The following is a 60,948-nucleotide window of genomic DNA, read 5'->3' on the forward strand; positions in this document are numbered from 1 at the left end:
AGGAGGGAGGTTGTAAAAGCTACTTTGCACTTATTTAATGGGTATAGCGTCCATTGCAAATAGTCCTGTGGAAGAACTGGTTTTCTGACTCATTTTCCTAAAATGGATTTGCCTATTTGTAACTGAGAATTTCCTGGAAAATAGACAAAACAACAAATGCAAAAATACTTTGTTTTCCCTTTTTTTTGGCGGGGGGGGGGTGGGAAATTGGGGGGCGGAGCAGTTCTATTACCACTGGAGCCTCTGACTATGGGTCCAAAGGCTAGCCAGTATTAAGAGAAAAATGACATAAAATAAAAAGGAGAAATGGAAAAAGTAAATTTATTTACAGTTTTAGCCAAAACCGGAGCAAGAGAAACTCTTAACCTGTCTCCAGCTTGCCTGGAGCAGTTGTTACAACTTGCAGAAACGTTGCAACACAAGCCAGGACATGAGGACAGTCTTTCTTCTGGGTCAGGGCTCCAGCAGTGGCCGGGTTTTCATTTCCAACATAGCATTTCCTGTAAGATTCCTAACTGCTGAGGCCCCATTACAGTACTGAAGTTTGCACCCGGGGTCTCAAGCATGCTAGACAACTATTCTACCAGCGAGCTCCATCCCCACCCATGGATGTTTTACTTGTATGTGAATTCCAAACTTCAGCAGTCACCAAATCACCTTTCTATGTGACCTTCTTCTTTCAAAGTCAGGTGACTTAGATAAGAAAATGCTCAGTAGTGCAGTGTTAGGATTGCATCAGGCGGTGCAGTTGTCACCAGGAGACTACTCTAGATGTTCATGCTGGGAACTGCAGATAACACCCTTAAGCTTGTCTCTTCCTGTATCCATCTCTGCCTTTGGCACTTCCATTACTGCTGGGCTGGCAGCCTCAGGGACAAACCTGGTTCTACGTGCAAATTCTCCAGCCTTTCCCAGATCTACTGAATCACAAACTCTGGGTTGGAGCCCAGCATCCTGTGTATTAAGGAGCCTGCCAGGTGATTCTGGGATTCATCAAAGTTTGAGGATCCCTGCTGATCCTCCTGCAATTCACCATATCCAGTTCCTTGTCTTTCAAATGTTTTTACCCTTCTTTGGCCTATGTCACCCCAGAAAGCCTCAAAGAGGAAAGAAGCCCATGACACCCTGCACCTGGCCTGCCACTCACAGTTAGACTGTGGTGTAGAACATAAACAATTTCACAAAACAACACCATTAACTAGGCCACTCTGTGATCATGACAAAAATAAGACCATCCTGTGGCCACATCTGGACACAGACACAACCATAAGCCTGTCCAAACCACAAGAAAAAATAACCAAAATATCCCCCATTCTAGCTAATAAGAGTGACTGTTGCCAATTAAGCTTTTAGATTCTGTTTACTCCAACCCCCTTTCAATAAGATGTATTAAGATACCCAATGGCAAACTTGCCCCACAGCAATCAATCCCAGCAAAGCCCTACTTCTCAATACTACTGACTATAAGCACACCCCCTAAACTAGGTTCTAACTCACTCACTCCTCCTAAGATGTCCCAGGGTGGAGTCTCCCTTGCCATAAGCCCAACTGGTTCAACAACAGAGGAATCTTTGCGCCATCACCAAGCCAGTGCAACTACAAACAGTGGCCTTCTGGAATGGTTTGTTCTGGGTCAAGGAAAGTTCAGAAATTGGGAGTTTAGAAACCTTTACAGTTTAATCTAAGAAAAAGAATGTTGGGCTTGTGCTTTGTACGCCATCTATTTAAATTTCACTTTTCTGGTATTGAATTGTCTCCAGAAATGATTTGTAACAGATAAAGGAGAGGAGGGAGGGAGGAAGGGAGGGAGAGAGGAAGGAAAAAGGGAGGAATGAAGGAAAAAACTGGTTTTTCATCACAAAAACTTTGAGAAGCTCTGTCTTAAAGGACTTCTCTAACGCTTTTCTTTTTCAACATGGCTGTCACATTAATATTCTTAAAATTCTGCTTTCAACATGCTACCTCTTTCTGAAGTATCTTCAAAGTTATAGTCTTCTCTGTTTTCCATTGGAGAGGAAGCTAACTTATTTTGAGTACCTAGCATATGCTATCAATTGTTCAAATCTAAACATGCCTCAATACCCATGAAAGAATTTTAAGCAAATATCCTTTCCCCACACCTACTTTGCAAAAAGTGCAAGACCCTAAATGCTTTTATAGGTGAATTTTGTGCACTTGTCTAGGAGGGGTGTGTATGTGTGTGTGATAAATATAGATGTACAGTTAGTCAGAGAAGAATAAAACAAGACAAGCTCCCTAATTAATGTTTCAGAAGCCTTCATAGCAGAACAAACCTAACCAATGTATTTGAAAGTTAAGAGCATGATCTCATCAGTAAATATTGATGCAAAGGTTCTGTACTGCACTTAGAATTTGTTCTTCAGCTAACATTCATCACACACTTACTCTATGTTGGGATAATTCATGGTCCCTTCAGTGGCCAAATTTGAGTTCCTTTTCTTTCACTCACAACCCAAGAGCCTTCAACTACAAATCCTAAAGATGCAGTCCATTGTAGTAGAAAGATCAAGGGGTAAAGATTAAAACAAATACAATTTTTTCCACTTAGTAATCATGTGGCCACTAGTGACATAGCGTCTCTGTCACTAGTGGGGGGGGTTGTTTTGAAAACAGGATAGAAACAACCCCCTTCTAGTATTAAAATGCAAGCTTGGGGAGGGCAGGAACATGTCTTTCACTTTGTCCCCAACACATAACCAAATGTCACAAATTAGGCACTTAATATTTATTGAATAAAATAGCATATGAAGAATAAATTGGAAGAGTTGAACAAAGCCACTCTAAGCTCCTAGCTCAATGGATGGCACTTGGTTAGTGCTCAGAACATACCACTTTCCTTTCTCCCCATGGAAGAGAGAGAAGAATTAATCAGCAACACCCAGGGTTGGTTCGTCAATTATCACCACTAGAAACTCTGTCTTTCATTTTTTTTTTCCACTAGCAGAGTGCTCACAATGGAGAGGCTTAATAAAATGAAGGATGGATAAATTAAGTCAGAGGAAGCTGAACTTGAAGGACAGAAGTAGTGCAGTCACCACAGGCAGGGGACAGACACAACAGGAGCTAAGTCAAGTGGCCAAGAAGACATGGAAGAGCCCAGCCCAGATGGCATAGGAGACAGAGAGAAGATGAGTGATATTGACTAGAGGGAGGGAGACCTAGGCTGCTGGAAAACTCAAGGGACTATTGATTACTAATGACAAAATCAGTGGTAGAAGAGTTGAAGATAAGGAGCGATGGTTAGAATATAGAATGGATAGAAGATGGTGAATAATTGGCTTCCAGAGGAAAAGAGAAAGGAAAAAAACCCAAGAGGAGCCAGGCATGGTGCTTCACATCTGTAATCCCAGCTCTGAATAGGCTGAGGCAGGAGGACCACCAGTTCAATGCCAGCCTGGTCTATAAAATTGAGACCACATCTCAAAAAACAACAAAAATCAAAGAGGACACCAAAATTTCCAGTCTTTAGGTCCAGTTTTGATCGGAATCTACTATTTGACCACTTATCACTGGTGAACCCTGGCATCTGGTCACCTGAGCCCTTCAAAGATTTGAGCATCAGAGCTTGACTTGGCAAATATCCCCAACAGTGAAAAACAAACTTCACTGACATTTTAGTGTTTCTGTTTTCACTTACTTTTGAGCCTTTGAAAAGTCCTAACTTCCTCATCAATTTTACTGAAATCTTTTTTGTGAAATGTCTTTTTATACTTTCCCCACATTTTTGGTTTTTCCCGTGAATTCACCACACTGCCAGGAACACAAAGACTACGTTAGTTACTATTCTGAATAGAAGTTCACTGTTTCATTCTCAAGCTGTTGACTTTAATGTTTTCTCCCTGCTTTTATGTTTGTAGGATATTTTAATGTTTTGTCTACTTGATTTTTGTTCTTGCATTTCATGACTGATTTTTCTGAGGTTTCTGAGAGTTTTGTGAATGCTCAGAGCTTTGGCTAAAGTTTAAAAGAGTACACAGGGATATATGCAATTCTTATAAAGAATTAAGAAAGCAAAGTTACAAAAAACATGAATTTTGGGTCTAAACTGCCTGGGTTTGACCACCAGTTGCCACTCGCTGTGTCTTGTACCCTAAGTTTCATCTGTCCTCTTTAGGGACAGAATTAATACATAGGTGTAATGCTCTTAGAACATAGCCTGTCGTGTACGTGCAATATAGTGTTCCTATGATTAAAACCATAATTGCAGTTAAGCTATTGAAATTATTAATATTACCTGGCACCTGTCCATGACAACATTTATTTGTAACTTAACTCGTGTTTTTCACATTATCCCTGAGACTTGCTCTTTGATTGCTTAGAAACCCTATGAAAGTATGTCTGTATGAACCTGATGGAAAGTAGCCCTCAGTCTTTGATTTAAGGAACTAACATTGATTGAATGCTTATTACACTGGAACCAAGAGAGGGTTTTCCGTGAATCAACTCATTTTTTCTTTCTAATACCCTGTCATAGGAACTAGCTCTGTCTAACTTGAGCTTACGGAGCAGAAGGGAAAAAGCCAGGCCAGTTGTCAGGTAGCACAGTGAATGTGTTTAACAGGAAGATGGGTGTGCAGCCATATATCTCTGGGGTTGGTTAGCTGGTTCTGGGGTTACTATTGCTCTGACACTTGCAAAGAACATTAAAGACTCTCTATGGGCTGGGTGTGGTGGTCACACCTGTAATCCCAGTGCTCAAGAAGGCCGAGGCAGAAGGACCAACAAGTTTAAGGTCAGCCTGGGCTGCATAGTGAGACTCTGTCTCAAAAGAGAAAAGGCTCCCTTATTACATTAAGACTCCATGTGTGACCTAAGAGGAAATCGAAACTCACAATTTGTGGTCTGTGCTCTACAGGCAGAAGTGGCAGAAATGAGATCAGAAGGCTTCCTTCTCACACAATGGCAACAGTGTTCACTAGCTTCCTTAATCCCACCGTGTTTTATAAATACTGTTATTGTTGTATAAATAAGCTGAATATATCAATACAGGGGAAATACAAATCTTTGGTTCACACAGACACCTAGGAAGTTGAAAATTATTCTCACTTAGGTCAGTTTATTACTGTTACAGTTACAATTTATGGGAAGCAATGAAACGAGCTACTACAAAGGAAAGCAACTTAAACAATATGAACCTTCCAAGAATTAACATGTATTTGATTGGATTATAATGGCACCATCATTAAGGCCACACCACCTGCCTAGTATGTCAGTGTCATATGAACTAAATGACTTAGCAAGGGACAAAAAAGACTGTGAGCCTCAGTAACACGTCCTCCTTCTACTGAAGCCCTTGGATTCTGTGAACAAGTACAGCAAAGCCACCTCCTATACTCAGCACCCTGGGGTCCCAGCTACCTGCGGGCCACCCACAGGCCATCTCAGCAAGGCTATGCAAGAGGACAGGTCCCCAATGACCTCGGCCAACTCAGCTCTGTCAGCAAGTGCACATGTGCCATTCTAAAACAAAGATGAAGAGACAGACCATGTCCTCCTCCCACAGTATCATGCTCTGTGACCTGCACTCAGCAAGCCAAGTGTGACATCTGCACTCAGATGGGCACAGACCCTGAGCTATGGTGGCTGTGGGTGTGCGTAGCTGGGATTTCACACACACCAGACAGCTTTCCTGAGCTTGGGGCCCCACAGGCCCCGATCCTAGGTTCAGAATTATGCCTGCTGTGTATCTGTGAGTAATAAACAGTTGCCTAGCCTGCTACACACACATGTGCTGTCTTGCCTGACTCAGATGATTGGGAGAGAATGTTTGCAGGCCAAACTTTCTCAAGAATGAGGGTCAAGAGGCATTACACAGACTCGGATCTGGTCAGCATACTAGCTCTGAGCACAGGGTACCCAGGCTGACCATGAACTTGTTGGTCCTTCTGCTTCAGCCCTCTAAGTAGGGTTTTACTTATTCCAGTCTGTGATAAACTTCAAATTCCATTAAAAAGGAAACTGGACACACCTATCTTTGACTCCTCCCACCCAGCACGGCCTTGAGTGCACACTGTGTGGACAACCTACTTTGGGAACTGTTGTAACAGTTAGAAAATAAGGGGATCAATGACTTAATAGATTCACTGTGACTGAGGTCAGAGACAAAATAGTTCAGTTACAGCCTAATCCTTTTGAGGTCACAAAGTTGATGTTTGAGCACCAGGTATAAGTTCATTTCAAACATATAAACCAGTAGTGAAATACTGCTGATAGAAAAAATGAGGACTTAACTTTAGGATTGGTTGACTTCATAGGAATGTGGAGTCCAGAAGAAAGGAGGCTATTCACTTGTTTGGTCACTTCCCCAATGTTCCAGTCTAATGGTAACCGGCCTTTCTTTCCAAGACAGATGCTCACCCTTTTGTCCTGCCTCTTCCACACTGCTTTCTTCCACCCATGAAAACCCGTTCCCTTCCTTCCTCCATCTCTCTATTGTCTTCCTTGGAGGTCTCTCCCTTTCTATAACCCAGTTCCCACCCTCTCTGTTTACCTCTGTTTCTCTGTGAGCCACTGTTACAAAACTGTGGCACTTACCTCTTTCCTAATGTATTAGTTATTTATGTACACGTCTTTGTTCTCAAACTTCTACAGCAAAACACTGGTCAAGGGCAAGTGATGGTCACCATCTTGGTGTACTCGCTTCTACCCGTGTTCCTATTTGTGATCTTCTGAGAGAGGCAAGGGACCTTGGCATCTCTTTTTAAATTACTCGCTGTGCCTAGCTTATTATTCTGGGCAAAGAGCAAATGTTGCTGGTCTGATCATTGACAGGCAAGTCTACAAGCCACAATCAGAGGAAATTTACGCACTAAGAAGGAACAAAAACATCTCCTCCAACCCAGGAAGAAGTTTTGAAACATCCCTAAGCATGCGGACTCAGAGATCTTTTCTGATTAGATGTTTTGATGTCTGCAGCTCAGTGTGAGAGTTAAGCAACTGGGAATAAAGCAGATAATTCTGAGAACAGGGAATACAAATGGCTATCAGACATCAGCAAAGATGGAACATCTCAGTTAATAAAAAGGCAAGTGCCAATTAAACAAAATGACACACTGTCATTTGCCTGCCGTGCTGGCAAAAACCAAAGGGACAGAAAATGTCCACTGTCAGCACGAGTGAGAATGGTAATTGTAAAGGACGCTTTCTAACATGGAGCAAAACTGTATAACACACATTCTTTGAGTAAATAATTCCATTTCTAGGAATCTTTTCACTCATTACCAAGATACTGGCTTTGGATGTCCCCAGTGTCACTAAATTTGTCTTAGCAGAGATCAGAGTTAACCTAAATATCTGTCAAAAGTGAGGTGTGTAATAAATTTCATCCACACTCTAAATGCTATGTAGCTGTTACAATGAGACATGTCTATTTGTATAGATGTGGAAAAATGGCTATGAAATGTTATCAAAGAAAAGTTTGTAAGGCAGAATTGTATCCTTTATTGGGGAAAAGGATATCTCTTCTGTTTCTATATTCATACAAATATCTTATAAAATATCATATAAAAATCTTTTGGGAGGAGGGTGCTGGGGATTGAACCCAGAGCCTTACCCGTGCTAAGCACACTTTCTACCACTGAGTTTCACCCCCATCTCCTATACAATTGTATGTGCAAAAGCTCAAATTAAAAGCAACATACAAACAAAAACAAAAGCCTGCAAAGAAAAACACCCAAGTGGTAACTGCTTACTGCTGGGAGGTAAAACAGGAAGAACTTTTTCTTTTTTATCATACATACTTCTACACATTGCTTAAATTTTTACTAACACTAATGGAATAGTTCTGATTTCTTTTGAAATGAAAAATAAAACCAATAAATTAGTGGTCTTAGTCCAGGAAAAGTGATTGACCTTCAGGGACTGCATGTATGAAAAATCTCTAGGCATTCCTTACAACTCTGCTCACAAAATTATTCACACATATTTGTATTGGTTACAGACATCTGAAACCCTACGTGGTGGCAAAGAACAGTTGTTTCCATATTATAAATGAGCTAAGAAAGGAACTAAAGGATTTCCCTATAGTTTTACTTTAAAGAAGTTGACAACCCAGGAACAGGGCTTGCAGAACAACTTGCTTGTTGGTTGTTCTATGCTATGGGGTCACAAATTCAAATGCAAGTACCAGAAATGAATCAGGTCAGCTGAGAATAAGACAGGAGAACCAAGGGGCTGTCTGGGGCTTTCAGTACTGCTGTAAGGAGCAGCTGTTTTGTAACTGCAGCCTAGAGGACAGGTGTAGTTTGCCAGATCTTTCTATGTCTCAGGAGAAACAGAAATCAGAATTTCTGTCAATATGCCCCAGTTTTTAAAACTTGAGTATGGCTGATGTGCCCACTGTAGGCAAGCAAATATAGTAATTTTTAACTGACAGAGGCTACTATGGGAAAGTGACCAGAAAGTAGTGAAAAGTTCTGGTAGAAATGAACCAATGTGGACTGTAATACACATGTGTATGGAAGCAATGCCAGGAATCTCTCTGTATAGCTATCTGTATCCCAAAGTAGCAAAAATGCTATGTCTTTCTTACTATCCCTTATGTTTTCTCTTCAATAAAATTGGAGAAGAGGGCAGAACAAGTTCTGTCTGGAAGCGAGGGGGTGAGAGAGAAAGGAAGATAGGGGAGGGAGGGGGCCGGGGGACAGGGGGAAAGGTGGCCCAAACAATGTATGTACATATGAATAAATATAAAAACAATAAAGAAATACTCCCAGGTTTTAAATTTTAGCAAATAGTTTTTATTAGTATATATTAACTATACAAAGGTGGTTTGGGTAAAATCCCCCCCTCTATTATACTTTTCTTATCCCCCTCTCTTTTTTAAACAATTTTAATGGATTTCATTATGCTATTTTCATACATCAGTATAAAGTACTTCAATCATAAATGTCCCCCATCACCCTCTCCTTTCACTCTCCCACTGGTTTCCCTCCCCCAAACAGTCCCCTTATGTACACTCATGACAATCTTTTTTTTGAGGGGTGGCCTAGATTCTGCATAAGAGACAGAAGATGTAATATTTGTCTTTCTCAGTCTGGCTTATTTCGCTTAACATGATGATCTCCAGTCCATCCATTTTCCTGCAAGCAGCATGAGTTCATTCCTCCTTATGGGTGAATAATAAATACACCATTGTGTATATAAGACCTTATCTCAAAAATTGGAAAAAAAATCCATGAAATGCAATGCATAGTCATTTTAGAAAAGTTGGAAAATTTAAAAAAGTGTGTTCTCTGATCCTTTAAACTATAAACCCTTAAACTCTCTGGAATTTGCTTGAGGGTCCCTTATTGCTCAAATGATGTAATCATGAGGTACAACCTCTGTCACTCAGATAAGTTTTCATCATTCTTTCCTCCTTTTCTGCATAAATTTACACGAAAATCTGACTTTGTAGTCACTTTTGTATCATCCTCCATTCATGTTATCTCTAATAATGATTTCTCAAATTAAAACTATGTTCTCACTCTTCCATTCTGGTATAAAGGGCCTTTTGTTGGAAGGACTGCTTTACTTCACTAACACAATGATGACCATCCAAAAAGATCTTCATCCATTTAGCTATTTCTTTCTTGCTTGCTTGTCTTCCTTCCTTCCTTCCTTTCTTTTTTGGGGGGAGAAGTACTGGGGATTGAACTCTAGCTATTTCCTTTTTTATTTTCCCTCAGTCCCATTGATACCCAACTGCTGGTGAGAGTAGACAGGCCACACCCACTACTGCTCAGTTCCCCCTTGACCCTGGTACATAAGATTATTGACTGGCAGTCTTTGATGTTTGATGCCTTTGATTTACCCATCTCTGCTTTTTTTGTTCTTGTTTTTGGGGTTGTTTTGTTTTGTTTTGTTTGTGGCAGTACTGGAGTTTGAACTGAGGGCTTCACATTTGCAAGGCAGGTGTTCTATTGCTTGAACTACACCTCCAGCTCTTCTTGCCTTAGTTATTTTTGAGATATGGTCTCACTTTTTTGCCTGGACTGGCCTGAATTGCCATCCTCCTATTTTACACTTCTCACCACAGCTGGGGTGACAGGTACATGCCAGCACACCCAGCTTTTTCTATTGAGATGAGGTCTCATGAACTTTTTTGTCTAGGTTGGCCTGGAACCATGATCCTCCTGATCTTAGCCTCTGGAGTAGCTAGGACGACAGGTGTGAGCCATCCTGCCTGCCCATCTCCACTTTCTCGATGCAGGACGCTATTAGAGATTCCAAAATGACAGAATTTCAGAATTTAAAGACAGAATTTAAAAAGTACAAATATTTCAGGATATAAGATGATGAGCTAACACCCACAATTGGATGCTCATGCCACAGAGAGCCTTAGTTTCTCTTTCCCTCAACCACCATATACAATTGGCTCTCAATTCCCTTCCCAAATACACTCATTTCTTTCATTTTTTACCACTTCTACTGCAATTCAAACCACCAAATAATAGGCTCCTAAGCACTCACCCTGTTTCTACTTTTAGTCCTCTAGAGCAGCTGCTGTTGTTGAAACTGAAGATTTAGGCCTCAAGCCCAGACACCCACCCCTATCCACCAAATACAGAGACATGGTAAAGAAGAGAGAAAAGAGGCTGATCACATGACCTGGGACATGCTGTGAGAAGAGGCAAGGCAAGAATTCAGTTCATCTTCAGCACTGAGCAGCATCTTCAGCATACAGACATAAGCTTTAGCTTTAAACAGACAAAGAATTAGGACGAGGGCAAAAGGTATGCATAGTTAAACAGTCCCCGTCACAGGTGTGCTCCAGTGGTCAGATTGGTCAGGTGGGGCCTAGGTGACCACTATCTCAGTCCTTGTTCTTCAAGGGCTCTGGAGAAGGTGTTATCGCTGCCATCACTTGAGGGGAAAATCTGGTTCCCATGAAATGATTGCTCTTGCTCCAGGGTGCAGCCTCATCATGATAGGCACTGATCATCATTTGAGGGCTGGTCTGTCCTGCGAGGCTCTGCTGTTCCTTAGCGGTAGTTTCAGTCCCTTGTCAAGAAGATATTATTGATCATTCCTGTCCTTCCTTGATTTCAAAGTGGCTGCAAGAGAAAATGGCTCAGAGCGAAAGACAACAGGTGCAAAATGGGGACAGAGATGCCAAGTTTTTCTCTTGTTTTTTGTTAATTTATGGGGGCCAAGTAAGGAACTGGTGTTTTTCAGCCAAAGCAGTTTAAGTACCTCTTACATTCCTTGACAAATCTTGAGTGACTTGTCTCATCCTTTTTTCTCCTTGCCCTACTAGGGATGGAACCCAGGGCTTATGCATGCTAAGCAGACGCTCTACCGCAACCCATCACTTTTTTTTTTTTCAAAAACCCTAAGTTCCTCACCTGAAAAGCTTCAGCCCTCGCAACACTCACTAAGCAACACTCACCCACGCAGGCTTTTTCTATCCCCGGCACACCCCTCTGGTTACTTCCCCCTGGGTTCTAAGTGGCTCCTTTTAAGGACTCTTTCTGCTGTAGGGACTCTCCCCAGCCACTCTCTCTAAAATGGCCACCCAGTTGCTCTCCAACATGTTTCTGTGTTTTCTTGGCACAACACCAGTTCTAGTTGTGTTTGTTCCTCCACTGCTCAACTTTTGTTCAATGAGTGGTTAAGTCCTGCTCTTCCGTTTTCTAAATGAGAGACAGGAAGTACTGAGTGGAAACCAAGTCGCTAACAACTTTAGTTCCTTTTAAAAACTCCTTCACAAGAGCTATCTTACCTTTTGTTGATCTCTCTTTCATAAGTAGCAATGAAACCTTTGCTGGGGATACTTTTTTTTCCTTGACTTGCTAGGACTTGAACCCAGAACCTTCACATGCTAGGCAAGTACTCTACCATTGAGCTACATCCCCAGCCAAAATCTTTGCTATGAAAAGTGTTTATGTTCAGGGGGCAGCAAGGAAGAATGACCTAAGGACTTGCAATTAACTCGCTATGTGGACTTGAAGGAAAAAGAACACCAAGAATGGGACAGGTGGCAGTGACTTTAAACAGCAAAGAAAAATGAAGCTGCATCCCTGTAGTCTCCTATAGGGAAGAATCAAGACTCAAAGTAGGAGCTGGTAAGCAAGCTGGGACTTAACAGTGGAAAGGCCCCTGGGGCTTCCCTATGCCTACCCAGGTAGAAACCTGTGAAACAGGACACATCTTCCCCTTGCCCTGTGGCATAACGGAATCCTGCCCAGAACCAACACAGAACCCATCATCATGACTTTCGTGCAGTAAATCATTTGGATTCCAGTCCAGCTTTCCCCTGCTCCTCTGCACTGCTGGGTATCAAATCCAGCATGCCAGGCCAGCAATCTACCACTGAGCAACGTCCCACCCTCCTCTCCCTCTTCTGAAGTCATTCCTTTAACACTCAGTCTACCCAGAACTCTTTCTTCTCTGACTGCCTTGTCTCAAGAGGATATTCCAACTGTGCAGGGGCTCACTGGTCTTTACTTATTTTTTTGTGTATCTTCAGTTGTATTCTTTTACTTTTACTCTTGTTTTCATTTAAAATTCTACATGGTGATAAAGGCAAACTACATACCTGATAAATTATTTTCTACTAATTAACTAGATTCACACTGGCTGCAGTTTGCATTCTGAAAGAAGAGGAAACTGAAACAGGAGGGAGGGGAAGGTACCAGAAAAACAGGGGTTCTAGAATACAAAGGAAAGGACACAGAGGTTCTGGAAGGGGAAAGAAACCCAACAAATCAGGCCAGTGTGGTGGTTCACATTTATAATCCTAGCTACCTGGGAAAACTACAATTTGAGGCCAGCCAGGGCACAGTCTGAGAGACTGCATTTCAACCAACAAAAGCTAGATGTGTTAGCACACATCCATCATCCCAGCTACCAAAAAGCATGGCTAGGAAGACTGAGATTCAGGCTGGCTCTGGCATAAACACAAGACTCTATCCTCAGTATAACAATAACATAATAACTTAAAGAAAGATTTAAAAAGAGAAATAAAGAAATAATAAAGGAAACAAATAAATAGAACTAATGCAAAAAGAGGCTGGGAGCATGGCTCAAGTGGTAGAGCACCTGCCTAGCAACCATGAGGCCCTGTGTGCAAACCCCAGTACTGCCAAAAAAAACAACTAACAAATCAACTTCCATTGTGAAGTCTTAATCATAGTTTACAGTGAGCTGTCAATCTGCTAACGTGGAATTTGACAGGAACTTGGCAGGAACAGAGAACTGGACACAGGCCAGCATACACTCTTTTGTGAAGTCTTTCCATGGCTTTGCCTAATTTGTAACTATCTCAGTCTCAAAGCCAGGCCAATTCTGATTCTTTCCTTATGCAAATGTTGACCAATCACAAAGTCTATTTATTAATAGCTAGAAGGTAATTATCGGTCCACAGTAAGTCAGATGAGCCTTCCTCTATCACCTGTTTCTTTTTAAATGAATAAAAACTGATTGTGGGTTTTAAGCAAGTTTCACTGGGAAAACATGAAGTCTATCTTTCATACAATCATAACAGAAGTAGCTTCTACCATTCCTGTGTGGAATCAACTCACTTTTTACCCTTTATATTTTTTAATTTATAGTTATAAATTTACTGTGGTAAATTTACTGTAGGCTTTTACTGTGGTAAATACATATAACAACACTTACCATTTTGAAGTCTACAATTCAGTAGTGTCAACTACACTCACACAATTCTGCAGCCACAACCACCATCCATCTCTATAACCTTTTTCATCTTGCAAAATTTAAACCTACATGAGGGCCAGGCATGGTGGCTCATGTCTGTAATCCCAGCTATGCAGGAGGTATAAGTGAAGGATCACAGTCCAGGATGGCCCCAGACAAAAACATGAGACCCTATCCAAAAAATAACTATCACAAAAAAGACCTGGGAGCATGGTTCAAGTGGTAGAGCACCTATCTAGCAAGTGGGAGGCCCTGGGTTCAAACTCCAGTACCACAAAAAAAGGTCTATACGAGTCCAGCAAGGTAGTAGAATCCCAGCTGAGGCAGTAGGAGACCAACTTGGGCCATAAGGAGACCCTGTCACAAAACAACAAAAGTGTCCATATGCATTAAATGATTCCCACTCTCCACTCCCCCAGTCCCCAGTAACCACCATTCTACCTCCTTTCTCTATGAATGGAAACCAACCCACTTTTAAACCACTCACTGGGGTCTATCTTTTTTTGAGGCAGGTAGATCTGTGTTACTCAATGTTGTTTCCCGACTCCACCACACGTGCCTCATGCATGTCCCAATTTCAGTAAATTTCAAAATAATGATTGAATGAATGGTGGTTCCACCCTCTGCCCCACCTTTGGGTGGCTCTAAATCAGACACAGAGGTACAAGAAATACAAGATGGATGAGAAGGAAATACCACTGAGGGAGAAAAGTACCAGAGTTTTGTTGCTCCTTATCTCTACCCCAAATTTAATCATAAATGCACATTGAATGCTGTCCACAGGATGGGAAATATGTTAGGCTCTCAGTTACAAAGATGAAGACAAAGGTCTTCCTTCCAATGTGTGTGTCCCGAGACTGAAAGTGTGGCGCAAGCAGTAAAGTGCGTGCCTACTTTGCAAGGATGAAGCCCTGAGTTCAAGCCTCAGTCCCACACACAAAAAAAAAGCAGACTCCAATGTGTGTGTTCCCATTACCACGCCATAGCACTTAGCACTCTTCTATCTGTCTTGCCAGTGGACTATAAACTCCACCACGACACGGTCCATCACATAGTAAGCTCCCAGTAAATAGGTGGTAAGTCATCTCATGAAGATTATAGCTCATTAGGACAGAAAGACTTCTGATCATTTGTAATCAGGATCTCTAGTGTGAGAAAGGAAAGTTGTTGATGCTTGCTGATGTAGCAGAAAAGGAGCATCATGTTGACATTGGGTCACTGTAGTGGGGATCATTAGAAGGCATAGGGCTTCAGTAATAAACAAAACCACCGCAGGACTAGCCCAACGAGGAAGCCATCTGGATTCAGTTCTCCACCAATGCTGCTACTTCATCAGAAATCTAATCTTGCAGCTACTGAGAAACCCACAAAGCCGGCACCTCTATCTACCTCTGCTCCAGCAGAACTGGATGCTCCATACAGAGCCTGTTTCTTCTGCTCACTCATCTCTGAGTTTAAGTCTCACGTAGACAAGCCTATTGCTAGATCCTCAGTAATATTTTCAAATCCAATTGCAAGGGAGGCTGGGAATTTGAGTTCTAAATAAAGGAAAGCTATCCCAAAAATGATAGGCAACCACAAATATGACAAGGGTGCACTGAACTGTAGCAGTATGTGCTAGGAGCTAGAATGGAAATATAGTCTTTTCTTCTCTTGGAACTCATACCCTTGCAGGAGAGAAAAATAACATGCAGTTGACCTAATGATGGATAGCATAGATGTGCAGAGACAAGGCAAGCTGTGAAACCAGGGCATTCAAGAGTGACTCTTCTGAGATGAGCAGAGACCTAAATGATGGGGGCAGGCGGGCAGCAAGTGTAAAGGCTCTGGGATGGGAATTGATGTGGTATTTCTAAAGCCCTCTGAGGAGGCTGGCACTGAGGAGGTGCAGGGGGACAAGAGTAGAAAATGAAGTGGGAAGGGTGACTAGGACCATGTCACATTGGGCCTAGTTGGCCATGGAATTCAGTCAATGGCAGGGTTAATGAATCAATCGTGCTAGCTGCTGTGTGGAACAGATGAAAGGGAACAAGGACAGAAGTGGGGAGACCGAGCTGATCAGAGGATGAGCCAAGGGACCAGAGCACTAAGATCTGCCCAGGCGGTGGGGGAGAAAGTGAGATGTGAAAGGAATCTTGAGAGAAAAGTAAAAATTTCCAGGAAAAAAAAAATCAGAAGGCATGTTGTGTGAAGGGGACGTCAACCTCAGAACAATACTGGACAGATCTTCCCAAGAATAATACCGGGGAGTCACAGAGCACTGCAGAGAGAACACAGATGCCATAGCAAGGTACAGTCATATTCAAAGAGTCTGAGGCAAGGGGGAGTTTTTAAAGACGAGGTTGAGGAGGATTACATTAGGTATTTTGAAACATTAATCTTTGGCCACAATGGTTAATAACAGGAGTGACATTGGTTCGAGGTTGAACAGACAATGGCTGGACAGATGTCCTTATAGAAGCAATTTTTTTGTAAGGCTATGATAGCTTCTATGCAAGCCTGTGGTTCTGGAAGTCTTTTGAGATAGTTACTACCAGGCAATCATTGGTAGGAACCCTTCCTTTCTAACCTCCAGCCTTCTTTAGTTATTTAGTTATTGGTAGGGTTAACACAAGAGATTCTCTTTTGATTCTGACAACTTTCACATTGCTTTTACAGGAAGAACAGGAGCAAAGACACAGAGGCATAGTAGGTGTGGAAAATCAGACAGCACAGAGAGTCTGAGTGTGTTCCATCAGGCCCAGAAAAAAAAGGTCAAGTAGACATTTTTGTCTTCACACTGTCTTGGTCCATGGTTTTTTTTTTTTTTTCTTCTTTTTTCGGTGGTACACTGGGGTTTGAACTCAGAGTTTTATGCTAGCTAGGGAAGTAGGGAAGGCTCTACCACCTGAGCCACACCTCTAGCCCATCTTGGTCCATTCTTGCTACTATAACAAAATATAGACTGTGTAATTTATAAACAACAGAAATTTGTCACAGTCTGAAGGTTAGGAAGTCTAAACTCAAGCTGGCAACTGATTTGGTGCCTGGTGAGAACCCTGTGCCTCACAGATTGAGTCTTCTTACTGTGTCACATGGTAGAGGGAAAAAACAAATTCTCTCCTGCCTGTTTTATAAGGGCACTAATTCCATTGATGAGTGCTCTGTCCTCATGATCCAGTCACCTCCAAAAGGCCTCCTCCTCTTAATACCATCACTGGGGAGGGCAGGGAGAGGGGAAGGTTAGGGTTTTAACATTTTTATTGGGTTTGAGGCAAACATTCAGACCATAGGACATACCTTCCCATTTCACACCTAGAAGCACCTCTTATTCCCCCCAGCATAAATGAACACTGAGATTCCAGATTTTTCAATGAAATCGAGCAATCAAAAACCAAAATGCCCAGTGCTTGCTTTTTGCCCAGGTGGGCACTGGAAAGTATTTGCAGGCTGGCTGGCTGAATTCTCAGTTGGAAGTTTTTGCAAACTTAGCATGGATTGCCCTGGTCAGTCTCTATGACTCATCGCATCTATATTGGTAAGATTTGCCTGCAATCAGAAAATAGTATCTTCCCTAACAAGGTTTCCAATGTGGCTTTTATGCCATAAGCCCCGAACCAGGTACCAAAACCCTGCAACACAGCGAGCACTGCAGGCGGGAATTCACCTGCTTTTAGACGCCCTGGTCCTTCTGTCTTCCGCCTCTGCTGAGGGTTCCCACCCAGCCCAGGGCTCAGGCTTTGCTGTTCTGCGGAGGTCTCAATGGAGTCAAAATACAGACTCTGCGAGCCGAGGCAAGTGAACAGCTCTGGCTGTTCCTCCAGGCGCTCAAGAGGGATTTAGCCAGAAACTGTCCCATCTGAACCGGGTCGCAGACACCGGTTAGGCTCAGGTGTCCCAGGTTGCGGGACCCACTGCCCACCCCGCCCGGAACGCGTTTTCTTCACGCAGAAAAGGAGATCGACCCGGACATGGACATGGTGGAGGTTTTGCGTCTTTTGAACTTAGATTCGGTCCAGCTGTCTTCCCCCTTGTCCTTAGGCTGGGTCACCAGAGGGGAAAATTCCGAACGCCTTGGTCTCCTCAAAAGGAATGCCACTCAGTCAGGACTTCTGGGGTGGCCCCCCTCTGTCGCTCTTCCAGTAACTTTCCTCTTTCCCGCTGAGCCGCACACACCCCAATCCCCACCCGAAAACTACTCTCCAAGACTTCCTTCCGGGCTTTCCGCAGCGTCAGGAAAGGCGGCAGCACTCGCCTTCGTCCAGGACAACACACTGCCCGGCCTTAAAGGCGACAAATTGCGGGTCGCGGGAGGAGGCCTAGAGCAGAGCCACGGTGCCAGGACCTCGACCAGGCCCCGCCCCTCTCGCTACGCCACGCCCTCACCAGGTAGGCCCCGCCCAGTCTCGCCACGCCCCCTCCGGGCCTGGCCCCACCCCGGCCCAGTACGCCACGCCCCCAGAAGGCCGACCCCGCGCCGTCTAGCCACGCCTTCTACCAGCTAGGCTCCACCCCCCCTCACCACGCCTTCTCCAGGCCCCCGCCCCGCCCCGGCTCCGCACGCCACGCTCTCTCCAGGCCGGCCTCGCCCCGCTTAGCCACGCCTTCTACAGGCCAGGCCCCGCCCCTGCTCACCACGCCTTCTCCAGGCCCCGCCTCGTCCCGGCTCCGCACGCCACGCTCTCTCCAGGCCGGCCTCGCCCCGCTTAGCCACGCCTTCTACAGGCCAGGCCCCACCCCTGCTCACCACGCCTTCTCCAGGCCCCGCCTCGTCCCGGCTCCGCACGCCACGCTCTCTCCGGGCTGGCCCCGCCCCGACTCGGCGAGCCACGCCCCCTCCCGGCCCGGCGCCCTATTTGGTCATTGGGGGGGCCGGCGGCGGCAGGGGAGTCGTGCGCGGCGGAAGGGGACACGGAGCGGACTCGCGTGCGTAGCGGAGCCGCTCTTGCAGGCAGCGCCGTCGCTCGGTCCACGGTTGGGGGACTCACGAGGTGCCGGGTCCTGTCCCCGGAACAATGGGACTCGGCGCGCGAGGTGCTCTGGCCGCGCTGCTCCTGGGCGCGCTGCTGCTGGGCGTGCTGCTCCTGGGCGCGCTGCAGGTGCTGGCGCTGCCAGAGGCCGCCGTGGGCGAACTGGCGACGGAGGGTGAGGCGGCCGGGGTCGGGGGAGGAAGTGCGCTGCCCGGGTGGGGCTTTCCAAGTTGGGCTCTTGGGTGGAAAGTTGTACGTGACCGTCTGTGACCGAACACACGGGCGGACTAGAGGGGACCGGGCGAGGTGGGGGGCACTGAGACCCGGGCGGGTGTCCCCCTTGCCCCGGGGCCGCTGCTGAAGACCGTGTCCGCCCTTGGCGGTTGGTCCCGGGGCGGCAGTAGCGGGCCGGGTGGGGTGCGGACAACCTGTGGAGTGTCCCCACCCTGTGGAGTGTCCCCACCCTGTGGAGTGTCCCCACGGATGGGCCTTCGCGCAGGACTCAAGTTCGTCTTGATGGCCTTTCTGTGAAGTTAACGCTTGCTTCGGTTAGTTTGTCTAGGGCTTCGGTTGAAGCAGGATCAGGTGGGTTGAAAAACATGTCTCCCGATTCCTGCGGAAACGTGTCTGTTAGTTGGGAAACCCTTCAGGCGTCTCCCCGGCGTCACCCCGTCTGATTGTGTTATATCCAAACGGGGCACAGCCTTGAGGGCCTCCCTGCCCCCAGACTCCTCGGGTCAGGCTGCAGGGAGCTCTCGGTGAGGCTCTTGGGGTGTGTGCGCCATCAGCGCCCAGGCGTCACAGCTGCACGTGGGCAGGCGCTTACGTCATCATCAGGTCGTAACAAAATGATGTTGACGTTTTCCTTCCGTCTGCCCGGGGGATTTTGTTTCCCTTGAAGGCCTTGGCCCCTTGGAGGCTTTGGGGAGAACTTTTGGGATGAGGCCAGGAAGCTGGGATTTGCTGTGAACATTGTTTTCCTCTGTCACCTTGTAGAGAAGTCGAGTCGCTGGGTAAGGGCCAGTGAGCTAGGATAAGTTGTTTTGAATGACCAAAGGTTTTCCATCCATCCGCTGTGTATTTAGCTGTAGATGGGTTTTATCCAGCAAGAGATAAGTCAGTTTACATAACCAGATGGTTCAGCACAACACTTGCTTTTCCTGCTGGGTGAATCGAGTAACTATTTTTTGTTTGTTTGAATTGTACCTGTGACAAACTGAATTTGCAGAACTGAGTTTGAGATCATTTAAGAAAAGAGTAACAAGTAAAATCGTGTTTATGGTATTATCTTTGTGCCAGTTTTATACTGATGCTTGTAGCAGGAGGTCATTTTTGTCAGATTGTTGCTTTGTTTCTGTTTCTATAATGAATTACTAGGAATGTCTTTGTTTTTCTTTTGCCCTCATGACACAGATTTTTGTCCTGTTTTTAACACTGTTCTGTTTATTGTCTCACTAGAGGTTAGTGCTATTTGTAAACAGAATGCTATAAGTGTAGGACAGCCCTGATTTCATGAATGAGCATAATCTGCCTGCACTTCGAACTCATTTCTGCACATTGTAATGTCACCTTGAAAGGACAGTGAGAGAAGGGTCAGTAGAAGATTTCTCTACATACAGCTGGTGACTGGTATAAAGTGTCATTGTGAGGTGTGGTGACCTTTAACAATCATACTAAAGCTTTCATAGCTCATATTTGCTGGGACATTTTCTGTGCTCCCCACACTGCTGATTGAGGCCCAGAAAGCCTCACAGTATTGTCCTCATTTTATAGCTGAGACTTAAAAGTGAGCCAGTGTACTTAGTAAAACAAATAATATGTGCTTGATTTCAGATCAGAATCCATATTCTAAACCGTTCCACCACCAGGCTGCATCAGGTGATGTTAGCTCTTAAAGTAGGTAATGCTTTTATTCCGCAATTTCCCAGAATATTGTAGGAGAAGATAAAAATGTCATGAAGTTCTGGTTTTAAAATACCTTTCAGTCTGCTGCGTAGTTTTATAAATATTCTCAGTTGGAGGAAGGGGATACCATGAACAAGTTAGAAAGTCAAAACAGTGAAGGACATAAGCAGAATGGGATGGGAGGTTGTTAGTCACTTTCTTGGTGGCAAGTGACAGAACTCACTTCTAATAACCTTAGGGAGAGAAGGGACTTTATGAACTCATAGCAGAAAAGTTCCAAGAGGCTTGGAGATGGCAGTATCCAATGGTTCAGATTGGTTGGCAAGAAATCATCTCACAAGAATGACAACAAGGAAACATGCAGCAGTCTAGGCAAAAGATGGTAGTCATGGGGCTGGACGTGGTGGTCATGCCTGTAATCCTAGCTATGCTGGAGTCACAGGTAGAAGAATCTTGGTCAGAGGCTGGCCAAAAGCAAAAATGCAAGACCCTTCCTGAAAAACGACTGAAGTGAAAAAAGGACTGGGGGCATGACTCAAGTGGTAGAGTACTTGCCTAGCAAGCGTAAGGACCTGAGTTTAAACCCCATACCACGACGACAACAACAAAGAAGATGATAGTGGTAAGAGGTTGGACAGAGGGCCAAGGAAGAAGGAGGCATCCAAGGGTGGTGTCTTGGTTTAGGGGTAAGCAACTGGTAACACAACAGCTGCGAATAGAGAAACAAGTTTATGGTAGATCATGCACAAGCTGTGGAAGTAATCAGCCAGGTCAGCTTAACTAGCTGGGTGGCCTTCTCTGGGCCTCCAGTACTGCCACTACAAAACAGCAGTCCTGTCTCAGAATTTTGGGGAGGGTTATGTGAAGGTAACATGCTCCCCATAAGGCCTGGTGGGTAGTAAGCAATTATGTCATACCTGCTGCTGAGTCTTTCTGTATAGTCTACTGATCTTGACCTCTTCCTAGTTTAATTTTACACTGTATCCTTTTGTGATAAATGGATTACAGTCTCATCAAGAGGAAGATATTTACACAAGCAATAAAAACTTCAAAGTTGTTATTGCTTGTTTGGGGGAAAGGGTTCATCTTTGTGAAAAGTACACAATAATACATTTGTTTACTTCCCTGTGGTGTACATATTTAATCTTCCATTATGCAGAGAGTCAAGGTGAATAAGCCACTGAAAAGTTGCTTAACTGAGGCACAGGCAAGGTATAAAGAGTTAAATAATCATATTGAGAGACTTGTAATGAAAAAAAATCTTAGCCACTAACCAACCTGTCCATTGAATGAAATTGAGGTGTCAGTGGTGGAAGACCTAGAAGTCCACAGCATTCCACAGAGCAGAGCTGTCAGTAGTAGAATTGGGCGTGTCTGTTCTCTCGTTTTCACATGGTACATGCACTCTGGGAAAGCCACCCTGTGGCTGGCACACACCAAGTACTGTGCAGTGCTTGTTACGTAAGCAAGATGCTTATGTCTCGAAAGATGCAGTAATACAATCTCAAATTTACTTGCAGCTTCAAGGTATGTTTCATAGCAACAGTGGCAAAAGTAGAACTTCCTGTGGAATTGTCTACCCTCCCCCACATCACTGCCACCCTAGGGACAGAAGGAATACATTGCCAGTGCTCTAGCTGGATAGTGACTACTCTTTCATAACAGGATATCTCTTTGTTTTTGTAGGATCTCCAGTGTCTGTGCAAAACTCCAGTGCTAACCTAACAGGTGAGTTTCAAAAGATTCCAGAAATGGGTTTTCTTCAGTCTAGGATGAGGTAAAGCAATAACAGCCAGGGAAGTACCTGTAAGCTGGTGCATGGACCTGTCTGAACATGTATTACCCACCCACAAATCCCTGGGGTCTATCTGAAGGGCTGCCTGTGGGTGGCATTAATGAGTGACACTTCACTGATTACGAGTGTTTCTCAGTCTAGCAAAGATGTAAATAAATTCTAAAACAAAAAGCATATTGGAATTTCATACTGTGAGTTTGGAACCCGTTTTTGCTTGTGCAGATTTTATGTTCTGGCTGTGGATATGAAACCTGAATATGTTTAATCTGCAGGTTTTGCTGATGAAACAAGTCACTCTAAGCTGCCCAGCCTCAGAAGCAGAGGGAGCTCTTATATTTGCACCCTCAGTCAGGCCTCAGCCAGCCGGCGTGCTTCTCTGCTGAAGCAGGCTCTTTCCAAGTCTTTAAGTTGGGGACAAATGGGTGTCTTTCTTGGGGCTCTGTTCACTAGCACAGACACATATTCTCTGATTTTCTGAGTTCACCGAGATGGACACTAGAAAAGCTGCACGCACCCTGTCACTGTGCCATGTTCTCTACTTTCATTCCCTGCATGTTTGTGCCTAATATGCAGATCCCTTCTAGTTGCTAAGGATGAAAAATGGACCACGCCCTGCCCTGAGGGCGTGGCTTGAGTGTCAGAGGGCTTGGATGCCCTTAGTTCAAACTCCAGTACCACAAAAAAGAAAAAGAAATGGACCAAGCCTTGACTCTGCAGTTTTTGTTTAGTTTTAGGTTGACTATTACTGTAACTTAAAATTTATGATTTTTAACTTATTTAAATTTTAGGTTTACAGTTCAGTGGCGTTAAGCACATTCACATTTTTTTACAACTTCAAGGCATTTTAATTTTATTTATTTATTGCAGTACTGGGAATTGAACCCAGGACCTCTTATGTGTTAGGTAAGTGTACTACCACTTGAGCCACACTCCCAGAGCTTTTGTTCATGTTAGGGTTTTGAAATAGGGTCTCACAGCCTTAACTAGCAGTCTCCCTGCCTCTACCTCCTGAGTAGCTGGGATTACAGGTGTGCACCACTACACCTGACTGTTCGTTTTTGAGACAGTCTCCCTATGTAACTAAGGCTGGTCTCAGACTGACTACCTAGCACCTGTTGGCCTTGAACTTTTGATCTTCCTGCCTCAGCCTCCCAAGTACGGGGATTACAGGTTTATGCCATGACACCTGGCTCATGAGTTTTTATTCCATGTGCATCCCTGTTTTCCACATAGCTCATGATTTACTTCTGTGCTTATCAACTCTGTCTTTCCTCTTGGTGTCTGGGGGAGCACAGTCAGGATAGGCACTTCCTAAAAGTAGTGTGTTAAATTTTAGTGTATTAGAAAAATATACTAAAATATAGAAAATTTTTCCTTGGGGAAAAGGACTAAATCAACCCAGAAGAAGATTTTTTTAATAATATTTTCTTAGACTGTTGGGTGTCTTTTCCTATTGGCCTTTATTGAATTGGATTCTGCACTTTCAGCTTTAGATAAACCAAGAAAATAGAAGGTAAAGTTAACAGTGATCATATTGCAGTAGTGCCACTCATTGGATACCTCCAGTGTGCAAAACACTGCTCAAACAGTGATGAGGTAGGGATTGTCTGTATTTTACACACAGCCAAGTTAAAATTCAGAGTGGGATAGGCACTAAGTACCACATTTGAATGTGACACCTGGTTTCTTGGACTTTAAAGGCTGTGCTCCTTCCCTGTACTTACTAAGACTGTGGTGTGATCTTAGCTTTAAACATGCTTGTCACTGAGGAAATGCTGCTGCTGCCATCAGCTGTGAATGATTATTGAAAAGCAGTAAGTCGTTCTGATGGCAGCTCTGGGCTGTGGGATGATTTCAGATACCACCTCTATAAGAAGAAATTGATTGAGGGAAAAGCAATGATTACCTCATTTTTTTCAAGAAAGAGATCTGATAATATAGCTGTTGAAAAATAACTTTTTGGTCAATGTGTAACACTTTTCATAACTATTATATTCTTATATCCTGACATCTTGAATACTCTTGTGAAAAATAAGCACTTTATAGGCCATAGGATTATTTTCTTTTATTGTAATATAGACCCTTCTAATTATTGAAATATTTTGAAAATATTGTTTACCAGTTTATTTGGTGGTATTCATTTAGCATGGTTTATTTAGGACCAATTCCAACAGGCAAATAGAATCTTTCTTTGGCACTGTTGCATCTATTCCAGGAATGTAGTGTTGGGAAGTGGGGACTGCCTATAAGACTTAAGAGTACTGGGTATCCATTGTTTACAGAACTGGTCATGGTGGAATGAATCTTTTTCTCTTGTTTGTTTTGGTCTCCTAGGAGAGTGGGATTTGTGATATATTCATCCTAACACTATGCCTGTTATATATATTTTTGGTTGAACTTAATTGTGGAATTAAATACATATTTTATATTTGCTGACATATCAAGGCACTCTATGTAAATTTTACAGGCTAGGTGCCCAGCACTAGAAAGTTTGAGGCAAGAGGGTCACAAATGTGAGGCTGGCCTGGGCTACATGTCAAGCTCAAGTGCAGCCTTGGATTCATAATGAGACCCTGTCTCAACACAAAGCAAAGCATTTTGCAGACATGTTCTGGTCTGTGCACTATCTAGCTCTTTTTCTTTGTGTTTAAAATAATAGTTACTTGGAGTCAAAAAAGCAGGAATGAAAGTTAACTTTCTAGTTGTACCACTGAATCATATGTAAAAGTTCTGTTTTTTATTTTTTATGAACAATCATACTTCTGACATTCCCCTCTGCAGAGATGTGTTTGACATACTTTCAGCTTATAGAGGAAATTTCACCATATTTCATATATATAGTCAAAGGACTTATCTCTTGGGGTCCGAGGGTAGATGTTATGGTAGGAGGAAGACCATGTTCAGACTGTCTTTCCTAATGGATGTTTGAGCAAGGATTAAGGAAACATGACATGGTCCACAGTGGAGATCAGGAGTCCCCAGTAAGCAGAGCAAACTGGTGTCATTTAGGATGCAGCCTGATCACCCAGCATTGACGCTTTCCAAAAAGGAGGCATCTAAGATGGTCATGTTCCCACCCTCCAGTCTGAAGTTCTTTTGGGGGTCATAATTTGTAGCAAAGAGGTTGATCTCCTAATCAAGCATGTTCTATCCATCCATTATTGATTGCCTTTGGCTTGGTGACCTGTCCTTGGCCCAGTCACTTGGGCTGCTCCAGTAGAGTTGGTTTCATCCACAAACATGGCAGTGATCACAGCAATTCTGAGCAATCTTGTAGTACTAGGATTTGAACTTGGGGCCTTGCACTTGCTAGTCAGGTTGTCTACCACTTGAGTCATTCTGCCAGTCAATTTTGAATAATTTTGGACCTGGCATGGGCTTTAGAGTTCTGCAGAAGAGAGCAGTGAACTTTTGAGAACAACTTCTTCAGGTAATTCTATATTCCAATTGACACTGGAAGTCTTAAGGAGAGAATTTATCAGGTATATAATCCCACATTCCATGCTACCTTCCTCTGTTTTACATACGATGTTTTATGCATGAAAGAAACAGTAAGTGAAAACTTCTGTGGTGTTGTAAGCTACTCTTAAGGTATGAACCAGTTGTCCTCCATGTTCCTTTGAATGCAAATGGTATTAGATAGTTAGACAGACAGACATAAACATTAATAAGACTTTTTAACAAGAGATTTGGTGGAGGAAAGAATTTCTCTAATTCCTGTGAAGAACTTGTTCATACTAAAAGAGACAGTTTCATTCTTATGTTCAACTCATGGTTTTGAAATTGCATTTGAAAACTGGTGATAATGCTTAATGCCATCCTTTGTCTGAAGGATGATTCTAGAATCTTACATTAACTTACTAGCGAACAGATGCTGGTTTAGACTGCCCACTTTGCTAGTTGCTGTTTTAGGCACAAGGCATATAGTGTTTAAATAAAACAGATAAGTCTGCTCTCATGAAGTTTATCTCCAGGTGGAGAGAGAAGGGCTGTGGGAGGTAAACAACTCATGATGATTTGGATATCATTAAAAAGAGGTGATAAGGTTAAACTACATACACACATGTATCAGGTAGAGAATGACTGGAGGTCTGCTTCATACTGGTTGGTCAGGGAACACCTAAGGTGGAGCCATTGGAGCTGAGACCTGAAGGCAGGGGAGAGCCAGGCCTACCAACCAGCGGGAAGAAACATCCCAAGCAAGGGATCACCGGTGTAGAACCTGGTGCTGACATGACAAAGGAATGAGTCTCTTCTCTCTAAGGAATGGAAGCAGGTTACTGTGGCTGGCACGCAGAGGCAGGTCCACTTTCCCCTTGTTGTTACATACTGGGAATTAGGCAGGGGAAGCACAATATTTGAGTTATAAGAAATTTTGGGTATCAAGAACATAAGAGAGTAGAAATGTGGATTCTGGAACTTAGTTAACTTTTCTGGTTTTTCCCTTCACTTGGGCACTCCCTGCTCCTGCACTGAGTGATTCTAAAGCCCCAGCGCCCTTGTACTTGGCACCCTCAGGGTGGCAGGTGCGGTAGTGAGCTGTGACTGTCCTGGTTCTTTCTTTCCTGAAGCTGCCTGTATCCTGTTATGACTAGGGGATGGAGAAATGCCACCACATTTCACTGTGGGGTGAGTTAGAGGAGCACACGTGGACATTTCGAAGGGCTAGGGAGATGGGGCTGAGTGACATGGGAAATCGCGAGTGAGGACCTGGGATAATGGGAGAGACAGAGGTCCTGGTGAGTGGGAGTTAGGAGAGAGAAACAGGTAGGGAAGTGCACAGATGGAGAAAGCACACACCATCCCCAGGGACTAAGTGCAGCACAGCCACAGAATGAAGGAAAATAAAAAGGTGGCGGTATTTTTACCACCTCCCCCCCAAGAGCAGGAACAAAAGCATAGGCCAAAAAAACACTGAAGAGAGAAAGGTCATATGCTAAACTTGGTTCCTGTATTTCAGGAACGTGCATGGAGGGCCTCAGTTGTCACAGGGTCACAGTGGAAGGAACGTGAGTTCTGGTCTGCCCAGGAGAAAATTTGACACTTCATTTTTATTATCTTTCTTTTTCATTGAATACTCCTTTTTCAGAAACAGCTGGCTGCTCTTGATTCGTGACTTCTTCCTGGAGAAACGATGGCGTCCCGTCATGTTGAATGTTATGTAAAGGTTTCTCAAGTTTTTCTAAGATACGCAAGTTCTTAGTGAGATGTTGACAAAGAAGCTGGTACTGCTTGACTCTTCATCTTTTTTGCCTGTCCATATCTTTTTCTCTTTAATATGTAATTTTGTTTAAAATTTACTCTAAAATTCAAGTGGAGCTGGATGTAGTGTCTCACACCTGTAATCTAGCTACTTGGGGGGTGGAGATTGGGAGGGTATTAGTTCTAGACCAGCCCAGGCAAAAAAATTAGCAAGACCCCATTTCAACAGAAAAACCTGGACATTGTTCCTCACGCCTGTCAACCCAAGTACTGTAGGAAGCATAAATAGGAGGACTGAGGTCCAGGTTGCCCCAGGCTAACAGCAGACCTATTTCAAAAATAACCAAAGCAAAAAGGGCTGGGGGCATGGCCCAAGGTAGAGCACCTGCCTGAGTTCAAACCCCAGTACCACAAAAAAAAGTTCAAATAATACTTGAAAATTTAAAACTCATGATGCCATCCAGGTATGGTAGTACACTCCTGTAGTCCTAGTACATGAGAAGATGCGACAGGAGACTCCTCCCCCAGTTCTTTCATGTCAGTGTAATGAGATAGCTTACAAGAAGGGCTGTTCTGTCTCAGTCTTGGAGGTTCCAGTCCATCATTAGTGGCCCATTGCTTTGTGTCTGGGGCAGGGCAAAGACATTTGGTGGAGTCAGGTGGCAAAACAAAACCACTCACCTTGTGGCCAGGAAGGAAAGGGGAGAAGGAACGAGCCAGGGTCCCATGACACCTTCCAGGGCACATCCCTTTGACTTACAACCCTAGGCTCCACCACCCCGAGGGCCTTTGGGAGCATCAAGGTGCAAATGACAACCTACTCTTCCCCAGCCTTCATTCCTTTGAGCTCTTGTTTATTTAGGTGTGACTTTCATGTCGGCTAGAGGTAAGAGACTTTAGTCTACTTTCTTCAGGAAGTTTTACTGAGCTGTAACTCACATACCTTATGCTGTGGTTTGGATGTGGTTTGACCATCTCCCCAAAGGTTCGTGTGGTGGACGCTTGTTCTCTGGGTGTCAGGGCTACAGTGGCAGAAGCTGTAGGTGGTCAGGCCAGTGAGATGTGATAAGATAGTGAGGCACCACCTCTGGAAGGGATGAGGGTAGTGGTGGAGGTGAAACCACCCCATGAGCTTCACCCCTTCTGCACACTTTCTGCTTCATTTGTGTGACACAGGGGAGACCCTCACCAGAACCAAGCATGTGCAGGTCCCCTGCTCTGGGACCCCTAGAAACGTGACTTAAGCAAACCTCTTTTCCTTATAAAGTACAGAGTCAGGTAATCTGACTCAGAACATGGGCTAATACGTAGGCTAATACTACGTATTAGCCAAGTCATTTCAAGTGTGCAATCCAGTGGTTTCAGACACGTGCGGCTCTGTAGTTACCACCCGCAGCTCCCAGCCCGTAGCTCTGAGCAATAATACTTTCTGTTTCCCAGAGTTTCCTGTCCTGAACTTTCGTAGGAATGGAGTCGTGTGTGGTCCTCACCGACTGGCTTCTAACACTCAACACCATGTTCTCAGGGCTCGTTCCACCTGTAGCATGGGACAGTAATTCCCTTTTATGGCCACATAATATTCCGTTGTATGGCTGCACCGTGCTTGCCACACTCACCTCGGGGTGAGCGTCTCAGTCTCCACCTTTTGATATTGTGGATAACGCCACTGTAAATACTTTTGTACAAATTTCTTGTGAACATATATTTTCGTGTTTGTTGGGCACATACCTAAGAGTGGAATTCATGGGTCCTACAGTGTCTCTGCATTAGCTGCCGGACTGTCTTCCAGAGGAGCTGCACCATTTTATGCCCCGGGAGCAGTGGCTGAGGGTGCTGATTCCTCTGCATGTCCCAGTGCTACTGCCGTCCTCACAGATGTGAATAGTATCTGTGTCTTAAATTTCATTTTCACATTTATTGGCCATTTGTATGTCTTCCTTAGAGAAGGTGTATCCGAGTCCATTGCCCACTTTTTAAGTGGTTCCCTTTTTGTTAAGAGACCTGTTGTATATCATGGTAACTGTGATTGATAACAATGCATTGCATAGTTGACAATTGCTAAGGGTGATGTTGAGGTTTTACCACAAGAGTATGTGCAGTAAGGTATATGTTAGTTAGATTCAGCAATTCCCTGGTGTATTTACATGTCAAAGCATCGTATTGTACACCATACATGTGTACAGGTATTTGTTAAAGAGAAAGTACTCCCAACAAGTATTTTTAGTTTTTTTTTTTTTTTTCTGGGTTTTTTGCAACTGAAACTTAACCACATAGAGACGGGTTCTTAAAATGGGAACTAGCTCAGCATCTCCTAGAAAACATTCACTGTGGTTACATCTTTGTGACTTGGAACAGCCATTTGAAAAGCAATACTTTTAGTCTGTTACCTGAGGGTTCAGTGAGAACCGGTTTGGCTACTTTTTGATTCACTACTTTTAATTCCTTCCCTGCCCCTGGTATGTGCATCATGTTGTACTTCAGGGAAATTACAGAAAAATAACTGCTGTTGATTGAATGAGGGCAAGTTATTTAAGCTGTCTGGGCCTCACATGGTTGCCCTCTCCTGGGATGATGGGCTAGCATGTAGAGCTCCTGGCTTTAAATGCATCTGCATAAACAGAGACCTAAGTGGATGTGTTCTGCTTCTCTGTCCAGCCACAGTGACCTTTTCCTTGGTCTCTCTTGGTTCTGTCCTCTCTGCCATGGGCCTTTGCATATACACTGGAATACCTGAAGAGCTATCCCCTCCCATCTGTCTTTGCCTGGCTGACACCCATCCAGCCTTCAGACCTCTGCTCCAGCTTCACTTCCTCCAGGAACAGTCCTTGACCTGCAGGGCTGTAGTTGGGGGTTACAGGCTTCAGAGGACCCTGTGGTTTACCAGTTTACATCCGTTAGCATGATGTTTTCTCTGCTGACTTCCTGACCGGAAAGTCGGCTTCAGGAGGCTCAGTGCTGATGTCACTCACCACTGACTGCATCCTGCACAAGACCTGGCACACACTTTGTTGAAATAGTGAAAGGTAAGTGAGCACCCTGGCAGCACACTGCCCTGGCCTTAGCTGCAAGAGTAGTTGTGGGCCTTGGTCAAAATAGATGACCCACACCAGACCTTTTCCTTGCAGTTGGGTAGAATGGGGCTTGAATGGTGGCGGGAGAGTCTGTGTGTTCAGACACAGGCAGCCCTGATGGTAGGAGAGGTGTAGGGACAGTGGACAGAGTGATTCCCTGGACAGCGAGGAGCTTGCCTCCCTGGGGCCACACACAGGTGGGAAGGTTTGAGGGGAGGGAAAAGGAATTGTCAAACCTTAACCAACCAGGATGTGCAGAAAATACAGTTGCCTGTGTTTGGAATTTCTGTTTTGGAGCATGCTTGTGGTTCTGGCAAAGTTAGTGCCTTGGTCTTGTTTTCTCACTGGGGTTCAGAAGCACTTGCCACATGGTGTTGACCACATCAGGACCCCCTCAAAACAAGATGCCGCGTTAGTCCGGAGAACTGATGCTCTTTTTTTTCCCCCCTCTGGCAGCAGGATTTAGCAATAGTGGTTAAGTGATATTTTAATTACTGCTATTTACATTGTGTAAACTTGATTGAAAGCCCGTTAGCTATTGAGAAACAGTAAGGACTAACTCTCCAGAAATGTGGTGTCCTTGAGAAGCTTCAGAACTTAGATTTCCTTATGTGGAATGTTGTAGAGACTCTTAGAGAGGTCTGTACTTAAGACTTTTCTTCTGCCTATGTCAACCTGATACATGTGTTCTTAACACTTGTTCTGGGATTATTTGTGAGTTTCATAAGACAGTAAAGCTATCCTTCATCCCAAGCTAACTTGTCCCTGTTAACTCTTCTTACATCAAAATCTAACAAAAATCAAAAACGTCAATAGCAGACAACTCTGTGACCATGGACTGTGGGTCATACCTGCCTTTTCTAGAGTAAACTGGATAGAACTCTGGTGTGCATAGCGATTTTGTATATTTCACATACACACAGGTGGACTTTTAAAAAAATCGTAACGCCATCATCAGACTTCAAAATCTAGTCATTTCTTAAATGGCTGTTCATTCACTGCTGTTTGAATCACTTCCCACCAACATATTCTGCTATAGACATTTTTGTAAAAGAAACAACAAGACTTTTTAAGTTCAGGGAGAGGTGACTTTAGAAAGTTTTAAAATGTGGATCTTGTCAGCCCACTTCCTTTATAGATGAAAAGCCGTTTCTACACTTAGTAACCAGCATGTGCTTTCTGAGTCCCTGGAACAGTGCTAGACTTGGCTACAAGGAACCTGGGAAAGACAGAGTCCCGGCCCTTCTGGAGGTCATGCCGGGTAGTGTGAGAAGTGCATAAGCAAGTGTGGGGAGTGTCATGGGACGGGTGCTTCCAGACCCGGGGAGAAAACAAAAGCAAGTCACTAACTTTGCCAGAGCCACCGGAGTTCACCAGAAGAACAGTGTCTCTAATGGAAGCAAGGACAGGGATAAAAGTGGAGATCCTGTGGAATCTTTGCCCCTGCCCCTTCCAGAACTTCCTACCCTACCCTACTGTCTCTAAATAGACTGGGAAGTTACCAGTATTAGAAAGTTGAAATCCAAGGGCCTTCTTGGGGTTTTATTATGGAGAGACCACAGATTAAGAAAAAGCTCCCAACAAGAAACCTCATCTTTCTCCGAGTTGGATAACTTCTCAAATATAACCTGTTGACTTTCTTCTCTAGTTTGGGGACTGTGACAGTGCTGACCTATGAAGATTATTTTGTAAGCTTACTAGACAGCTCTTCAGGAACTCTCAAATGTCAAAGGGGAGAAACTGTTCACTTGCTAAACTTTTTCTTGCCATCACTGCAAAGGAGAAGGTAGTCTCCCTACATACCAGGTTTGATACAAAATGACTCTGGTTGTAATTTTAGGCTCCAGATTACTCTGCCTCAGAGTGTCCTTCTTAGACAAACTGGTTTAGATGCTAAATCCCTATAAATTCAGTGAGTCTAGCTACACCTGAAATCTCTCATAGGTTATAGGAAAAGGTGTGAAACATTAGCTTGGTAGAATGCTATGATTTCAGCAGTTTACTTTTGACCTGAAAATAGTCTAATGGGCATGGCATAAGTGTAGGAGCATTACAGCATAGACACAGGCATTCGTGTTTCATGTTTGTTCATTTCAAAGAAATGATTTCTCAAGGCAAGAGTGAACGTTCACAGAAGCTAGATGTCAGTGGCTCACACCTATAATCCTAGCTAGTGAGGAGGCAGAGATTGGGAGGATTGTAGTTCAAAGCTAGCCCCGGCAAATAGTTTGTAAGACCCTATCTTGAAAATACCCAATGCCAAAAAGGGCTGGTGGAGTGACTTAAGTGGTAGAGTGCTTGCCTAGCAAGTATGAAGCCCTGAGTTCAAACCCCAGTACTGTCAAAATGTATATATATGTGTGTATATATAGGTATACAGAAGAGTGACAAAGACCTCAAGGGGAAAGTCTTATTGTAAAAGCTTCCTCTTTGTTCTCCAAAACTTATCCTCAATACATATTTTCATGTGAACTCCCTGCTTATGTGATTTGGAAAGTGTATTCTGTTGGGAAAAAAAAGCCCACAAACAAAAATCATAATTGTGATTATGAAGAAGTAAATACCACACAAGATGTAAACATCATGTGTTAAAATTGCTTTGTAGCAAGCGATGGAAACAAGTCCAGCTAACTTAGGTGAACAAGGAATTGTAGGACACATCCATGACAGAGTCTGAGGGAGAATGACCAGCCAGACCTAGTATAGCTAGGATTGTGACGACCAGAAGATCGTACTAGGGGGTTGCCCTCAACATGTCTGTCAGCTGTCGTCCGTGTTGGTGTGCTCTCTCAAGTGTCCAAACCCTGCTGGAGTCTGAGTGGCCTGATTTGAACCACATGCTTCTCAATGACAAGTCCCCCAAACATGTGGTATAGGAGAGGTGATTCCTTTAGGGTGAGTGGAGCTATTAAAAAAAATTAACAGGAGCCGGGCAGGGACAAACAGCAGGTGGTCAGTGTACCAGCCTCATCCTCACAGCCAGTAGAAGTAGCTATTGTGCCCGCCCACGGTAACTGGCAGTAGTTTCCTGCCGTCACATTTCTGTCTTGAACAGGAATGAACTGTGGCAAAAATAGACATGGATCATCTCAGGCCTTTTTCAGTTAGCCTTGCAAAGTAACTGTTCAGATGAGCATTTAATTTCTGATATGGGGTAAAATTAATCTAGGAGAAATAACACTTCTTAAGAATGACTTTTTATTGTGAAGAGTAGAGGCTAGTGGTGCAGCCCAGTGGTAGACTCATTGCCTAACATGCATGCAGCCCTGGGTTCAATCCCTACCCCTGGAGGAAAGAAAAAGAATAGCATGTGTAATGCACAGGAAACCAATGTGAGTCAACTCCCTGTATAGCTATCCTTATCTCAACTAGCAAAAACCCTTGGTCCTTCCTATTATTGCTTATAGTCTCTCTTCAACAAAATTAGAGGTAAGGGCAAAATAATTTCTGCCGGGTATCGAGAGGGTGAGAGGGAGGGGAAGGAGTGGGTTTTAAGGGAGGGTGTGGGGGCTGGGGGGAGAAATGACCCAAGCATTGTATGCATATATGAATTAAAAAAATAAAAAAGAATAGCATGTGTAACAGTTATATTGTACAGTACTGAATTCAAGATAAAAACAAAGTTTAGGTTGGGTCTGAAATATTTACAATTAGACCCCTCTATTTTGTTGTTCTTGGTTAATACTAGCTACATAACACATTCCAGAAAAGGGTGAGGAGGGGCCATCTAGGCTTTCACTTTGGTTCCATGCATGGCCTGGTTAGTCGCTTCACTTGTATACCTCTAATTTTTCTCCCAGTAAGTTTATGTCCTAAAAGTATGTCTTGCCAGAAAACTATCATGAGAATTTTAATTAAGTATATGTGCATTCTTTTCTGTATCTCAATGGAGAACATTCTTTGTCTTCCTAAATGAACTGGCACAGTGTTTTATTTCTTTATTTCATTAGAATGTACCTTCTCAGCACCTCTCTTTTACTTCTGCCCCATTCCCTCCACAGTTGCTGGGTAGGGACTACTTCAGCAGGGACATGGTGCACCTCATGATAAAAAACAGGACCAAGGCATGAGCCAAGGTTGAAAGCGTGGCTGAGTTACTGTGAGTGTGGGTTACACAGCGATACTTGACAACAGAAGGTAAAAGCCAGCAGTGAGTAAGGTGCACATTAGTGAATGAGCTAGATACGGAGAATAAAAATAAGACAAACGATGTTCCAGCCATAGACTAGGTTATGAAAAAGAACTGGCAGCAACAATGAAACCCCCAAAGCCCTACAAGCACCTTCCAGAGCTTTCTCCCATAAGCAGACAGTAATAAATGTATACTTGAAAACTTCAGTTGGGCTTTGTGACATCTGGGTTAGTATAAAAACCAAATAGCTAATGTACATGCTCAAACACAAGACTGTCCACTCAGTAGTTGGTAAGTCATGAATTTTGACCAGTAAGTGGGAGAGGGGGGTGTTTTTTAGCACAGCCATTTTATTTTTTCCTTTTAAAACTACTTTACTGAAAAAATGCTATATATTAATGTAATATTTTAATACATGTATACATTGCACAATGTTTAAATCAGGTTAAACATACTTCCTCAAACTTTTTTTTTTATCATTTTCTTCTAGCTTTTTTAAATGAACAGGACATTGTTGTCTGTGGACATGGTGCAGTGGACATCTAACTCGTGCTCCTATCTCCTTGTAACTCAGTGCCCAGTGTTTTCCGATTCTTGTGCTTCTTCCCCACCCCCTGCCATCCCCATCCACTCTCAACCTCTGCAATACAGCTTTTTCTTAATTTGACATGGGGTCTTTCTGTGTCTCCAAGTCATGGACTCAAGTGTTGTTCTTGCCTTAGCCATGGGACTACACCACCATGGTACTCAGCACCATGCCAGGCTTTTGAGATCAACTAGATTCTCATACACAGGAGAGTGTGTGGTTTTGTATCCTGTTGCATTCTTGTTATCACAAATGACACGATTTCATTCTTTTCATGGCTGAATGGCATTGCATTGTGTATTCATACCACATTTTCTTTATCCATTGGTTGATAGACACTTAGGTTGTTCTCCTCTCTTGGCTGCAGTGAACAGGGTGTGAAGATGGGAGTGCAGATGTCTCTTTGACACTGCTTTCATTTCATCTGGATACGTACCCAGCAGTAAGATTATTTCATTTCTATTTTTAACTTTTTAGGAACCTCCCTACTTTTTTCCTTAATGGCTGTGCTAATGTATCTTCCCACCCTAGTGTGCAAGGTTCCCTTCTGTGTACCCTCACCAGTACTAGTTCCTGTTAGTCTTTTTGATGATAGCTATTCTTACTGGGATGAGGTTTATCTCATTGTGGTTTTGATGTACATTTCTCTAATGATTAGTGATGGTGAACACTTTTTCATATACTTGTTGCTCATTTGGATGTTTATTTGGGCCTATTATCTATTTTTAATTGGGTTATTTGAGGGTTTTGCTATTTTGTAGTTTGTTTCTGGAGATGAGCCCTTTTATAGGTTGCAGACATTTTCTTCCATTCTGTAGTTAGTCTCTTCACTGCATTAACTCCTTTGCTGTACACAAGCTTTTTTAGTTTGCTGTAATCCCACTTGGCTACTTTTGCTTTTGTTTCCTGTACTTTTGAGATCTTGCCTTAAAAAAATCTTTGCCCATTCCAGGGTCCTGAAGAATTTCCCCTATGTTTTTTTTCTAGTACTTTCATAGTTTGAGGTCTTTACTCCGTTTTGAGTTAGTTTTTGTAACGGGTGAAAAACAGGGATCTGGTTTCGTTCTTCTGTGAATGTCCTGTTTTCCTAGCACTATTTACTGAAACACATGTTATTAATACTTTTATGAAAAACCAACTGCTGTCGATGTGTGAGTTTACCTCTAGGCTCGCCACTGTTTTGTAGTTCATTTTGAAGTCAGATAGTTTAATGCCCCCTGCTTTGTTCTTTTTGATCAAGATGACTTTGGCTGTCCAGATTTTTTTTATGGTTCCATAAAAATTTTAGGATTGCTTTTTCTCCTCTGGAACAAGGTCATTGGTATTTTGCTAGGGATCATATTAAATATGTAAATAGCTTTGGGCATATGGATTTTTTAAATAATGACTATTCAGTCCATGAGCACAGGTTATCTTCCCACCTTTTATATCCTCTTCAATTTCTTTCTTCAGTGTTATACAATTTTCATTGAAGAGATTGTTTACCTATTTGATTAAATTTATTCTTAGATATTTTTGTAGCTACTGTAAATGGGATGTTTATTCATTTCTATTTTAGATAATTTACTGCTGTCATACAACACTGAATTTTATATATTGCTTTTGTATCCTGTAACTTTACTGAATTCATTTGTTCTGATAGTTTTGTGTGTGTGTGTGTGTGTGTGTGTGTGTGTGTGTGTGTGTGTGAGAAAGAGAGAGAAATCTTTGGGGTTTCTATATTTAAGATCATGTCACTGCAAGCAGTGACAACTGAATAACTTCTTTTCCAGTTTGGATGCCTTTCCTCTTGCCTGATCGCCCTCACTGGAACTTCCAGCACTGTGTTGAATAAAAGTGGTGAAAGAGCAAGAGCAACTTTCAGTCTCCTCATTTAGTATAAGGTTAGCTGTTGTCTTATTGTAAGTGATCGTTACGATGTTGAGGTATGTTCCCTCCATACCTAATTTGTTCAGTTTTTTGTTTTTCTTTTTTTTTCTTTTTTTTTTTTCCTGGTGGTACTGGGGTTTGAACTCAGGGCTTCACACTCAGAGCTTCTAAGCAGTATAGGTCTAAAACTTGTTGAGATTTGTTTTGTAACCTTATCATGTGGTCTGTCCTAGAGAGTGTTCCATGTGCTCATGAGAAAATGTGTATTTGGTAGCTAGTGGATGTGTTCTGTAGATATCTGTTAGGTCCATTTTGTCCTAGGGTACAATTGTGACTGTTGTTTCCTTCTTTATGATCTGTTGCTGTACATATAGTGCTAAAGTTGCCTATGGTTATTGTATTAGAATGTGTCCTTCCCTTTAAGTCTGTTACTGTTTCCCTTGTGTATTTGAGTGCTCCGGTGTTGAGTGTGAGTGTATTTAGGATGTTACCCATAGATTGAATTGACCCTTCATCATTGCATGATGACCTGCTTTGAGTCTGTAGTACTTTTGATTTAAATTATATTTTATCTCATAGAAGTATGATACTCTTGCTTGCCTTTAGATTCTATTCTCATGGAATATCTTATTCTGTCCCTTCCTTTTCCATCTATGTGTGTCCTTAGGGGTGAAGTGAGTATTTAGCCATTAGTCACTCTTCACTGGAGTAGTTAATCCACGGTTAGTCATGGTAATTATCGATAGTAAGGTCTTACTACTTCCATTGTGTAACTTGTTTTCTTGTAGTTTCTTTCTTCCTTCCTCTCTTACAGTCTTTGTGGTTAACTGTAGTAGTGTGGTTTGATTCCTTGCTTACTATTTTTGATTTGTCTGTTACATGTCTTTGATTTGTGGCTTCCATGAACCTTGCAGAAAACATCTGTTGATTACGATGAATATTGTGAAATGCCAGCAGCTGATTTCCTTAGCTCTTGTGAAAGTAGTGGGGTGTCTGAATGCTGTTCACCTTGGTGTACCTATGGGAGATGGTCACCTGAGGAAATCATCAGATGCCATCTTGCTGGGGAACCTTTGTAACACATGCCACAGGCTCATTCAGTCTACTGTGTCATTTTCTAGTAGGACATCTGATAGCAAACAGCAGCAACAAAAGGCACAGAAGAACCCTTGCACTCCTTACTTGATTGAAAACTTTGTGGGGTTTTCCATTATTATAAAGTCAAAGACAACTTTTGTAATGTCCTCAAGATAGCTAAAACTTTGGTTTAACTCAGTGACAGAGAACTTACCTAGCATGTAGAGGCCCTAGGTTCAATTCCCAGTATGGAAAGAAAAAAAACAAAAACCACTTGTATAGCAACCTCTTTAAATAGGGGCTAATTAAAAAAAAATTGGGTCTAAATAATTTTCTGCTCAAGGGTTTCAGTTAAACTTGTCATTTGTTTTGTTTTAAAATCCTATTGTCTGTGCTTTAGAAATCTAGTTAACTCCTGTGAAGCCCAGTTTGTGTAGGTAGGGAGCCCACTCTGCTCGACTTTCACAGTAGGTAGAGGTAACTAAAGCTATTTCACTTGCACTTGCTTACAGAGGATATTTAGTAGAAAACTTTTACATTTGGGCAATAAACAATATCCATCAAAACATGAACAGGGAGAGAATAGAAAGCAAAACACACAGGATTCCACTCCTTGGGCTTTGGGGTTTTTGATGGGACTGCAGTTTGAAGTCAAGGCTCTGCGCTTGCAAAGCAGCTTCTCTACCATTCGAGGCACACCTCCAGTCTATTTTGCTTTGTCTGTTTTGGAGATGAAGTCCTTCAGGCTATTTGCTTCTCAACTAGGTAGGAATCCTGGCCTGAACCACTGGTGCCCAGCCCCCAGTATTCTGTAAAAATTCATTGAGGCAGTGAATGGTTTGTAAGCTGTAGAGTGTTGCAGTGGTTACTAAATTCCCTTTGTTGTAATTTTTAGAACTGTTGTGTCCTGTTTTGATGGATCTGAGTTTGTATTAACTTTCTTCTCCCCTCCACCCAGTGGTGAGAATTGAACCCAGGGCCTCATGCAGGCTACACCAGCACTACAAGTGAGCTATAATCGCCCCATTTTACTTTTATAGTTACAAGGAAAGGAATTATGATAAGGTCTTAAAAAAATCTGTACCTTACTTTCCTCCTAGTACTACTTCATAGGGTGGTTGTGAGGACTGAACACGTAAGTATAGGTAAAGCACTCAGAAGTGCTTTGTGTGTGTTAACTGTCATTGTTAGGATTAATTATGTGCAGTGCTTGGGAGGGGAGACGTCAAGAATTCTGATGAGGACACCCACAAAACCAGCTGACCTTGTTATCAGTGCTTGGTGATAATTCTGCTACATGAGTATCATATTTCTTTGTTATGTATGTGTCGAATGACACGACCACAGTGTAAGGGTATGATGTAGATAACCACCATTAGGATGCATACAGCTTTAGTAGAAGGTGATAAGAACAAAATAGCTGTAAGAAAAGACCAGTACAAAGCAATAATAAAGGCACAAGTAACATAAGTGAGCACTCAGAAGAGGAGAGATACTTTCAAGTAGGAAAATCTTAAAGGAAGTAGCACTTGAACAAGTTCTGAATGGGTGTGACGTTCAGAAGTGGAGTGAGGAAAGTCAAACCTGTCATCAGAGGCTACACCATGAACATGGGAGGGAAAGGAAGCAGGTCTTTGCTCCAAAGACCTGGCTGTTTTTATTTGATGTACCCTGTTGTAAAATGATGCCAGTGGTGGTAGTGACAGTGATGACCATTCATTGAAGGCAATGCTGGTGACACCACTGCACAGGTGTTTCACCCTTGCTTTTTGCTTCCACACAATAACCATATAAATTGGTATTATTTTCCTTATTTTAGATAGAAAGAAAAAGTTATGCAGAAAATAACTGTGCCACAATTGAAGAACAGGCTGGTTGACATAAAAGTCTGTTTCTTTCTAATGTGCCTGGCTGCCTCTTTGAGAATCTCAAGTGACTGACAGGTAATGAGACGCATACAGTGTGCCCTGACATTTGAAATTAATACAAATTAGGATAGTCTTTATTCCTCTTCTAAATTTTAACAAACCTAGGTCTTCTGCCTTCTCCAGTGTTCTCCAGAAACCCATTATAAGAATGATTTTTTTGTCCTTCACTAAGTCTGTGTTTCTGAACTTTGCTCTGTGAGCATGCTGTCACTACAGTGTTGGATGGTTTGGAAGGAACCTTGTTCTCAGAATGGCATCCTAAGGACACTCTGCTATAAGCTTTGACTCTCCACCTGTTTAAAGTCAGAAACCTAATACATCTCCATAAATGAAATTTGAACTTAGAGTGGAACTTCAGGTCTTTTGTGCCCACACACTTCTGAGTTTACTTCCAGTCTGTAAAGTGACAGTAAAAATAGTTCTCCAGCAGACCTCGGGTTTGTTGTGGATAAAATCCTGAAGGTGGCATCCTTTGTAAACTGTTCACTGCTTTCCAAACATTATTTTTATAATCATAACCCTGTGAGGCAGTTACATCCTCTGAGCCTTCTAGATGTCTTTGTTCCTATACTTGAGTGGCTTCAGATGGCTTATTTTAACCTTTTGTGAAGACTCAGCTGGCTGGCTTTGCGTTAGCATTAGACCCCATCTAGGAGCTCACTCCACCTCCCTTTGGTGCTTTTAATCAGCAGTCAGCTAGGAAACCACGTAATAGAACTTGGTAGCAATGTGCCTAAAATTGTATCTTTTTTTTTTTTTTATAAGAGATGAGAGTATTTTCTTAAGGAAAAAAATCTCAGTTGGTTTCAAGTTTTTGCATGTTTATTTCTTAAATCTTTATAGGCCTTTAGAACATTGTAGAAGTTAATAACGCGTGCACTTCATCTTTCAAGGAATACAGAAGCATCTTTTAAGAAGTATCCAATTCCCCTCTTCCCAGTAACTCCCTAGAAATAATCACTCAGCTGGTGTGAATATACAAGATAATGTTTTGACTGGACTGTGAATTACTAGGAGTTTCGTTTCTCGTGTGGTGTGTGTGTGTGTGTGTGTGTGTGTGTGTGTGTGTGTGTGTGTGTGTGTGTGTGTGTTGGAACGTTACTGGTTGCCAAATAGTGGCTTAAATTCTACTTAATATCTTCTGGTCCCTGTGCATCAGGAGTTTGGTAGCAGCCTAACTGAGGGTCAGAGTTGAGGCTTCAGTCCTAAGGAGTGAGGAGGCCAGTGGATTCTCCTCACAGGTGACTGGCTCTCAGGTGACTGACTGGTAGCTCTCGGCAGGGCCTTGGTGCTCCTCCACAGAGCTTGTGCACAAACCTCCTAGAACACATGACCATGGGGCGAGTCAGGGCAAAGCTGTCCTTTTCACATCCTCGCTTGGGAGTCCTCAGCCTCATTGCCCCATCATGTCCTCTGTGTTAGAAAGAATCTCAAGTCCACCTGTCAGGGACATGGAATCAGGCTCCACCTGGAAGGAAGTGTATCACAGGATGTGTGGGTGTTCCCAGTTGTCACCTTTTCCACGTGTGTTATGTTCCACAGCGTGGTTGCGCACCACGATTTTTTGACAGTTTTCTAGGCAGTGCTGCAGTGAGCACATGTGCACACCCTCAACAACCAGCCAGGAGCAAAGTCAATTCCTGATTGTGGGTCCTGGGTCAGTAGACCTTCAGTTCTAAGAACCTGAATGTGTACACACCCGCTCCCTGCCTTGCAGCTGTGTTCAGGGTGGATTGTTCAGAAAGATACCGGAATTGGTCATTGCTCATTGCCAGGCTAAGAAAGACGCAAAATGTCTTACAACAACACTCAGAACTTTACAAATGGCTGAACACTCTGAGAAATGAATTATGTTGGGTACAAAAAGCAAATACCAAAAAACATTTTGCATGGTGCTAGTTGCATCAAATCTGAATAAGAAAAGTTAGTACTATGTTGCTTTGAGATAGAGTGTAAGATGTAGAGAAGCCCTGGATTCAGGCTACAATTTCTCTGAGAGGAATGCAGTTGAAGAAGGGCACCCTTTTGGGGAATTTCTTTATTGACAAAATCTTATTTCTTAATCAAAATGATGAACACAGATATTTGTATGATGAGCCGTGCATGGTGGTGCACAACTTAATCCCAGCATGTGGATGCTGGGAGGTGGAGGCCAGTCTGGGCTGCAGAGAGACCCAGTCTCAAAAATAAAAACAATTTAAAAATTACAAGAAGGGCCTAGGCGTGTAGGCTGAGTGTTTTAGAGCACATGCTTAGCATCTTCAAAGCTCTGGGTTCAATCTCCAGTACCAAAGCAAAAAGCCCTAAAAGCTGTGAGAAACTCACATTTCTACATTTAAATTTTTAAAAAATCCCAGAAGCTTTATTTTACCTTCAACATTTACGATTAACTGTGTATATATGTCTATTGACAGCGGTTCTAGTACAGTGAAGATAGCCAATAGAAAACTAATACCTGCTCAGTACTTCCGGTAAATACCAAGTATGGTAGAGTGGAATTTAGGTGGGTTTTTATCATTAAACTGTGAGATGCTTAAATGACACTACCAGTGACGAGTACCAGAGTTGGTGGAGTCTAAAGACCTCTGTTGAGTGCCTACCATCACACCACAGCATTCTGCATCAGTGTTCTCATCTGTAAATACTGGGGAGCAAACCCACTAACCACTTCTGTTACATAGATCACCTGAAATTCCTGGGAAAAATCGAAAGATGAAAAGCTCCTTGCACAGTGACACACACAGCAGCTATTCCATGTTTGTTCCCTGCTTCCCCAGGTTGCTGTCATCTTGGATCTGGCTCCATTCCAGCAAGACAAAGCATGTGCACAGTTCGCATTTTTTCCTTGTCTTGCAAGGGGGAAATGCTTGGCATTAAATTCTCTCGTGCCCTTGCCCAGGGACTGAAACTCGTCTACTAGGACACTGCCCTGTAAGCTGCCATCTCTGGGGTTTGTTTGTGCAAGCGCTGGCACAGATGTTATTTTGCTGACAGACTGTCTTTGTGGTGGTGCGTTCAGCTTGCTAATGGGCCAGATTCTTAGCGGCAGCTGCATGTTACCCATGCTGCAAATCTCCTATAACTTGAGTGGCAGCACCACCTGCACGGCCCTCGCACTTGCAAAGCAGCTCTAGGAGTGCCACTCAGAGATGTTTGCCACGTCCCACACTGTAGCACTGCTGTGACACTGCAGTGTACGTGAGGCATAGGAGCTCACTGTGGTTGGGGCTTTGTGTGATTTGATGATGGAGACAGTAGGGGAGTACTCGTGTGCAGACTTACAGAACAAGGGACATCAAAGTTATGTAATACAAATACCCAGTCCGCTTATGAAGTGATTCTGAGGATAACACTAGAGGACTCACACTGGATGTGTGTGTGGCCACTCACACATCCCAAGCAAAGCCTTTTGACCTTCTGACCTTTTGGCGCTGCTCCTGTCTGTGACTGGCAACCACTAAATGATTCATGCAGAGACTTTTTTTTTTTTTGGTGGTGGTACTGGGGATTAAACTCAGGGACAAACACTTGCTAGGCTGGCTTTGAAACGTGATCCTCCTGATCTGATCTCTGCCTCCTGAGTATGTAGGATTACAGGTGTGAGCCACCAGTGCCAGGCTAAATGCAGGGACTTTTGAGCCACACTACCTGGATCCTCTGCTTACTAGTTTGTGACCCTGGACAAGCTCCTCAGCTTCTGTCCTACACAATGGTGAGCGAATAAATGGGGTTTTTAAGGGACAGCACTAAATAAGTGGCCATTGCTAACACAGCAATAGAAGACTAACACTCCATTCCAAGTTTTCTTGGGCAAGGGGAGGGGCTTAAAAAACACTTTATATCAAACTCTTGTTTATTAATCAGGAGATTATTAATCCCAGTAATCTCCCAGGGAAGATGTCCCAAGTCTACCACTGTGCCGAGAGGGGCATTCATTCTTTCTAACTTATTAGCCGTTAGCATTTCTACAGGAGTGGTGGGTTTTGGATCACTGTGTCCCATTTTTTATAAAGGGAAACCCTTTACATGTCCTAAATTGTAGGTCCTAAAGTCTCACAGTCGATTCTGTGTGAAATGCACGCCCATTCCCTATCAGATGAGCGCTGTACTCCAGGAGTTGGCAGATGTTAAGCGCCATTTCTCATCTGTGGAGTGTGTGCTGTGCTTTCTCTCTTGAGTCCCCCAAAGGCAAACGTGTGGCTTAGTCCTCAAGGCACTGTTGGGAGGCGGTAGGACTTTGTGGGGGTACATAGGTCATCGGAGGGGGTGTCCCCAAAGAGGACAATGGAACTGTGACATTCCTCCCTTTGCTTCCTGTTCACATGAGGTGAGTAGTTTTGCTGAGCCAAAATAAACCCTTTCTCTTTGTAACTTAATTATGCCAGGATTCATTACATATTATGAAGCTGACACAGCAAATTGGTACCAGGAGTGGGCAGCCTTTGCCATTACTGAATACCTGATGATGTGGAGGAGTTTGGGAGAGTTTGCAGGAGGAGGCTACAGGAAGCCTGGAATGCTGTAAATGGAGCTTAATGCGGATTGTGTCAAGGGCTTTGGAAGCTAAAATGCTGATAGTAACGTGAACGTAGAGGTGAACCCATGAGGTTTCACATGGAAATGAGACCTTGAGAATTCGCCTAGAGGCTGTCCATAATACTCTGTGGGAGACCAGGTTTAAAATTTATCTGAAGGAAGAGGTTTCAAGGCAGCACAGAGATCAGGCTGCAGTGTGGGCATTACTGGCTGCTTTTACCCAAATTTATAGTGAATTCGGAAAATTTGCAACTTGGACAAAAAAGGAAGCCAAGGAAGGGTGCAGTTAAAAAAAAAAAAAAAAAACATGGGCTTTGTGTAGGAAAGGTCATCTCAGAAATCCAGGTCACTGCCACTACCAAAAAATGTTCACCTAAGAACATGCCATGGCTCTGTGTAGTTGTCAAGTTACTCAGAGTTGGCAGCAGCCGTGGTTCGAGCAGACCTAGGTACAGTACACACTGGCAGTGAACCATGGGGTCATTCACATGATGCTGGCTTCATAAGCACAGAGAATGTGGAGGCTTCCATTGAGATTCCAAAGGAAGGCCTAGAAGGTCAGGTTGGAATCCCTGCAAGTTGCCCCCAGCAGGGCAGTGTGTTGGGACTGTGAGAGTGAAGCCAAAGCTGTAAGGGAGATCTCGGGGAGAAGTACCAGCAATGAGGAAAGCTACAGGCACATGTAAAACCTACCCAAGGGAATGGCCAGGTTGGCTGCCATGAGCCAGGCTGAACGGGTGGGGCTGCCGAAGCCCTTGGGACCCACCTCCTGTTGCACATGGAGTTTAGGGATTTAATGTTTGCCCTGCTGGATTTCAGTCTTGGTTTGGACCAATCCTTTCTTTCCATTCCCCTACTCCTCCCTTTTTAGAATGAGAATGTTTACTTGTCCCTGTTCCACTGTTGTACCTTGGAAGCATGTAAATTTCTCTTTGATTTTTCCAGGGGTTCACACTTGATTTTGCTTTGAGTCTTGGAGATTTTGGGTGTGAACCTGAGTGATGCTGGACCAGTTAAGACTCATGGGGTGGACTGAATGCATTTGAAATGGGCATGACCCTTTGAAGGCGGGAGCAGAATGCTGTCATTTGGATCTTGAATGCCCCCCAAAGATCCAGTGTTCAAGGATTGATCCCCAAAGCAAGGCTCTTGGAAGATGGCAGAACTTTAAGAAATAGGGTCATGGGGGAGGCGCAGAGGGAGGGGATGTAGGACTGCATCCCTTTCTCTCTCTCTCGCGCGCGCTCTCTCTCTGTCTCTCTCTCTCTATCTCTCTATCTCTCTCTCTCCTTCCTGGCCTTGAAGTGAGTGGTTTCAGTTCATCATGTACTCCCTCCAAGAGGCCCAAAACAACGGGCTAATCAATCATGGACTGAAATCTCTAAAACACTGAGTCAAACAAAGCTGTTTTCTTTGGGGGCAGGGGTGATAGGGGGTGCTTATAGCCCAGGCTGCCTCATGATCCTCCTACCTCAGCCTCCTAAGTGCTGGGATTATAGATATGTGCCACCATGCCTGGCTAACTTTTCTCTTTAAGTTAATTATCTCATGTATTTTGTGTTAGTAATGGAAAGCTTATTAACATACCACTGTTGTCTCCTATAACACCTTCTGGAAACAACAGAGAAAGTTTTTACAAATTATTTGAACCTTTTTGGACTTTGACTATAGTAAGGGATGAGATAATGGGCTAAGCTGTGTAAGGAACTCAAAACCAATCCTGTTTCTAGTCCCTCTGAAAAGCTTTAATTAGGTAACATCTCTTGATGGTTCACAGTGATATGAGTAAAATAGCAGATGTCTCCTTCCTCATCACCACCTGTGACCCTCTCTGTTTGAATCATTTCTTTACAATTTTCTTTCCCTTTGAAGGAAGTAAATGCATGCCTTCCTGTTAGGATAGAGAGATAAGCGTTCTCTTTCAGGTAGGTGGCACAATTTTACTACATCTGAGAGCAGTCTTAATGTATACAGTATACACAGTAGACTATCCACAGTTTTGCCTTCTGAACTTTCAGTTATCTGTAGTAACTGAAGTATTAAATGGAAAAAATCCAGAAAATCATAAGTTTGAAATTGTGAGTGAAATCTGAGTGCATGATGAGACTTTGTCCCCTGTGTGAATTGTCCTTTGTTCAACATTCCACCATTAGGCCTGCAGGAGCTATCACAGCACCACAGTGCTGTCCAGGTTTCAAGCATCCATGGGAGTCTTGGAATGTATCCCTTTAAGGAAAGTGGCCTGTTCTTCCAGAATGAACCACTACACATAGTCAGCCATGCCTTGCTTAGTAACAGAGGTGAATTCTGATTTGTCATTATGTGAACATCATTGAGTGTGCTTGCACAAACCGTAATAGTGCAGGTCAGTCACCCAGTGTGTCCTCTTGGTACTTCAAGATGTGGCTGCTCTTGTGAGGTTAGCACCCCTCTTAAAAATAAGAACAAGGAATACGCCAAAGATAATGACAGAAAGTATAGTAGCTATACAAACAGTATACAAACCACGAGCAGAGTTATTTACTGTTAAGTATTATGTTCTATACATAATTGTGTGTTCCATACTTTAAATCAGCCACAGTTACCTCAACTACATCACTAGGCCAGGAATTGTTCTCCACTGAAGTTTTATGGGATCACTGTCATACATGAGGCCATGACTGATAGAAATGTCATGTGGTACAGGACTGTATATGGCTTTAAAGTCAACACAGTCACTTCTAGTGGATGCTTCCCTGTTAATATGTTGGTCTACCATAACTAATAATTGTATACAGCAGTGTCACAGCCTGAATGGGGTACATGACAACCACCTCAGACTAATTATAAGTAAGAGTGTGGGGGGGCAGTTGATGCTATTTTTCAGGAGTTCCCAGAGTGACTAGTGAGCAGCAGGGGCTGGGAACCCTACCATACAGGAAGCGTCCCCAAGTAGAGGCCTAGGGCTGCATTTAGTAACGTGCCACTTTGGAGAGAATACCAGAGAGTTTCACTGTTATCAGCTAAACGTGCTGAGGACACTTTCCAAGAAAAGCTATGCCAACATGAATTTTTTCTAGGCAAAAATTATGATAATAGTGTTTTATTTATTAAACCACAAATTTTGTCAGAAAGGACTCTGGTAGCGTGTACTATTTATGTGCTCGATTCTTACAGTGACCTTCATAAACAATTAACACTTATTAAACAGACCAATGGCCTAATATCAGGACTTTGCCTAAGTATTCTTGGCTTTGGGGACAATAGTCTTTTCTTGCTACTATACTGAATTCCATTATTGTGACACACAGGCCAGCTATGGTCAGTATTTAAAAGAACAAATATGGCTATGATTCAGTGAGGCTCTGTTTACAGAAGCCCCAACCTGTGTGATCTTTGATCTGAAATGCAGCTCACTGTCGGTTCCTGTGTCGTGGGGCTGGGAGTGCCCCAGGGCTTGGAGCTGTCTCTGTCATGTCCGCCTCTTGGTGAGCCCTGAGAACTGGGGCCCCTTAACCATCTTTTCTCCACCTTGTCTCCGGGTCTGGCGTGGGTCTGGCACATAGCAGGCTTCCGGTTAAAATATTTGATAAGTTAAGGCTTACCACATTTTAGCTAACTCAGGCTTCTTACCACTCTCGGCACGCTATCCCAGCACCCCATATCTGCATCCTCATAGTTTCCTCCACTAAAAATGACTCTCTCTTCTTTTCAGCCTGTTGTTTGCATCTTTCCAATCACACCCCCACTTCCTTCAAACTTCAGTAATTTCTTTCGAATTACCTCTTCTACCTTGCACAGAATACCTATGTTTGAATAACAGAAAATGCACATGTCTCTTGTTTCACACTAGATTGGGTGGTTCTTAAATTGTTTTGTCTTCATTCTCCTTGTATTTAGCAATGAATCTTCTATAAAACAAGCAGTGGGTATGTTATCTATAAGTACTATAAAACCAATGATAGAAATGCTAAATTTATAGAATTAAATGAATAATTGCTGAATTTTTTTTGTTTCAGTTTTTTTCCAATTTTATTAGGATATATTTGTTGTACGAGGGGATTCATTGTGACAGTTTCGAATAGCCTTAGCCTTACGTTGTACATTCGTTAGATCGCCTCCATTGTCTCCTCCCAATCCCCTCTCTGCCCAACTTAAAGCAATTGCGGGAGGCTTCATTGTTCTAGCTCAGACATGTATGTGAAACCCATCGACCATATTCCCTCACCTTCATTTCCTCCAGTCACCTCTCCCTCCCACAAGTACCCCCCTCACACTGTACCTCTGCTGAATTTAATTGAATCTAGCTTTAGCTCGAGTAATATTTTGTTTATCCTTTTGGGGGCATACCATTAAATACCCAAATTTGCTTTTTATTTTTCCCTCTACTAGACATGAACTTAAGGTCAGGGAGCCTATATTTTTCTTTGTATCTCAGTGCCTGACATGTAGTAGGGTGCTCAGTAGTGAATGGAATAAAGAATCAAGAATTGAAAACATGAATAAGAGAGCGAATTAACCTTTTTATTACAGTGTGTACTTGGCTTTTTAGAATAGTGAATGTGAAAGCTAAACAAGCCATAGACTTGAATGTATGAGCTCTTATGAAAGTGAAAATGAGTCACATGCCAGGAGAGGTGGGTAGATGGGACGTCCTGCTGGAGCAGAAGACGTGAGCCTTGTCTGTCACGGAAGGGGTTAGACACCTCTGGTGCCTCGCACATTTGGAGCATAGGGTAGACATGATCAAGTCAACTGTTTGGCACTTAGGTAGATAGAATAAAATGATTCTTATAATTGATAGCCAGTTATTTCACTAGAAAGATACGATCTGGGAAAACTTTTTCCCAGCTGGGTGTACTACAGTTTAGTCCAATTCTGGCATGAGTTAGTGCCATAGCCAGAGGTTCAGGACTCACCACACAAGACTATCCTCACTTCAGATGCCATTCACAAGTCTGGCTCCCATGCTTGGGAATAAGCAGCTGTAAAGTAAGAGTTCCCATGCTTGAGGGCTGGTGGAGTGGTTCAAGGGGTAGAGCGCCTGCCTAGCAAGTGTGTGGCCCTGAGTTCAAACCCCGGTACTGCCAAAAATAAAAATAAAAAATTGCCATGCTCCGTCCCAGACGTTAACTACCTCACCATAATGGCTCACAGAACTTGGGTAACTTAGTGTTTTGTTACAAAGGATGCAACTCAGAAACAGCCAAATGGAGTCGTGCACGGGGCAAGGGATGGAGTGGGGCTTCCCCTGCCATTTGGAGGAGCGCCACCTTCCCAGCTGAATGTGCTGGCCAACCTAGAAGGCATCAGGTCTCTGTTCAAGAGTTTTTATAGAGCTAAACTTCCAGCCCCCTCCCCTTTCCCAGAAGCCAGTGGGGAGGGCTGAAAATTCCAAGCATTTAGTCACTTCGTTTATTAGTGAGGTGACCCATCCCAAGACCAAGCAGAATTACTCCTTAGCATAAACTTGGGTGTGATGAATAACAAGACATTGCACCTCTGGGAAATACCCACGATGTTAAGAGCCCTGTGCCAGGGGCCAGGGACAAAGACCAAATGTGTTCCATGTTATATCACATACGATGTTAATTTTTAAAGTAATAATAAAAATACAACTCAGAGTTCAGAAAAATGAAAAATAGGAATTAATTAAGAAGGGAGATGGAGGTGCCTAGAAAGGTGGTAAAAACGGAGCTGGCCCTGGGCCTACCTCATGGTGACTTCGTTTGCTGCCTTGGTCACTTAGTACCAGCTCCGCAGGTGAGGAGCTCCAGTTAGCGGAGCCTCCCTGCACACACAGTGCTTAGCATGGAGCAGGGGAAGGGGACTCAGCTGCCGTTCAACAGGAGTGTGTTCGAGAGGAGCACAGAGCATGGATCCTGTTCTAGTTTGTGGAGACCAAGGTTTTTGAGCAGGAACAAAGGGAAAACATTATCAGTCCTGCTGCCTTTGTGACTGTCACTCAGGCCTCTTGTAATTAGTGAGGGTTACTAATTGTGGTGGAGTCTGGTAATGGCCCAGGATGAACAGACCTGTGACAAACACGTGGACACTGACTACTCGTCTGAGCCAGGGCTGTCTACTGTCTCCTGCTCCAGAAGCCAGGGGGCTGTCCTGTGGGAATAAACGGGGTCACCCTTCACCCTACTTCCTTCAGCAGACCTGGATGCACAGTCCTCAGCTCTCATTGTCTTTCAGGGAGTAACTGCTTTGACTGGAGTGCCTCTTTCAGTTCTTGTCAGAGAAGGCCATCTTGTGCATATTAATGTTAACTGAATGAGTTAAATAACTCAAATACTTAATTGTCAGAAGATAAACCTTTCTTTATGATCAGAACACCCGTAAAAGTCCTTTTCACATAAATTAATGTTTTGGATGTTAGCATAACTAAAATGTGGGAATTAAAATACTACAGCTATGTGACAACTTACTCAAGACACCCTAATTGTTATTTTTTCTTTGATCATATAGGTATAGTTTTTCCTGCTTGAAATTTTAGTTTTTCAATTTGGAAATTTAGTAAATTACAGTACATTTGATTTTCAAAAAGTAAACATTTCTCTATGATAAGATTCTTTAAAAGCCCATATTTTATTTACATTAATTTTTTTAATTTGTATTTTTATAGTCTTTAAGATTTTTAGAATCTAGATTTTCAGTTCTGTGCATTTGTGGTCCACATAGTTTGAATTTAACAGAATTTTTAGAATGAGTCTCTTGACTGTGCAATGAGCAAAGAAGGCTTCTTTGCTTTCAAAATAATATTTCCAGAATTTACTGGCATTTGTAGTTGGTAGGATAAGGTTGTAAAACTGGAATAAATCCAGACATTGATGAGTACTCATGTGGTTCTGGGAAAAAACAGTGCTCTAGAGTATCCCTGGTCTTGTTGCAAGAAAAAGATGGCTGGGACATCACTTTTGTCTTGTGGCTGCTCACATCCATGCACTGAAAGTGTCCCCAATAGCATGCTCTTCACTGGGCAGTTATTCAGCTGGTAGCTATGGCAACCAAGGGAGGTAGGAGAGCCCACCATGGGCCCTTGCTCAAAAGCTTCCCACTGGGAAGTTGAAAGCACAGCTCTGTAGGGGATTTAGGGTTAACAGAACTAAGGGTTAAAAAAAAATTACTGAGCACATCCACCATGGCAGGCACTGTGCTCAATGCTGAACATTACATCTCCTTGTAATACCAGTATGTTTTAAGAGAGGTTCAGCAGCCTGTTTAAGACACCAAACAGGTGAACTGAGCCAGAACTTGAGCTTGTGCCCACTGCCTGGGGGACATCACCAGGCCTGGTTAAGAGAACTGTCAATGAAAGCTCTAATCTTGCCCTAGGAAAACTGGGCTTGAGGAGGAGTTTTGCCACAAAATGAACAGAGAACTGATTGGACTGTTTGAACGTTTTTTACAGCAGTCCCAAAACATTACTGTATCACAAGTATGTTCCTTATCTTCTTTGTCTTCTGTTGTGGACAGAACACTGCAGCTTCTGGGAAGGAAGGTGCATGGATGCTGTTATGACAGCCCTTCTTCATTTTTCCTATAATTATATCAGATAAAAGCAGGAGTTAAAATCAAGCAGGTCTTCTGTCTGAAATCTATAGGTGATGTCATGTAAGAGTTAACACTTTGAAACTGGTTCGGCAAGTGCATATGACTGAATTCACCTTTCAGTGGTTAGTTTCAGAGATCTGTAAAAGCTCAGCACAACCATTAGTGCCAGTCCTTGTAGAGGTAGTTGCACAGAGACATTTTGTATTAGTTTGTTATGGAAACAAATCACCCTAGACTGGGTGGCTTAAACAATAGAAACTCATTGTCCCACAGCTCTGGTGGTCAGCAGATGAAGTTGCCAAGGAGTTGCCTCCTGAGCAGGCCCAGCTTCTGGTGTTTCCCGACTTACAGCAGCATCACACCGTGATCTTCACCTTTGTGTCCACATGGCGTTCTGTGTGTGCATTCACACCTCCAAATACTCCCTTATGAGGATGCCACAGTGGATTACAGCCTCTGAGATACGGTGGGGGGGGGCTCAATTCAACCCTTCACAGAGTGAGCAACTGTGTCATGTAACCTTGCCCTGGTGGCGCCACCCTCCACCTTACTAGCAGGTATTAAATTAGCAGTGTTACAGGTAGTATATCCAGTTTATCGAATGCTAAGTTATTCAGTAAGGTGCATCTTCTGTCCAGAATAGTATCGAGAGAACCTCTACAGTGATTCAGAACTGTAGCCCGGGCCTGCCTCTGGCGCCTGCAGTGGAAAAGTTGCACATTTGGCCTTTCTTAACCCACCTCTTCTCCCCTCAGCTTCTGCTGTTCAGGACTCTTACAGAATCAGGCCCCGAGAGACTTAGGGTAAAAAGCCAGCTAGGTGGCTGATGACTGGATGTTTTCACCTGACATAGTTGCCTCCTGGACGGCCCTGTGAGGTTCTTTTTGGAAGGTTCCTTGGAGACTCTTGTGCTGCTGCCCTTCCCCACCCCCCTTCAGCTCCCTCCTGTAGCAGGCCCTTGCTACAGCCACTAAGCACCTTGTTTGTGATGCTCCTGCTCTCTGCTAGCTGTCTCCACTCTCTGGCTTGTGTGCTCTTGGGAGCTGTCTCTTTCGGCAGCACTGTGCCATTTGTCTTCAGTAGGGTATGCCTGGGTCATGGGAAACAAGCTCTGCTTGACTGTCAGCAGGGGTGCAGCCCTATGCTGCTGATGGGTAGATATGGCTTGGCCACAGATCTCACATCTAGGCTTGAGTCAGATCATAGGCTGTGACTACCCGAGTGCAGAAGGTTGTCCTGCTCTTCAGGTGGTTCCCTGAAGTGAGGAGCAGGGCCCCTCTGACAGCATAGCCCGCCCCCCCCCCCCCCCCCCGACCCTGACCTCCTCAGCCTTGAGGCTGGGCTCCACAATGAGACAGGGCTTTCCCTTTGCAAGCCCTGCCTTGGTAGTCTGTTCTTCTGGCAGCTCTATGCAGGGGTCACCTTGCTACTCCCTGGAGGAACCTGTCAGGTTCACAGAGGAAAGATCAGACCTGGCAGTTATTTGCAAAGGAAAACAAATGCTGCTTAATTACATTTTGGAGCAAGGAGGTCAAGTCACCGAATATGAGTTCTAACCTAATCCAGTATGAGCACATCTTTGCGGTGCACTTGACACATACACACTTAAACTTCTTGGACATTTACTTAAGTTTATACTTAAACAGTCAAGTACAAAACTTTTGGAATGCTTCATCAAGACTCAGAATTCTTTTTCCTGATTCTGGGATTTGGACTCAGAGCTTTCAGAACTGCAGGCACTCTACCATGTGAGCCATGCCTCCAGCCCTAGAAATTTTTGGCTACTTATTTCTTTAGCAAATTTAGGTTTTCTTGGTAGGGAACTTAGACCGCTTCCCCTTCGTAGTCTCTTTAAAGAATGTCTGACTATGCAGAGGGGGAGGAGCCTTTATGTGTGTTGAATCCAAAAGCAGCATTGTTTCACTCTGCAAAGATCTTTGTGTTTAAAGGTAGGATATAAAGGCTGTGCTTTGCTGTATTTAATTTCATCACAATAAATCATTCAGAAGTTTGAAAATGTGAATCTATTAATGCTAAAGTATTCTACCTTTACAGAGCATTCGGAATTGAACAGTAAAAGATTAGCTCATGTATGAGAACTACCTGGATGATCATTTATCTGTGTAGTATAAAACTGTTGATTCTCTTGACCTTTTAAAAAAAAATAGATAATCCTCAGTGAAGAGACTACAGCAGTGATCCAAAGTTGAGAGAATGTTGTAGGAATTTGAGTGTAAAAGCTGATAGGCAGAGAAGCAGCTCTATTAAAAACAGCCTGTAAAGTTGGATTGAAAATCAATATTGAAATCTTTAAGAATTCAGAGTAGTTGTGGAAGAAAGATGGCTGCAGCAGGGGTACAGGAATGGGAGGGCGTGGGTGACAGGAGAAAGAGTGAAATGGAACTATGTAGGCACCCAGGAACCCAATAAACCTGAAAGTAAACTTCAAGAGATAGAAGCTGATTACAGAAGTAAACTACATTATAACGAAATAAGTAGCTATAAACAAATTTAAGTTCTGAACTTTGAAAGCAAATACAGTGTGGAATACTATTAACATATAATCAGTACCTGTTCCTTTTATGTACATAATACTATTTCATACAAGAAAACCCTCAGTTTCAAATATCCTAAAGTGCTGTTTATTTTAAAGTCATCACTTCCCATTCTCCCATGGCTTTTGGACATTCAAAAGCACATCCTTCCACCTACGGAAAACTTTTACCAATACGAAATTTCCACCTCACTGGGGTGGTCTGTCATTTCCTAATGCATTGTGGAAAGTTGTTTCTACCCTTACAAAGAATAATTCATGTGCACTTAGATCATCTTGGGAGTCAGAAATATGCATCCACTGATTATTCTCATAGGTCTTAGAAGAAGGTGACAGAAATTTGAACTAAAAGTTCAAATTTTTGTATTCATTTGTGTATCCATCTAATGAAAAACATTAAAACCACAGCACCAGTTTTAATGTTTCTTCACATTCTTACAGAGACCACCACCCACCACTTGTCTTCCAACCTTACAAGTGAACCTAACAGCACTGTGAAACCATCCACTTCAGCTCCATTGGTCTCAAGGAGCAAGATGTCTACCACCATGAAACCCATAGCAACGTCCAAAATGGTGACACCAGGGATCTCAACAAATGCGACTTCTACAACTATAAAGTCTACAACCAAAACAACAAGTGTTGCACAAAACATAACCCAGATGTCAACATCCACGGTGACCACAGCCCATAGTAGTTTGCTGACCTCTCTAACAGGTATGTATTAAGACTGACTCACTTATCCTACGCTGCAAATAAGGTAATGATTACATGAAGGTCATCATTCTTCAAAATAAATACAGGAACTTTCTGTACCTACCTTCCCCTCAACCCCACTTCAGTGTTCTTACACAGAAATTTGTAAAGGTTTAATTACAGTGTTTTTTAAGAACACTAATGCCAGTTTTGTTTTGTTTTTCCTAGTCACAGCAACTATTCATTCTAAAGAAAATAAAGGATCGAAATTTGATACTGCCAGCTTTGTTGGTGGTATTGTATTAACGCTGGGAGTTCTATCTATTCTTTACATTGGATGCAAAATGTATTATTCAAGAAGAGGCATTCGGTACAGAACCATGTAAGTTTTGATTGGCTGTTTCTGCATGTCTTTAATTATCAATCGCAAAACTTGAGTCGGGCCAGTGTTTATCTCAAGTATAGATTGATGTGTTATATTCCCTATGTCCAAAGTTTTGCTTATATAATATACATTTCTCATTATGCTCACAAATGGAAATGGGTGTATATACCTACAAAAAAAGTGTTAATTTTATGATGTCACACTTTTTTTTAACCAAAGTTTAACCAACCTTTTTACTTGCTTATACCACTAATCACAAGAAATAATCAGGTCTCATCACTCACTGATCTTGTAGGTATGTCTTGTGTCTGTTCATGGCACTAAAAAGTATTCTTGTAAAAAACAGTGTTTCTCCTCTTTATGACAAAGACATAGAAACTAAGGAATTGTCTGACAGCTTCATTTTCCCTGATAATTTAAACACTACACATGCACTCATACACAACACACACACACACACACACACACACACACACGTCTGTTTAAATGAGTGTTGACAGGCTCTGTCAACAAGCTGCATTTACCCTCCACACAGTTCTGTGGGTCTTTCCATCTCACAGCTTTTGTTGCTGTAGTGTGTTTGGGGAGAGGGAAAGCCTAAGTACATAGTTTTAGCCTTTATGGGCTAGGTTTTTTCTCACATACACGACCAGATAGTACTGTATGCCCTGTGAAGAAGTCAGTGTCCAGAGAACTGTGCACAGAGCACTGACTCTACTGGGGCCCTCATTGTCACCCAGAAGTCAGGGGTACAGATACCATATTTGGCCAAGTGTAAGTTCACCCCCGTGCTTTTTTGTTTTTTTCATTCTTAAACATCTCTGAAATTATGATGCATCTGTTGCATCCTATGTGTTGTAAATGTAACTTGCTGTGCTCTTAGCCCAAAGTCCATTAGAAAGCCAGCAGTTCCTTCCCGGCTATAAAAACGCCATTCCTTACGTAAGGACTTGACACTCATCCTATGAAAGAAACCGATCTGTATGCAGTATTAATGAGCATTTCTAATTTTCATTTATTGAATAATAGCACTGATTAAAATTTTAGTTCCTATGTTTCTTAGAGTTGCATGAGAGACTGCAATGAAATGACTAAAAGATAGGGCTTGAAGCAAACAAACTGTATGCTCTACCACCTGAGCCACGGACCCCTTTTGACACCCAGCCTGGTTGTTTTCCTTTTAAAGAGGGTTTGTAATAGTATAAATTATGTTGGCTTAACTGGTGAAAAGTCAGAGCAGAGATCCGAGTGCAGGTCTGTAACAGCCTCAACCATGACTGTAAATTAGATACAGTGACAATTCATTTTGATTGTAAAGCTTGAAATTGTTCTGGCATTACTTTGCTTACAAATATGAATATTTTGTGGTTTTGACGCAAATATGAAACAGTAATTTTAACGTTTTATGTGTTTCAGTGATGAACATGATGCCATCATTTAAGGAAATCCACGGTCCAAGGAAAGAAGTCTGCAGCCTATCAATTGATTTGGTTTATTTTTAGTTTAAAACAATATTCTCTTCTTGAAATTAATGTAAGCAGGTCATGCGTGCAGTGTACAGTGTATATAAACGTGTAGAAGGGCATGGTTTGCATATTTAGGTATTTGGAGCTAACGTAGTTCATACAGTGATGCTGTTCACTTTTAGCAAATATGCAGACAAGACCTATCTTTTGTGTGTGTGGCATTGGTCACATAGGACCAGCGATTGAAAGACATCACAGTTAGAGGGCAGCATGCCATCTGGTGTACAGTCAAGGAGCTTGTCACAACACTCAGGATTTTCATGTTTCTTCAGTACTTTTCAGAGCTAGGTATGTCCTAATTACTCAATGCCACACAACAGAAATTATCCCATTGGGAAGACTGGGTCTGAAGCATAAGTTAAGAAAGTGTCAGCATTTATGTTTCAAAGTAGTTGGTCTAGCTACAGAATCCATACTCCCCCCAAAATAAAATCTTCAAATAAAGCCCCAGACTGCTTTGCCCTAGTAGAGACCCAGTGGAGAGCTGCATTTTTACTAGCTTTTGAGCAATGTTAGTTGTTTTTTTTCTCTGTATAATTCAGGCAAACTGCAGTGCTTAACATAATGTCTTAAAGATGCAGATAAAAGACTGGCATTATAGGAAAAACTCCTCAGTTAGATTATTTGCTACTGTGAAAAATATTGTCACCACTGGAAATTGCTTTTATTTCATATTCACTTGTCAATTTTAATTTTATATTCAGTGAATATTTTTTAAGAAATGTGGAGCTGCTTGTATCTGGAAATTTTTAGTGGAATGTAAAAATAACTTTTTTTTAAAAGCCCTTTATATGATTTCCAAAACAATATTTACAAGTCTGTAATCATCAAAACTATAGATTAATGCTGTTTTTATTAAACCAGGGATTGTGAGGTCTCCCCAGGGTACTAAACCTGCAGGCTGAAAATGCTGCATTTTTGTACACTGTCAACTTTACTCAGATTTGGGGAAATGACATTTTTATACTTTATAATGTATTTTGGAATAAAGTGTTGCATTTTCCTTCTTTAGGTATCCCTGTAGACCACTCCTCTTCCTCTATTGCTGGAGGAGAGCTAATCTCAGATGCACTATGTTAAGAGAAAAAGCACAGTGTTAGAGAAACACCAATGTTAGCCAATACACTAACACTGGAGTGTTTTTAGTTTTACAGTTTATATTCCAACACTCAAACTCAGGGTCAAGTTTTAATAAAAGAGGTATTTAGTTACTAAATACCAAGATGACATTTCTGTCCTAGAGGGCCAATGTAAATCACACCAATTTCTGAAAGTCTGAAAATGAGCTAACATGTCCTAACGGATACACGCCTACACTTAGTAAAACTTTTATGAGCATGCTTAGATACCAAGATTTTGATGTAAAAGGTAATGTTGACGTCTGTGCATCGGCCAGTTGGTGTGATGGACATGGATCTGTCCCATCTGTAAACTGAGTGTGGAGGAAACTGGAACACGTATGGCTAGATTGATTTGAAAAGAAATGTGGGCGGATGGGTAAATTGTATGTTTCTAGCTTGGCTCGAACTGGTTGTGCAACCACTGCTTTCATTTGTTTGCAAGATGGAGGTGAGGTGTACAGTGATGAGGGCCTTTGCAGTTTAACTTCTCTTGGAACGTCAGTGGCAGCCTGAAGTTTTTCTGGAATACTTGTTTCTTCAGCACTTTGAAGATTTGCCTTTGCAGTACCCGCTGCTTTTTTGGCTAGGAAGTAATGTAGTCAGATCTTTTCTCTGTATATAAGCGCTGTGATTCGTTACTGTCAGTGCAGTTGTTTTTATCTGCAGGAATTGAAAAAGGCAGTAATGAAAACAACAGTACTTTGAAACACACTTACGTGTCTTCCTAGTTAGGGTTAACCAAACGCTCAGTCTTCTTTTCATTCCTTGACAATATACTTACTTGAAGATAAAAACAATCCAGATGTATGTCTAAAAACCAGGCAGAGGCCACTCTGGTTTTTAAAAATCCATAAAAAGGATAATTCAAATATAGACAAATGAGACAAATATATTGGCAGTATATTACAGTAGTGATAATTTTGTATTTTCCAAAAAAAATTAAAGCAAATTCCTGTTACCCTTTTTTCTATGATAATGGCCAGCTTTTGGTATTTCATTGTTACTGAGGTCTATTTTTAGAATAAAACCTGTTTTCCATTTAACATTTTTAGAGTTTTCTTTTTCATGTAGATAGGCTTGGACTTTATTTCTGCAGTGACATACTTAGAGTTGAACAGAAATAAAAGGCCTACAGGTACAGCAAAGCCAGGTTCTCGGGCTGGGTCAAAGAGGTCCCTCTCCAGCAGGCTCACAGAGAAGCATCCACTCCTTTCCACCAGTTTTGGAATTTTGCCGGCTTTGCGCTCAGTGATTTCTTCAGAACCCTTAGGTGGCAGATCATCTTCATACTGGCTGTCCTTTGTTTGAACCACGAATGCACTTTCAGCATGCCTCGACAGTTCACCTCCTCAAGGTGCCATGTCCCCAGCCTTTATTCCCAGCTTTTCCTGAAGGGCCTGGAAGCTGCAGTTGTGCTGGCTTCTGATTGTACATCACACACTCAGTGGACGTCCTTGTAAAACTTCTGCAGCCTGTTTGTCAAAGAGGTAGGCACCCAGCCACATTCATTGTGCCTTCAGACTGAGTCCAGAACTAGAGCACAGCTGCTGCTTTGTGTCCTCCTGGCTAGTTTTTTACTAGAGACTATCCTGCAATTTCTGGTGTGAAAACAAATGGAGTTTGTGTTATTTTCGGGAGTGTCTGCACAAATGAGGCTCTTCCAGTGCCATTTTGCACAGCTGTCTTCCTCCTGCAGCTGTAGTTGCAGCCCTCCCTGGGGTTTTGTCATTGCTGCTACCTGCTGTCCTGTCCAGAGCCCTTGGTTCTCCTGTGCCTCAAACTAAGGCAGGCACAGGAGTGGCCACTACTTACCCCAAACCTCCTTACCCATTGTGCAGTGAGGCCAGCTGCCTCAGCCAGACCCTAACATTTGGTTTTGCCTCATTTTATTAAATTCAAGAAAAATTAACAGAAAAGCCAAAAATAAAAGGGCAGATTTCAAGTGCTGAGCTGACATTATAAAGAGGGATTCTAGGTGTGGTTGCCTAGATATGTTGACAGCACTATCTAAAACTTTGTAAAAAGGCAAATTCTTAGGACCCTGCCCAGACCTATTGAATCAGAAACTGTAGGTGCTGCAACCCAGCAAAAAAATCTTATACACCAGAGTCTGAGAACCACTGGCTTTCAAGTGAACCTGCCTTTATTTTGTTGGGCAGAAGTTTTTAAATAAAAAGGCGACAAATACATTATTTTCCACATCCCTTCTCTTCATGTCTAGCTGTAATGTATATCTGAGAATAAATGAAGTATCTGCTATTAAAAGTGTGCCATCATAAGGAAATCCTGTGTGTAATAAGGTGCCCTGTAGGGAAGCCTGATGTCAGAGTGCGTGGGTTTAAATGTTTTACTGCTTTCTTGCTCTAGGACCTTGGGGAAGCTGCTCCTCTCCTCCATGTATTTGACACCTAAGAT

General features: G+C 42.8%; 1 protein-coding gene across 2 annotated transcripts; it reads left to right on the forward strand.

Moving 5' to 3' along the window:
• The first annotated feature begins 18,494 nt into the window (after positions 1-18,494).
• On the forward strand, positions 18,495-59,576 carry Tmem123 (transmembrane protein 123). Of its 2 annotated transcripts, XM_074066827.1 has the most exons (6): positions 18,495-18,786; positions 20,445-20,489; positions 22,203-22,244; positions 55,247-55,522; positions 55,730-55,883; positions 57,303-59,576. In XM_074066827.1, exons 1-6 carry the CDS (start codon positions 18,657-18,659, stop codon positions 57,325-57,327), a joined length of 672 nt encoding a protein of 223 aa, XP_073922928.1. In that variant the 5' UTR covers positions 18,495-18,656; the 3' UTR covers positions 57,328-59,576. The 2 variants fall into 2 exon arrangements, with proteins under 2 accessions (XP_073922928.1, XP_020023393.1); XM_020167804.2 differs by lacking the exon at positions 20,445-20,489 and having other exon boundaries at positions 18,498-18,786.
• The last annotated feature ends 1,372 nt before the right edge of the window (positions 59,577-60,948 follow it).

The sequence above is a fragment of the Castor canadensis genome, chromosome 2 (assembly GCF_047511655.1).
Source record: "Castor canadensis chromosome 2, mCasCan1.hap1v2, whole genome shotgun sequence".
NCBI classification, from domain to species: domain Eukaryota; kingdom Metazoa; phylum Chordata; class Mammalia; order Rodentia; family Castoridae; genus Castor; species Castor canadensis.

Excerpts from the sequence above, each read along its gene's own strand:
- Tmem123 (XM_074066827.1), top strand. The coding sequence starts at position 18,657 with ATGGGACTCGGCGCGCGAGGTGCTCTGGCCGCGCTGCTCCTGGGCGCG. Across the intron at positions 18,787-20,444 it reads GGGCGAACTGGCGACGGAGG|ATCAGAATCCATATTCTAAA; the intron begins GTGAGGCGGCCG and ends GCTTGATTTCAG. Across the intron at positions 55,884-57,302 it reads GGCATTCGGTACAGAACCAT|TGATGAACATGATGCCATCA; the intron begins GTAAGTTTTGAT and ends TATGTGTTTCAG.